Genomic DNA, 54,522 nt, shown 5'->3' on the forward strand with positions numbered 1-54,522 from the left:
CGCAAGCGAGTGAACGAGGGTGGCAGCGAGCACGACGGAGCGGGGATGACGGCGGCGACAGCGGTGGTGGCGGCGGCTGCGACGACGAAGACGACGATTACCGCGCAACGTTGCCGTCGTCGTCATCGTCGTCATCATCGCGCGTAGTGGTGTAGGTGTGACAGCGACAAATACTTGTCGCTCTTCTGCTTCCCCCGAGAAGGTGTATCGCTGACGTTTTTCCCTCAGCCATTAGGACCACGCGTGGAACTTCGATTACGGATTGTGCCGAAAACCTTATCGATCTCGAGCACGTTCTCAAGTCTTTCGACCTCTCAGGTCGCCGGCGGCAGAAAGACACACACACACAGAGAGAGAGAGAGAGAGAGAGAGGGTGCGAGTGTGCGAGTGTGCGAGTGTGCGAGTGTGCGAGTGTGCGAGTGTGCGAGTGTGCGAGTGTGCGAGTGTGCGAATGCGCGAGTGCGCGAGTGTGCGAGTGCGCGAGTGTGCGAGTGTGCGAGTGTGCGAGTGTGCGAGTGTGCGAGTGTGTGAGCGTGTGAGCGTGTGAGCGTGTGAGCGTGTGAGCGTGTGAGCGTGCGAGCGTGTGAGTGTGTGAGTGTGTGAGTGTGAGTGTGTAAGTGTGTGAGTGAGTGTGAGCGTGAGTGTGTGAGCGTGTGTGTGTGAGCGTGTGTGTGTGTGTGTGTGTGTATGAGCATGTGTGTGTGAGCGTGTGTGTGCGTGTGAGCGTGTGAGCATGTGTGTGTGTGTGTGTGTGTGTGTGTGTGTGTGTGTGTGAGAGAGCGCGCGCGCGCGCGCGCGTTTGTGTGTGTGTGTGTGTGTGTGTGTGTGTGTGTGTGTGTGTGTGTGTGTGAGCGTGTGTGTGGAGCGTGTGTGTGTGTGTGTGTATGTGCGTGTGCATGTGTGTGTGTGTGTGTGGGGGTGGGTGGGTGGGTGTGGGTGGGTGGGTGGGTGTGGGTGTGGATGTGGATGTGGGTGTGGGTGCGTGACATGGAGAGATCTCGTGGGCGCATTAGTGACGAGTATAAATTCGCAAGGCGATTTCGATCAGGAGGAGACGTGTGAACAAATTCGCGCTCCCTTATCGCGAGATTTCACCACCGCCAATCTTTGTCGTAGTCTACCAGCGACGGATGAGAGAACAATTAAAAACCGTGCCACACGGAAGTAACTTTTTACAATGTTCGTACGTAACTCTCGATGCTCGTGCTCCACGTGTTTTGGATACGGTGTAATTTTTGCGAACTCTCTCTTGTTCGCGCAAGAGAGAGAAAGAGAAGGAGAGAGAGAGAAAGCGCACGGTAGACATCCCCGATAGAAATTCGCCTTATTGTCTATCCGCACATTTTGCGTAACCTCGCGCGCTGCAAAAAGGAGAACGCAACGTACTGCTCTGTGGAGCGGCGAAACAGTATTACTTCCACGCAGAGCGGCTTAAAATTTCCGCCGTTCTCCCGCGGGAGAGCATTACAGCGCGGTGTCGATTATTGCATACTGATTACACGAACATCTTAAGAGGTCGCCTACTACCAAGGCGCATGCTTAGGGGAAACTTTAAGGGTTGCCGAACGGATCCGACGTCGCCGTTCGCGGCGTTCGAAGTTTCCATCGAAACTGACGTCCCTTCGGCTACCGCTTAAAACCCCAACTCGCGCGCGATGCATGTGCGAAAAGTTACGGCGTAAAAGATTGTACTTTCGGAAATTACGCCGCGCCGAACGAACGAACGAACGAGCGAGCGAGCGAGCGCGAGGGATTCGAAATAGAGGGGCTCGTAGCGTAGCCCATAATTTATAAGAGATCCATCTCTCCACGTGGAACTTCACGTGTAAAATTACAAATTGCAGACATGCTTTACACCGCGATGCCGCGAAGAGAGAGAGAGAGAGAGAGAGAGAGAGAGAGAGAGAGAGAGTGAGAGGGAGAGGGAGGGGACGGAGAAAGATAGGGCACATAATCACATGCGCATCGGTGTTTTTCGCCGAAAGCCAGAAGCAAGCCGCGCGTTTCATTGCGGGAATGCAGGGAATCACCTGCGAAGATCGATGACACTTATGCTTAAGGGTGGCGGAGAAAGGGAGAACAAAGGAAGTAGATCAATTTCAGCGGGACGTTACGAAACTCGCGCGCCGGCAGACCATCGACATAAGAATATCTCCGGACGGAACGTTCTGCAAGAGGAAGGTCTAATTAGCAGTAAGACAAGTTACGCTACTTCGGGATTTTCTGCTCCGCGGCTTTTTCGAGTATGTTCGGCTTTGTACCAGCTCGCGTTGGGATCGTGACATTTGCCACCGGCTGAGCTAATGTCTGCAAAAAATTGCAAGTGTGTTGTAAAATACGCGAACAAAGTAAACACGTGCGAGCCGAAAGACCTAAAGTACCTTAATTTTCCTCTCGTCAGAAATTTATGCAACCTCCTTGGCTAAATTAGCAGCGCATACTCTGTCTAGATATTCTTATGTTCGTTCTTATATTCCGTTCTTCGACGGTGTAAGGTAAACGTACCGAATTACGCCACCTTAGCTTGTTCTATGCATGTAATGAAACATAGTTGAGTAAAAGTGTCTAAAAATTGCCGGAAAAGAAGCCGCGATAGTGTCAAATGGCTTCGCTAAAGTAAACATACGAAAGTATTATAATGTAATTTTCCGGGAAAACTAACTTCAAAAGCTTATATAAAAATCTGTCACTTTTGACTATTTTCGACTGAATTTGCTTCTAAATAATTACTAACCTATGAAGTGACATTGTATCTTACATTGTACGATAAAACGAGATGTTTTTGGGCAGTAATATAAAATGTTTTGTAATTTTGTGCGATTAAAATATAATAAATGGTGATAAAAAAGTATAACATTATAAAGTTATATGGTTTTTATATAATATAATATAGACATTACATATTTTATATAATATAGATATCACATTTGGTACATAATCAGTAGCGTAAATTGGAACCTACAATTTCAATGAGCGTAATTCGGGACATTTGCAGTTCATACTTAATTCTTCTATATAAATAAATAATCTTATTTATTTCTAATTTGTATGTGTGTTTTCGCTAATTTACAAAATAATAACTTTTAATAAGGTTCATAGTCTTATCTAATACCGCTTTACTTTTTAAAAAATAGAAACTAGTCTCAAAAATTAGTCTTTGCTTAAAGTGGCGTAATTCGGTATGTTTATCTTAGACACGTTAATCGAGCTGCTCATTACGCGCAAGGAGAATGTAGCTGAAAAATGTTGCGCAATTATTCAGTAAATTGACTCGGAGGAGAGATTTCTCGTAAAGCTGCGCAAAAACGGGATGTCTCGATCGCGTTATAATCGATCGGTCGAATTTAAAACGTTCAGTTAAAATTAGAAGTAACCCTACTTGTTCGAAGCTTCGAATTTGCGGAAAATTCGAAATATCGGAGTTCTCGCTAAAATTAATTTACTATTATTGTGATTGTACATATTTTCGAGTTCCCAAAATCTCGAGTATGCAGACGCTCAAATATTTGGACTCCGAAGTTTCGTTTGTCGAATATAACGCCTCGAAGTTTCAGAGATCCATCGCTTCGAAAAAGCGAAGCTTCAGATATAATTAATAGCGATAATTACAATCCTTGTCGCGCTGATCTCGCAGGATGATTTCGACGAATGATGCGAACGCCGCGACGTCGCGAACGGTGCGCGTAATTGCAGTCGATAAAGGTAGAAAGGCGAATAATAGTCATTGAGCGGACGGGCCGGCTTATATTAATTTGCAAGCTCATTAAGCTGTTTATTCGAATTCAATTGACGGTGCGCGTTCTCGCGACTTATTACGCCTGTCGAATCATTCGTCGCCGATCGCTCGAGCGACTAAATTAATTGATGCGTCATAAAGAGAAGATTCGGTTTTCTAAAACTGCAACAAAGGCAAATTCGGATATTTATCTACTTGATATTTATTTATTTGCATTTACGTGTTCCTTGGGAAGCAGCGAAGAGGAATTAGCGTAAACAATACAAAACGACAATGATTAGTCAATTTCTTCAATCCGCCGCTGAATTTGGCCATTTTATTTATATTCTTGCACTCAAGTCGCCATATTTGGCGGGCGGCCGCATTTTTTAAGCGAACTTCGCATAGCCGAAAGGTATCTCATCCGGCGCGCATTTCACGCTCAAAGATTTAAGAGATTCCTCCTGAAAGTAACTTGCTTCGAGAGAAAGAGAGAGCCGAACTTAAGTTGACGGCTCGATCCTCCCTCTTGTCGTTGCCGACGAGCCTAAATGTCCTACTTCCGGTTCGGCTATTCTAGCCTGGATCGATTGGGACGGTCGGCTCGTGTCAAAAACACTCGACAGGGAAGACGTCGCGTCGATTCTTCGCCGTCGAAGAACCGAGTCCGACTGTCAGCTCATAAATTTTAGGACGGAGCGTGTAGCGCAGCAGGATTAAATTCTTTCTCGCGCACAATCGACACGGTGGATTAAAACCTCCGGACAACTCGCGACACATCCGTCATGGCGTGGGAACGGCAAAGGTTAGCACGAGGTATAGCAGATCGTGAATTTTATATCGCTAATGGACGGCTGACCGAATAACCGTCTGATTATGTAATTACACGGAGATATTCCACACAAGCAAGCCAAATCGAGAAACAGAGTGCGTTGAAACCCGATATATATCCCTTTACATATTTGCGATATGAAATCTTAATTGGAATCTACGATTTTCCAAGAAACGAGAGAAAAGAGAGGAGAAAGAGAAGAGCAGAGTCTCTCTCGACGTCGTAAGAACGCTCGCATGGGGAAAAGCCTTCAAGAGCCTGAGAACTCGCTTCTTGGATCCTCACGAGAACGTAACGATACTTCGACTTCGTAATATAATATTACGCGAGCCGGAGAGCTCGTCCCCTTATTTCACGATTGCACGTTCGAATCCTGGCGTGCCGACACAATCGCAACTGGATGGACTGGAGATACCCGACACATGTCGTTGCGATTGGACCGGTATTTGAATGAACGGCAGACGGCATTCACACCTTTTTTCAACCCCTACTCACCACACTCGCGACCTCGTCCACTTCGAAAGCGATGTACCTAAAGGTTACGGTGGTTGACACGCGAACATTACCGCGTGCATGTATGTCACTGCACCTACGCACGTCGCACGGCATGCACGAACGCAGTGATGTATCGAGTTTTCTTCAGGTTCCCGTTGAATCGACATCTATGAAAAGTCAAAGAGCCACCCTACCAATCTATTGCTTCGATCTCACCAAAATTTACGTATGAGGACTCCTTGAGATTTATTTATTTTCTGTCTGTCACACTTCCTCTCTCTTCCTTCTTCTCTCTCCCACCTCCTCCCTCCTCTCTCTTTATCGTCTGAAAATATTATAAATGTAAATTATATACATAGTCCTCCAAATAATCAAATAAATTTCTAGATTGGAAAAAATCATGATTTGATTCTCTTTCACAATATGGGCCGTCAATTGAAAGAAAGTGGCAGAGATTTTCGAAACTTGCATGTAGATAGCCAATCAACAGACAATATTTTTTTAACGTTTTTCAAATATTTATTTTACATTATTTTCACATTTCTTCCATTCATTACCAAAAATATTTATTTAACGTTTATTTAATATATATTTTACATTAATTCTTCATTTAAAATGGTATTTAAAAAAAATATTTATTTAACGTTTATTTGACGTTTATTTTACATTAATTCTTCATTTAAAATAATCATTAAGAAGAAACGTTTACTTAACGTTTATTTAATGTTTATTTAACATTTATTTTACATTAATAACTCGTTTTAAATTATTTTTAACGTTTTAAAAATGTTTTTTAAATGTTTTGTTAATATCTTTAAAAACATTTTTTAAATATTTTTTTCTGATTAGGTAATTTTCCAAATAGATTGCGGTCATTATGGATTACTGTGTGTTGTTTAGTCGCATTGAAAATCAATACCTTTAAAAAAATGGCAACTATCTTCTGATTTCTATCTTTTTATTCCTCTTTTTTTCTTTTTCTCCCAGTGATAGATCGGTCATCGCGAGGCGCAGTCAAGTTAGCCGCTAGGCTGCCCAGTAGATACGTACGCTACTGGCTGGCCGCGTATACATACGTCGATCCGGACGAACGTGCGATTCACACACACATATAATGCCGATGCGGCGGCGGTGGCGGCCACGCTACGCCCCCATCAGCACGTACTACGGGAATACTACGTTCTGTGATGCGGTGCAATTAAGCCCGAGCACCCCTCCACCCCCATCATCCCCACCATCGGCCGCACAGACTTCGGACCCGTTGCAGGGGCGCAAGTCTGTGTCTTCTTTTACCACCCTCTCCCTCTGCCGTTTATCCATTCGTTCATTCATCAGAAAGAACACACCTTGACCGGCTTACCAACGTTCGGCCGACGTGTACGTTAAATCGAACGAAATAAATTGCACGATTGCGCTCGATAAAACGAAGGGATTAGCTTCCGGTGCTTGTACTTCGTTATTTCACGCTAAGCTTTGAGAAATTTTACAATGAGTCGACGAGTGAAACTTTCAGGAGCTTCTCATCAACAGATAACGAATCGTATTAATGCCAATTGATACAATTGGCATTAGATCCACGCCATTTCTTCTGTTTTTGTATTAAACAGGAGGAAATATATTTTTTTTTAATCGTAATTAAAACTGTTAGGGGATGTGGTATACGCAAAGCGCGATGTAACATGGAATTTGTAATCGCAGACAACACTCTTTCGTTTATATTTGCTCTTGTAAATTTTTGTTCTTTTGGAACTTACTGACTTTCTTACCGACAAGTCCAAATCACAGAATGCAACGGTTTCAAGTCCGCAAACCAAGAATTGCCATGATGTACAATGAATTCGTCACATTTTACTTTCAACGACCAGTTTTTTTCATTGAATGTTCATTAAAGCGAATGTCCCAAGTAGAGATAAAAAACCATTATGGTTTTCCCCATTTTCCCCATTTTCTCTAATAAATCAATCGATATCAATCCACATTTATCCTCAACATGTGTCCTACACCAAATTTTATATATTATTGTTTATAATAAATTTCAGATAAATTTAAAAACCATGGTAAACGCGAAACGTCATAATTACAAGTACCGACTGATGGCGAACGACTACGTACAGACACCTTAGTTAATTAAATCAACTGTCTATTCGCTAGAGGTAATTAAGGGGGCATATACACCTAGCAGAGTTCAAAAAATCGATTTTTCATTTCTTGCATTTTCTTAAAGCTTCATATATAGAGAATATTTTCTCTAAGTTTTAAGTCGATATTACAACAAATGACAAAGTTATAGGTCTGAGAGCAAGTTGAAAACTTGCACAGGCGGACGTCACTCAGGTAGCGTGGCCTGACTGTCCGTCGTATGTATTATTCTCCCCGAATTTATTGTGTTTCTCGCTGTTGCATATTTGCACAGAACCTGTTTTAGTCACACGTGAACGTAACGGCTACTCAGATATAAATATAGCTTAATTCGTCAATAGCTTGCCGCCCGTACAACTGGCAGTTAGAGCCGAGATCGAAGCCTTTATTTTGCAGTATTCTCAGTGAAAATGGAAGAAAAAAAGGATCGAAACAAAATCATATTTCTGGAAGATTCAGGAAATATGTAAACCGAAAAAGGATGCACCTAAAAATCGATACGAAGCCGAAAGAAACAAAACAAGTACGAGTGGGAAAAAATTAAAAAGTGCGGACGACATACCAGTTCTGGAAATACTTAATGCAGGATATCCAATTTTGAACTTTCAAAGTGTTTTCTGCTGTATTGGAATACGAGGGTAGTCCCAGAAGTACCTGACCTGACGTATAGATGGTGGTTGTTGTTTGAAAAGAATGACTATGGTAGAAAGTACCAACCTTATAAAGCTTAAGTTTGAAGTTTGACGACGGTACGTTGCTTAGTATTTGTTTGGCAGCCATCAATAGTGAACGCTCTCAGTAAATTTGTAAACATGGAAAAAATTGGTCATCGTTATGTGATACAATACTTTCATTTGAAAGGCCTCAGTCCAACTAATATCAAAGCGGAGCTAGATTCTACTCTGGGGGAGTCTGCTCCTTCGTTTACAACAGTAAAATGTATATATTGGGTGGCAGAGTTTAAACGAGGCTGTACGAGCTGCCAAGACGAACATCGCAGTGGTTGACCAAATGAGGTGACCACGCCAGAAATGGTGAGGAAAATCCACAAAATGGTATTGTATGACCGTCGACTGAAAGTGCGCGAGTTAGCAGACATGGTAGGCATTTCAAAAAGTGCTGTACATCGCATATTGACTGAAAATTTGGACATGAGAAAGCTGTGCGCAAGATGGGTTCCGCGATTACTCACAATGGAACAAAAACAGCGTCGTGAGGATATCTCAATCGAGTGTTTGGCGAAGTTCCACAGCAATAAAGCTGAGTTTTTGTGTCGATTCATAACCATGGATGAAACATGGGTCCATCACTTCACACTTGAGACGAAGGAACAGTCAAAACAATGGACTGAAAGGAGAAAATCGGCTCCAAAGAAGGCGAAGACAGTTCCATCTGCAGGCAAGGTCATGGCGTCAGTTTTTTGGGATGTGCGTGGGATAATTTTCATTGATTATCTTCAGAAAGGAAAAACAATCAACGGTGAATATTATGCGAACTTATTACAGCATTTGAGTGATAAAATCAAGAAAAAACGGCTACATTTGGCGAAAAAGAAAGTTTTGTTTCATCAAGACAATGCACCAGTTCACACATCCGTTATCACGATGGCCAAAATCAATGAGTTAAAGTACGAATTGCTTCCTCACGCACCCTATTCGCCAGATTTAGCCCTCTTGGATTATTTTCTGTTTCCAAACTTGAAAAAATGGCTCGGTGGTAAAAGATTTGCCAACAATGAAGAGGTGGAGTCTGCGGTTGATGGCTATTTTGAGGAGCTCGGCGATAAACAGGGTATCGAAGCTATTGAACATCGCTGGGAAAAGTGTATTGGGCTAAAAGGAGACTATTTAGAGAAATAAAGATATTTTTTCCCAAATTTTTTGTGTTTTCTTTGTTAGGTCAGGTACTTCTGGGACTACCCTCGTATAACGCATTATTGGCTATATATGAAATAGTGACGAGAGCTTGAATAATCTAATCTGGAAAGTATCTCCAAAAACAATGTATAGCGGAGTCATTATTATCGAAATTATTGTATATACAGCTACTTATATGTTTAATAATAGTGCAGCTTCATTATTACAAATAATGCATGCAATGAACATAAGTGTCGGGCCGAACGCATATCAATATGCTGCACAGGAGGACAGCCGTCGCATCGCGCAAACAGAGAAACAAGCGTTTGAAAGTACTAAAGAAGCACGAATACGTCAACAAAATATTGAAGATCTGGCTATACCATCCGTCGCAGAAAATCTATATTATAGCTCTGGTATCGATGATTCAATGTAAGTTTAACAAATTTCATGTTTTATCAACGACTAAACATTCAAACGCGTTTTCCTCGAAACGATTTTTCTCACACTGGTACCAGAAATTACTCGAAAATCACTGAACCGATTTACCTGCAACCTTTTTTTACATATTCTATATATAATTCTGTATCGCGTATCGTAAGATTTTTTTTATGATACTTTGTTTTTTTTTTTACAGCAGAAAAATGAATGAACTTTTCCTTGAAAATCGCTATGTTAGATTCAAACGTCCGCCATTTTGTCAAAAAACAATATTTTCAAAATCGGCTACAATACGCGAAAAATTATACTATTTATTTTAATATTCTATTTCTCTTTTTTGTTTCAGTTGAATTTTAGGAAAGCTACATCTGGTACCGATGATACGGATTTTTTTAATACTGCTTCTTCGTTTACTTGTATCTCCATTATTTGTTATAACTACTGACCATAAAAAGTATTCTTGAATATTCTTAAACCTGTATATTTTCATATAAAAAACTGCCAATCCTACAACTTCAATGGTTTTCCAGAAAAGAAATTCTCGAAATTCGGCTTTTTTCCGGGCTCCTAAGTGTATATGCCCTCTTAATGTTTAACTTCAAGCCAAACTGTCAAGAAAAAAGTGAGACTAAAAACTGTCATATCACTGAATGATACTTTAGCCATTTCTGGAAAAATATTCTAAAAATCAAAATCTTTCCATAAATCAGAATAACATAACACGATTAAAATTCCAAATGTTCAAATTTTCCAACAAAAAGTCAAATTATATGTATAAATCAGTAATATATACAGGATATATATCAGTAATATTTCCTTAATATTGTATTATAATAAGAAATATTGTAATTCCTTAATATTGTATTATAATATGAAATATTGTAATTTAACTATGACATTTCTGTAATATTATTCTATAATATTACGTGCTATGTGGGGGATATGCACTTTCGACGTACTTCTCAACGATATTTTGCTAATAATAAACATAGATCCACACGGCACAGAAAGTTGCAGCAACATTGCTGCAACTTTTGTGCTATATAGGTTGATAATAGCAGGCCTATTATCCATTACGTTTAATAATAATTTTCAATCGTATTAAAATTCGAACAACTTGTCCGTTAAATTTTCGGCAGACTTGTATGTGTGCAAAATGGTTTTGATATTTCTTCGACATATTTCGAGACGCAGCATCGACGTGCAATGGGAAAATCTGTTCTTCAATGATTCCCAAAGACAAGTTTTCTTATTGGATGTCAAAAACGTTTCGAAGTGTGTTTAAAAAAAAATACTCAAACCATTCCTCTTTTTACACATAAAATGCCATGTCTATTTGGCTAAAACACATCAAGAGAGAAGAATGAAAAGATCCTTAGAATTATGCTCATTGACAAGTCAAAATGTTCTATTTTTATTTTATTTATTACTTTATTTATTTTATTTTATTTATTTATATTGTTTTATTTATAATTATTTATATTATTCTATGTTACTGTTATTTGTTATCTTATTTATTTCATTTCATTTGAAAAAATTAAAAAGTCGTTATGAACCATTAACAGATAAAATGTTTTTTTGTTTATCATGAAAAATATAAATAAATATAAAATATAATAAGTCTTAAATATTAAGCCTGTTAGACTCATGGACACGTATTTTCCTTCGAATTTATTTACGAATTATTTATCTACAAATTTCTTTTACATTTATATAATTGTTTAGCAGAATGTAACTATTTACTCAAATTGTATTTTCTGCATTTTTTTATTAACAATATAAAATATATTAGGTTAATCGGAAAGTTCCATCCGCTTTTTTGCAAAACGTATGGCTTCATTTAAGAAACAAAATGAAAAAGTACATCAATCAAAATATTGTTCACCGCTAGCGATTACTTTTTTCCATCTTTTGGTCAGCAAACGAATTCCGCGGCGAAAGAATGACTCATCTTTGAAAGCTATCCAGTCAGAGACCTATTTTTCGACGTCTTCATAAGAATTGAAGTATTCATCAGCAAGTGCGTGTGCCATCGACCGAAACAAGTGGTAGTCGGAAGGGGCACAGTCTGGTGAATAAGCCGCATGGGGTAACACTTCCCAGCGAAGTGCTTTTAACGTTTCCTTGACAGATTTTATGACGTGAAGCCGAGCGTTGTCATGAAGCAAAATCACTTTATGCTGTCTCGTTTCATATTCTAGTCGTTTTTCGTGCAATGCTCGGCTCCAACGGATCATTTGTTCTCTGTAGAGATCCCCTGTGACTATTTAATCACTTTTTAACAGCTCATGGTACGTCACACCCTTCTGATCCCACCAAATACAGAGCATTGCCTTCTTTCCGTGGATATTCCGCTTTGGCGTCGATGTTGAGGGTTGGCCAAGATTGCAAATAATTTTTCGACATTTGGGATTGTCAAAATAAATCCATTTTTCATCTCTAGTGATGATACGATGTAAAAACCTCTTTCTTTGTTGCCTAGCGAGCAGAATTTCGCAGGTGGTTTTTCACCTTTCAATGTCTCTTGGCTTCAGTTCATATGGGACCCATTTTCCTTCCTTGTAAACCTTTCCTAAGGCTTTCAAACGATCGGAAATGACAGATTAAGAACAATTTAATGCTTCTGCAAGTTGCTTTTGCATTTGACATGGGTCTTCGTCTACCAATGCCTGCAATTCTTCGTCTTCGAATACTCTTGGCCGTTCAGAACGCTCTTTGTCCTCTACGTCAAAATCACCAATTTTAAAGCGTCGAACCATTCTCTGCATGTTTTATCGGAAGGAGCATTATCACCATAAACTTCTACAAGCATTCGATGAGCTTCAGCTGCAGTTTTCTTCCAATTGAAGCAAAAGATTAACACTTCGCGCAAATGACGCTTATTTGGCTCAAATTTCGACATTTTCTATGCAGTGAAAAACAATGTTATTGTTGCAAACGTATACTTTTATGTACTGAATGTTATTGACAGATGTCAAAACAAACTATTAAGCTTCGTTTAGACATTAGAGATTAACGACAGTTCTAGCTATAGCTACTTGTCGCTAAACGGACGGAACTTTCCGATTTACCTAATAATACAATAGATTAGTCCATTCAGCCTTCGAAAATACATTTATAACATCAGAAAAACAATAGCATGTCTTAAATCTATTGAGATGACTTAGTCTAACTGATATATTCGCCTTACAAAGTATATTGTGCAGTTAATCTTAGGTTATATTATTTAACCTAGTGAATACTTGTTGTCACACATTGCGCATTTCTCGAGTATCGGCAGCTGAGTCAATCGAAGTTATGTGAGCAAATTGATTATACTTAAATATTATATTGAACATAAATTTATGATTTATGATAGAATAAACTGAAATAAAATAATATGAGATAAAGTAAAATAAAATAAAATAAATAAAATGCAATAATATAAAGTAATTTTGTTTGATTATATTTCAATTATTTGACTTTGTATTATTGGTAGCTTTATTTTAATAATCTCTTACTGTACTTAGTACTTAATGATTACACTGTCGTTATGTTGGAAATGCTGGATATTTTTGTTCTTTCACGTAGACGAGTGTACATGTGGCGACATCTCTAGTCACCGCGATACCGTCGGTGAGGTTATTCCACAATACGCAATGCCATCTATTCATGAACTCGGCGAGCCCAGTCGTCGATTTTGACGGTTTTGCCTCTATTCCACGCACGTGTAACTGCACGGACCGCTCGTTTTTGACGCACAAGTGAGTAATATCCGTAAATTTTGCCGAACAGCTGGTCAGGAAGGCACACACACGTCGACATCTCGAGACATTGCGCGTTCGCGAGTATTTGTGACGATCCCGCGAGAGTGATCAAGCCTCTTGTCTGGTGCCGAGGTGGGTTCTCGTTACCTTCTCCTGTTTCCTCTCACAACGGTCGTCTCGCGTCGTGGCCGTTTTTAGGGTGACGCTCTCGCATTCTCGCGTTGCTGGCAGCGTTTGCCCTTGGTACGCACGTGCAACGCGCGAATTCTCTTAACCTATGCCTTATATAATGCACAGAAGCGTCGCGATCTGGCCCTCCCGCCGAGTTCTCTAACCTCCCCGAAGCCGCGATAATAACGGCTGGGTAACGTTGCAGGTGTAAGAAACGCGATGCCGTCTGACGCGAAGAAAAAGCAGCAGCAGAAGAAGAAGGAGGCCGCGAAGGCCCGACAATCCGGCAAGAAGCCGCCGCAGAGCAACAATCAGGTGAAGACGACCGAAGATGGCAAAGAACAGAGTCCGACGTTGACGGACTTGCAGAACGGTACGAACGGGACGGCTATCAGTGCTGAAGGTGAGTGAGAGAATGAGAAAGAGAGAGAGAGAGAGAAGGGATAATAGAAAAGGAAATATGTTGTTGTATAGCTTTTTTTAAATAACACCCTAGAAAAATATAAATTTGAATATTAGATCTGTTAATTGGGTTATGGTTCAAACTTGTTTCTATATCTGAAATTTTTTTTAATCATTTTTAACATATATTCAATGATAAATTATTCGTCGATCGATATCGAAACGATATCAAATCGACGTCGAAATCGTCAAATCGGATAAATGCAATATTTAGAAAAAAAAGGATTTTATGCATCTAGATTCTCAAATAATATTTTATTCTACATTTACTCTTTTATAAAAAATTACAGTTTCCTTAAAATTTTAGGAATATTTTTATTTTTATTAATAACAAAAGTAATGGTGTTTCTCTAATATGAATAATTTATCTAAAAACTTCTTATTTCTCTCTGTAATATATTTTTAAATATCAATCTTTCAATGAAAACCAATATTTGAGTTTTTATAAATAAAATTATAACATTTAACATATCTGTAACAATTTATATCTCATGTATTTTATAACACATATATATATATATATATTATAGGAATTTTTCATAATTTTTCTCTACATCTATAAACATGATCTTACCTCATCAAACACTTGTTAATATAATATACAAAGATGTATATTTACAGAGGCATTGTGTCTGAAATTGGAAGCAGACGCCAGACTGAATGCGGAGGCACGTTCATGCACCGGGTCACTGGCTTCGCACCCACGCAGTCGAGACATAAAGATATCAAATTTTTCTATTACTTTCCATGGCTGTGAACTGCTGCAAGACACCATGTTGGAGTTGAACTGTGGTAGACGTTATGGTTTACTAGGTCTAAATGGCTCTGGAAAGTCTACATTGTTGGCAGTATTAGGCAACCGCGAAGTTCCTATTCCGGAGCAAATAGATATTTTCCATTTGACTAGAGAAATGCCCGCAAGCAATAAAACAGCATTGGAATGTGTGATGGAGGTTGACGAGGAACGTGTGCGACTTGAGAAACTTGCTGAAGAATTAGTAGATTGTGAAGAGGAAGATGCTCAGGTTTGTCTTTGATTTCTTCCTCACTGTTTTTTGCGAATTATAAGTTATAATTTATCAATAAAAGAATACTTGTATAAGAAAATATTCTATTTTACATTGTATTATATTTGATATTACATTGCAGGAACAACTCATGGACGTATATGAGAGATTAGATGATATGGCTGCTGACACAGCGGAAGCTCGTGCTGCTCATATTTTGCACGGTCTTGGTTTTACTGCGAAAATGCAAAGAACGCCTACCAAAGACTTCTCAGGAGGTTGGAGAATGCGCATTGCTCTTGCTAGGTATATAAAAGTTTTACAAGAGTCTAAAAGAATATTTAAATTCTTTTTGTATCCAATGTCTCACTGCTCCTGATGTGCAAAATATTTACATTTTTACTTAGAGCTACATATAAATTTGCTCTTTTTTATTTTTTTTTATTTAGAATAAGTACTTAGAACTTTCTTTATACAGAGCATTGTATGTAAAGCCGCATTTATTGTTACTTGACGAGCCGACCAATCATCTCGATTTGGATGCTTGTGTATGGTTGGAAGAAGAGTTAAAAACCTATAAGCGAATTCTCGTTATAATCTCCCACTCTCAAGATTTCCTTAATGGCATTTGCACCAATATCATACACGTTAATAAGAAACAATTAAAATACTATACTGGCAACTACGAGGCATTTGTGAAAACACGGTAAGCTGTGGGAAATAAATTAAACTTTGATAAATTTTACTTCATGATATTTCCTTGATTCTAATGGTATTAAATGTTTCGATTAGAATGGAGTTGCTCGAGAATCAAGCGAAGCAATACAACTGGGAGCAAGACCAAATCGCGCACATGAAAAACTACATCGCACGATTCGGACATGGTTCGGCGAAACTAGCGAGACAGGCTCAGTCGAAGGAGAAGACACTAGCGAAAATGGTAGCGCAAGGTCTGACGGAGAAAGTTGTGAACGATAAAGTATTGAACTTTTATTTTCCATCATGCGGGACGATTCCGCCGCCGGTCATCATGGTTCAAAATGTCAGTTTTCGCTACAACGAAGACTGTCCTTGGATCTACAAGAATCTCGAGTTCGGAATCGACTTAGACACCAGAATCGCGCTGGTTGGACCGAATGGTGCAGGGAAGAGTACTTTGTTGAAGCTGTTGTACGGTGATGTACGTTGCAAATATACATATTCCGTCGAAATGCTTGACTTTCTCATCAAAATTAAACTACATCATGTTGCAGTTGGTACCGACAAGTGGAATGATTCGGAAGAATAGTCATCTCCGAATAGGCAGATATCACCAGCATCTTCACGAATTGTTAGACTTAGATATGTCGCCTCTCGACTACATGATGAATGCCTTCCCTGACGTCAAAGAGCGCGAAGAGATGAGAAAGATCATTGGCCGCTATGGTTTAACTGGACGTCAACAGGTACAATTTGTCGACTATTCACCTCTGCGTGTTCATACATTTACAAATGAGCAGTCAGGTTTAATTGCGAACGTATGAAAGTGCGCCGTTATTAACTTGTATTTTATATAGATTTGCCCTATTCGCCAATTATCCGACGGTCAACGTTGTCGGGTCGTGTTCGCTTGGTTGGCTTGGCAAGTGCCTCATCTGTTACTGCTTGACGAACCTACCAACCACTTGGACATGGAGACGATTGACGCGCTCGCCGACGCCATTAATGACTTTGATGGCGGCATGGTTCTCGTCTCGCACGACTTCAGATTGATCAATCAGGTGAAGTAACCTCACAAGAATCTCATAAATAACGCACAAGAATTTCTATGTTTCAAGATGTCATACTTAAAATTTAAAACTTCACTGATAAAATACTGACTTTTCTACAGTGATTACGTCATATTGGTTGCACAGAATTACAAATGCTTTTGCACAATGAAAATATATGCAAAAATGGATAGGAACATCGCTCAATGTATAACGAAAATAGTGAAAATTTTCAAAATTGACAAATGGTTATACTTTTACAATCGAATTTTAAAACTTAAAAATATATGAAAAATTTGCAAAAATATGTGTGGTTATATGCTCTTTTTACTAAGTATGATAAAACATAGCAATATACATTTATATGAGAACTACATGAGTAAGAAATACGAAAAGGATAACATGATGCTTATTTGACGTAACGTTTGATTGATTTCTTCTCAACGTTGTCTCGATTTTTTTGGAGTTAGCATAATTGGTTAATGCAGAAATCAAAAAATTCATATCCAAAAAATTCAAATTCAGATCCCAGGAAGATGGTAGTAAACCGTTGAGATATATTTGCCAAGAGAAATTTCTCAAAACAATAGAAATATCTCCGGACATTTCTAACAACTCAAAGTCCGTTTAAAGCTCATAGGTTCCTTATACTTGTATAAAATCTACACGTTATAAATATAAGAGAGAAATCACTACGCTTTGACAAGAACAATAGAACTAAAGAAAGTCTATTTTGGTACGCTCTTAATACAAGAAAAGTAATTTAACGTTCTTTTTGTTCGACGTTTAGGTTGCCGAAGAAATCTGGGTATGTGAGAACGGAACAGTTACAAAGTGGAGCGGGAACATTTTGGATTACAAGGAACACCTGAAGAACAAAGTCCTCTCCGACAACCAGAAGAGGCAGAAAGACCTCGCGAACAGAGGCAAATAATAAGGGGTTTCTCGATCGTGATCCGCTGTGTTTCCCACTTTCCACTGCACCATACGTTTCGATTATAGGAATTTCGTTCGGAAAATCGCATCAGGCTGAACACCGAGTGCACGCTGCTGTGTAGCGTGACGGTGCAGCAGTAAGGTTACTTAGTTAATTTATTAAAATATTAGGCCAAAATTATATCCTCCGCTCCCATCAAACCGCAAATGATCGCATTGCGGCGCACTTCTTGCTACGATGTAAGTCTAAAATGTGTCGAAGGAAACATGTCGCACGGAAGTGCAGATAAAACTTAATTAAGTAGATTACCAATGCACGAAAATGAAGAATGATTACGAATGACTTGGAGAAGAAGAAACAAGTAATGTCTCTTTTGTGGTCAACTGTATTACAAATTTCTGTTCTTATAGTCTATATAAAATAATTTGATTCTCTCTTGCAAGGATATAAAATATTGTAACATGTACAAACATACAGGTACAATGGATTACATAGTTCCAAAATACATTTTTATCTATGCATATACGTATATAAATTATATATGTATATATATATATATATATATATTTGTGTGTGTATGTGTGTGTGTGTGTGTGTGTGTGTGTGCGTGTGTATGTGTGTGTGTGCATATTACATATATATATGTATGTATATATACACACATGCAGGTATATATAACTATAGGAATATGTCAACATGGAAGACCGCCGTTTCTGCACATCTTTACATTACGAAATCTCATTCGTTAGACGTTTCAAAACTGATCATTTAAATAACTCTCATGCGATATACTTCCGACGTGTACCGTGACGAAAAATGTAATGTATACAATTTTTATAACAACGATAATCGACACGAAATGTCTGACGAGTTTCCTTGCATCAGTGATCCTGAACTTTGCGTTCTTTGAGATTCTTGAGATCAGCAATGACCTATTTCGCGCATCGCCAGCCGAAAAGCATGACATGATATGTATACATATCCTGATAGTATCCCGAATAAAATACACCAGGATATATACACATATGTACTTAATGTGTATACTATATTTACGCAAATCTAGCAACTGTATTACATAGGGTGACACCGAACAAGATAGCCAAACTTCGATATCGTATTCTACTTTTCTTAAGGATGAAAAAAGGTCACATAAACTCTTCTTTTACGATATATAAACTTTTTGTTTATGATTGAACATTGTAGGAATGTTTAAAGCTTACTTAAAGAAATTGTTGGAAATGATTTCCTTCTGCAATGATACATGCTTCACATCGACGTTGCAGAGACTGTCGAAGACGTTCAAAAATTCCTGGTGTATGAGGTCTGTCCGGAAAGTATCCGATCTTGTGCTTTAACTTTGAACCTAGAAGGCCTATTATCAAAAACAAGTATTTCTCCCTTTAAGAGGGAACCTTCATGAGTATCTCCACCAAATGGCATGATGCAACAGCTGTTCAGTCGGCAACGGTATGCTGTTGTGTAAACGTTGAACCTCATGCGCGTCATACTTCATAACGACCGAACGCATCAAACAAAGAATCTGTACTAAATTTTGCCAAAAACTTGAGCATTCTTGTTTGGAAACCATCACTATGATTCGTAAAGTATATGCCGATGAATCTATAAGTGATACTCAAAGAGTGGTTTAGATGATTTAAAAATGGTCGTACTTCAGTTGAAAGTGACCCTCGTTCCGGCAGGCCCGTAACGACAAAAACTCCTGAAAATGTGGAACAAGTTCAAGTTTTAATTAATCACAATCGTCATTTGACAATGCGAAAGATAAAAGAAGACCTCGGGATTCCAAAAGCTATAATTTGGAAAATTTTAAGCCAAGATTTAGGGATGCAGCCGCATGGCTACAAAATTCGTTCCACATCTGCTGGTGGAAGACCACAAGAATTATCGAATGGATGTCGCCCAGGACAATTTGAAAACAATCCAGAAATGTTGAGAAAGGTTGCTGTTCCCCAAATTGAAAAATCCTCTAAAAGGAAGAAGATTGATGACATAGAGGAAATATGAAGAAATGTGACAAAATAGCTGTTAGCTATTATAGCTATCCAAAAGCTGAATATAAAGAATGCTTCCGACAGTGGAAGGATCGCTGGAAGATTATGGCTTCCAAAGGGAAGTATTTTGAAAAAGACGTCGTCATTAACCAGAATTAACTCTTTCTCCTGCTATAGCACAAGATCGGATACTTCCCGGACAGACCTCGTATTGCGAATTTTGTCACATGCGGCAGTAATCTGATTTTTGAGTAGTTCCAAACTATCAATAGTATTATTATCAGACTAAACTTTTAAAATGTCGCCACAAATAAAAATCGAAAGGAGTTAAGTCGGGAGCGTGCAGGCCAAGCAATCGGTTCTCCTCTGTCAACCCACCGATTGTAATTGTTATTAAGGTATTCTCTGGCAGTTCGACTAAAACGCCGGAGCTCCATCATGCATAAATCACATTCGAGTGCGTGTTGCCAATGGTACATCTTGTAATAGTATAGAAAGTTCAGTTTCCAAAAATTGTATATAATTTCTACCGTTGAGTATAAATGGAAGAAAAACTGGTCCAATAAGCAAGTCTCCAATAATTTCAGCCCACACGTTGCATGAAAACTGGTATTAGGGTCGAGATTGATTACCAGCATGCGTGTAAACTTCAAAAATATTCCTACAATATTCAATCATAAACAAGAGAGTGTTTATATCTCGGAAAGGAAGAGTTTCCGGACCTATGTTTGTATGACCTCTTTTTATCCTTAGGAAAAAGTAGAATACGGTACCGAAGTTGGTCACCTTTTTCGGTGTCACCCTGTATACAGTTCTCGTTGCAGCTGCACGATATCGCATTATTCAAAATTGCGAAAAGAAGGCCGATAACCCGGAAATTACGAATACCTCGCAGAAGATTCAACATTCTCGTGAAATCTGCGAAGTAAACTCAGACTGGCGTCGAGGCCGGAATGGAGCAAGCTACTTCTTGTGCTAACGCAGCGTTCCTCAACACCAGCAGATGCGTGTCCATATCGTTGAGAGCTTGATCAATGAATGCTAGCTTTCTGGCCTGGCTCTTCGGCACCCCGTGCTTCGTCACTAACGCCAAATGGGTCACCGCTAGTACTAAAGCTGCCACTCTCGCCTCTAGCAGTCTGGCATCCAACGGCGGGTACAAGCTGCGCACGACATCGTCGACGCGAGGCGGTATACGTCGTGCAACCTGCGTGATTGAAGGTGGGTATAATAGATGGGCCTATATTTTTAGCTGGATAAGCTTGCATTTTTGCTATTAGAATAAAACAAATATATAACTTAGTGTTGAAAGAAGATTGAATTTTCTGTGCAACATTACTTCAGCTAAGAAAAACAGGTCTGATGCAATTGATTGATGGAACTACGGATGAAGAATTTGATAGAAACGGCAGAAAAAAACTCAGTAGTAATCATATTGAGTAAATGACACTCGTACTTACGTCTACTATTTCCAAAGGTACAGTATTGCTGTTAACAGTCCCAGCGATGGCTGTGAGACTAGCTGCTAAAGTGTGGCAGGATCGCAGTACCGCTATACAAGGTGGAGCTAAGCCAGTAGCATCATCCACCCATCTGTAATATGACAATCTCTGTTGTATATCATAAGCTGCATAATTTACAAACTTCAAAATAAAGGGTGCAAATACTAGTCCGTCTAAGTTTTATAGTTTGCATCAATTTAATTTTCGTGGGGAAGGATATATCAAATTCGAGGCATTTGGACTTAATAGAAATCCAAAAGGAAGTACTGTGGATATGGACTATTAATTTGTATCAAAGTGGTAAATATGTGTATAATATTTAGCAAAAGTATTTATTTATATTATTTATAAAATAGTTGTTACACTGTTCGTAATAGTTCATGTGTCTTGAACAATTCACAAACAGCTTTTATGCAACTACACAGATTTATAAATCTTGTTGAAGATAATAACTTGATAGATTTTCTTATAGGAAATATTGAAAGCTGTTTGCTTAAAAAGAATTGTTTAAGATACACGATGATTATGAACAATGTAACAACCATTTTATAATATAATCAAATATTTTTATTTACATTAGAAAAATTTATGTTAGAGACGACTTCAAGATTACCTGAAGCTTGATATATATCATCAAGATGTCTCTGAGTAACATTCAAAACTTTTCAATTGCTGTTCGTTGCATGTCAAGAAGTTATTAGAAATTTAGAAAAGCTGACCTAGCTTAATTGATGTTATATAAATAATTTATATAAGATAAGAATTATATATTAGCTTAGATTTTTTAGAGATGGAAATACAAGAAATTAAATATCAAAATGTTAAACTCCATTTTATTATATCTCAACAACAAATACTGTCCTGATTTTTTTTATAAATCATTTCTAACTATTATCCACACAATATATATTAATTCCAACAGAATCAACGATTGAAAAAACAGTGAAAAAATTTCAGGAATGACAGAATAGACTCCTAAAATTTTAAAGAGTGATAGAATAGGACGCAACAAATATTTTTTGCCAGACAACATATTTGTTGTGTCTTCCCCTACCACCTTTCAAATTTTTATACAAACTTTTCAATTACTCTGAATATGTACTTTGTGGACATTCCTAAAAATTAAAAATCCAGAACAAGATTAAGTAATCAATAATTACATATAGTCTGATACAAAGTTAAGCTTTGTTTTAAATCAGACAGTGGAGTCTTATGATAGATTAATATTATAAATAATAGTCTTATGATAAATAATATAAATTTACATAATCATATAAGAAAAACTTATACAAGATTTATCCACTCTTTTAATTGCTACTGCTGCAAGAAAGAAGTCAAATTCATATAAAACCTCCTACGTTGCCATTCTTAGAAAAAAAACTATATGATCACTAGCTTGGACAATTTTTCACCATCTAACATTCTTTATACCTTTCAGCACCAGCCAGCCACTCTTCGCTCTCCCAAGCGTCTAATCCCAAACCAGTGATATTCTCTCCTTCCAGTAAGTCAGAACTCAAGTCTGCAGAGTCCTTCTGGTTCTGTAACCAAACGAGACCATGCTTTTCCTTCCTGAGCCTGATTCTTTCCACTCAGGAACTCTATGAAACATACATAATAACAACGTTGTCTGCGACAAATCACCAGGAGCACCAAGAGCGCGCCGAGGAAGACCGCTGCAAGTGCACCCAAAGCGACTGCCACCACTGTCTCCATACCAGTAGCTGTGGTTGAGGGACCAGCATTGCTCATCGACATCGAGGAACTCATGATGTGAATCGGCAGATGATTGCAGGTGGACGATCTGTCGAATCAATCAAAGCGTGGTGGCAAACTTCGCCGGCGAAAAAGCGTCAATGGAACTCACGTTGACATTTGACGTGAAATGTCAACACTCATCATACTGATCGTGATCCACTCTCCCGCTGACGGCCGGTGGGAGGCGGAGACTGTCACGGATCTTAAGTCCCGTTCATTGCGCGCGAGGACGACTCACGCAGCAAGTACGCCAGGTGTTACATAAGTTATGGGTTTGTTCTTTTCAGCTGAACTAGTGCTGCACTTGAACTGCGTTGGTTCAGAACTAGAACTCTGACAAGTACAGCACAAGTTCATAGGTTGCAGAGGCATGCAGAGATGCCAGATAGGATGGAAAAGAATGCCACAGTGCAGGAAACAAAATGGAGCTAAACGTTGCTCCAGTTAAGGGTGAAGTCCCATGGGTCCAGCGTACGACGTACCGGCGTATGGCATAAAGGAACCAGGCCAATCACAGGCTTTCCGCTTCGTTTCGTTACGCCAGCATGAATGTTACGCTGATTTTTGTAGCGTTCCAGTGCCGTGATTCTGTAACTCGTTATTGGAGTTAACGACAGTTTCGTTATTGTTGCGCAGCTTTTCTACGGTATACAAAAGCTGCGCAACAATAACGAAAGTGTCGTTAACTCCAATAACGAGTTACAGAATCCCGCTACAGTGCTGCGATTCTGTAACTCGTTATTGGAGTTAACGACACTTTCGTTATCGTTGCGCAGCTTTTGTATACCGTAGAAAAGCTGCGCAACAATAACGAAACTGTCGTTAACTCCAATAACGAGTTACAGAATCGTAGCACAGCTAGCGTTTATGCACACACATATATATATATATATATAGTGTGAAAATGAGTGAAGTTTTTATAGCGTATTAAAATTAATTTAGATAACAAAATTGAAAAGAATTTGAAATGGATAAAGGTGATAATTTTTTAGTAAGTATCAGTTTAAAAAATTCTCTATATATCTAATAAATACAGAATTAGAATAGATACAGGAATAAATACAGAATTAGATAAAAACCGAATAAAAAAGCACATTTATCAATTTGAATCAATTTTTCATTGTTTATTAGGATAAGATTTTTACTTTTAGTCTGAAGTTTTATATTGTCACTCTTTATATACATTTTTTTATATACACTTTAGAAATTGCACTAATTTACAAAAACTAATGTTTATTGCAGAACAAAATGTGGTTATTGTTGTGAGGTATTAACTATTGCCGCACAAGAAGAAATATTTTGTCATAAATGCTTTCAACATTATGATGAAGAAATGCTGTATTTATTAATGATGACTTTGTTGTAACTATTGGTAAGTTTTGCAGTAATAATACTTTTACCTTTCGAGTAGTGTGTGTCTATAGTATATAATATATTTTTCAAGCAAGTACTTTACAATTTCAACACAACTAAAAAAATGAGTTTTACCATATTTGTTCATGCAAATATAAAAGTTATGCAAGAAGAATTCATCATGTATTCTAGAATGTCTGAATAAGGCATCACATTATTGTGTTAATATATGTTTTCTTGAAGACACTCTAGAAAACACCATTATATCATATTTATGTATATGTAGGTTTAAAATATTAAATTTAACCTACATCTATTTTAACTAATCTGCAACTATTTGCAATTATATTGTAATAAATTCAAAAGAACAATAAAATATTGATATTGACAATAATACAGAACGACATTAGCGACGAACATCAGTCTTTAGCAGATCATCGTGATAAAATGCTAATCAATATAGTACAGACAAAACCAGCACTATGGAATTTTCAGATTCCACTTAGTAAACGAATAAAGGCAAAAAAGAAAGCATTATGGAAGGAGGTTGAAAATATGTTAGGAGGTTTATATAAATATTTATAAGATGTTATATAAGGTTGCAAAATGTGAACTATAATCTACTTTAAGAATATGAGTGAATTTTGTTTATAATTACAGGATGTATGACTATGAACGATGCAATGAAAAGATGGAAGTATCTAAGAGATAATGGTTGCAATAAGATTAAAGAAACATTGCTACAACTTTTTAATATTGCTGAAACTCTACAGCAATGTTTCTGCAAGATCTTTGCTGTATGTGGTATACTTTTCTTAAATACGGAACAAGAATAATAAAATAAAAGAAAATATTTATTTTGTATTTCTTGGTTTTTTAAAAATTATGTTACAAAACCTTTTCCCATTACCATGAAACCGCACCGGTAATTTCAAAAAATGTTGCAAAATTATCTCTTATTTGAGCACAACTTTTCGTTTGTCTTAAAATTGGTCTGACCCAAAATCTTCCATATTTAATTGTAGGTCCCTTTTTTTTTCTTCGCCTCATTAATTTATAAATTGTATAAATTTTAATTATTTTCTGTCGGATTTGTTCCTTACATAATGTATTTTCTGAGTTTTTATAAATTTTCATATTTTATTAAATTAAATAATGTGGACTTTGAATCACACATTTTGACAGTTGTGTACATCTGTTTTGATATCATGTATGAATATATTTGTAGAAACGTTACGTTAAAAATTTTATCGGCTGTCCCATGGGGCGTATTTGCGCTGGCGTAATGATCAATCAGCCAATCACAAGATCCTTTGAATATTCATTTTTAAATTTAAGTTTATAACATGACATTGCGATTGGCTTATTAATTTTTACGCTACGTAAATATGCCCCATGGGACAGCCGAGATGTTTGCTAGCGTAACGAAACGAGCAGAAAATCTGTGGTTGGCCTGGTTCCTTTATGCCATACGCCGATACGGTCGCGGACATGAAGGTTGTCACTTTTTTTGTAATGACTTTCGGGACGCATCCCATCTCGAGAAAGATGAGAGCTGCTGCTCCGCCTGCGGAGCACGCCTGCGCAATAACTCACAACGAAATGCGAGAAATGAAATATACGTGGTATGACATAAGTATGTCAACAATCATTGCGTTCAGCGGAGAAAACCGCTCAGTGAGCGATTAGTGACTAAAAAAATACCATTTCACTTAAAATTTAATATACATATCTGTTTAATACCTTGCAAAAGACGCATTCCCATTTGAGTGACTTGCACTATGTATCTATCCCTCCGTTGCTGATTTTTCAAAATGTAAGAATTGGGTGCGTTCACGACACTCAACAGTCGAGCAACTGTGGAATAATTCGTCAATGTTATTGGTCTGAATGTAAGGATCTAACAGTAAGGACCAATAGTTACTAATCGCTCACTGAGCGGTTTTCTCCACTGAGCGCAATGATTGGGTGCATTCAGTACTACACCGCTCACTGAGCGCTCAATGAGCTTTTACATTTGATTGGTATATTCCTTTAGATTTAAAAATATACACTAATCAGGTGCAAGAGTTCACTTAGCGTTCAGTGAGCGGTTATAGTACTGAATGCATCCATTGTTGATATACTTATGTCATACCACATATATAATAGACATATACAGGGTCATCGAAAAGTTCGGACCTCCCTAATATCTTCAGTTAGAATGCATTTTGGAGAAAATGTCCAATAGCAAAGTTATATGGTTTCAAGCGGGGAGTAAGATGATGACCTTGACTTTGACCTTGACCATGTCCTTCAAGGTCAACCTTATTTTTTTAAATGGAACCCCCAACATTTTATTGCATATTCTTATAGCTTATCTCGAGAGCTTTTCCAAAACACTATAATAAAACATTTTTTCATTAAGTACTTTTTGAGTTATAAAGGTTTGAAGTTAACAATTTTTTGACACAAAATGTAAAATATCTTGTAAAATATTATTTAGATTTCAGTAATCATAACCTTAATACTTTTGTGCGCGAAATAATGAGACCAATTAATTGGTTTGAAGAAAATACATTAATCGAAAAGTATCGGCTCCCCCTAATATTTTCAGTAAGAATGCATTTTGGAAAAATGTCTAATAGCAAAGTTGTACGGCTTCAAGCGGTTATGCTAGTAGGCTATGGCGGAAAACTGCCCGAAGGTGATCGCGAGAAGCTGCTCGAATGCGTGATGTCTGAAGACGTTAGAAGGAATCTGCCCGAAAGCGTTGGCGGGGCTGATCTTTATTGTCTCACTCTCGCAGGCACCAATAGTAATACAAGCTCTTGAGCAAACAATGCGGATCACTGATTTGAATCTTTGATGCAGTGCTGTGTTCTTCTTAACGAGCAGCAGTCACCTCGTGGACGAAAACGAACAGTCCCAAAAATTGTTTCTGTAACAAAAGAAGCCATTGCGCTTCAATTGATTGTCCCAAACATTTTCATTTTGTTTCCAATAGTCCAGAATTTTTTCGTAAATATTATTAATTGATCTATTAGATTTTCAGTTGCTCAACGAGCGTTTTGCTAGTGCTGGTTGAAATAAACAAATCGATAGTTGGACCAACACTTAATAATTAGTATTTTTCTCTACTTAATTATTTAGATCAATTTCTTATCACTTACCTGATTAATTCTTCTTTGCTCTAATTAAGAATGGCGGAGCTTTCTGAAAGAGATCGGATAACACTGTTAATGATGCGAGGATGGGGAGATCGACAAAGAGGGTATAAAAGAGTAACGCGATTATTTAATGAAAATTTTCGGAATGAAAATAATAGGATCTCCAAAAGTACTGTAATCCGTACTATTCAACGTTTCGAGGACATTGGTAGCGTTAAAAGCCGCCCAAGATCTGGTAGACGTAAAACAGCAACAAATAATGATAAGGCATTAGATGTTTTACAGTCTTTCGTTGAAAGGCCCCACATTTCCATCAATCACGTTGCACAAGAACACGAAATCGGTCATGCATCTATCAGTAAAATTCTGAAATTGAATAAATGGCATCCATACAAACTTCATTTGGTCCAAGGGATGTCCGAAGACGATTTTGATAGACGCATCGAAGTTTGTGATCTTATGATGGAGATGATTGTCGACGATCCTCTATTACTTAATAATATTGTTTTCTCTGATGAGGCAACATTTGAACTGACTGGAAATGTAAATAGACACAATTGTAGATACTGGAGTGACGTTAATTCTCACTGGAAAAGAGACAATCATACCCAATATCCACAAAAAGTTAACGTATGGGCTGGTATTCTTAATAGTAGACCAGTTGGCCCTTTCTTCATTGAAGGCAATTTGACAGCACAAGTATACACAGTCATGCTTCGAACAAATTGTTCCAGCTATTCGAGACATAGCTGGTGGAAATATGGATGAAATTTATTTCTAACAGGATGGAGCTCTACCTCATTATGATGTCATTGTCCATCAATATTTGAATAAGGTCTTTCAGGACAGGTGGATAGGGCGAAAGGGTCATATTGAGTGGCCACCTCGGTCTCCGGACTTGACCCCACTTGACTTTTTTTGTGGGGTTACTTGAAAAGTAAAGTTTATGCCACCAAGCCTCAAGATTTAGATAATTTAAGAGGGAGAATAACTCGAGAGATAGAACTAATACCGCCGGAAACGTTCCGGAATGCGGTTTCAGCTGTTTATAACAGATTGGCACATTGCCAGGCTGTTGAAGAGCAACAATTTGAACATTTGTTGTGAATTGTTTGGTACAATTCAATATTTTGTCCAAACTGACCAATTGGAATTAAATTTACCTTAACTGGTCAGAATCATATACCACTCTTGCCTTAACTGGTCGGAATCACACACCACTCTTGCCTTAACTAGTCAGAACCACACACCACTCTTGCCTTAACTGGCCGGAATCACACACCACTTAACAAATTGTTAACTTCAAAACTTAACTTTATAACTCAAAAAGTACTTAATGAAAAATGTTTTATTATAGTGTTTTGGGAAGCTCTAGAGATAAGTTATAAGAATATGCAATAAAATGTTGGGGGTCCCATTTAAAAAAATAAGGTTGACCTTGAAATGACCTTGAAGGATATGGTCAAGGTCAAAGTCAAGGTCATCATCTTACTCCCCGCTTGAAACCGCTTACAACTTTGCTATTGGACATTTTCTCCAAAATACATTCTAACAGAAGATATTAGGGGGGTCCGATACTTTTCGATGACCCTGTATAATAGACTGAGCATGCAATATAATTCTCAGTAGCTAAGGAGACAGTTTGGTAAGGCGACAGTTCCCCGAAAAGAGGAGATAACGTTGATACCAACGAAAATCTCTGCACGATATAATTTTAGTTTCTGTAGATTAGTACCATTGTTGAAGTAGTAAGTCTGTTAGTTTGCGTAAACCTTTTGACAGATTGCGCGCGTGTAAATAATACTGTACAACTATTATATATAAAAACGTAAATATAAAATATATTGTAGTATTTTATTAAAATAAAATTAAGTAAAAATGACAAGTAAATGGAAACCTAAAATACGTAATAAGTGAGATAAATAAGTGAGAATATAAGTAATAAAATAATAAGTGAACATACAAAGTGAACAAGAGAAAAAAATAATAAATATTGTATTTACATAAGTTTGTGTGTGTGTGTGTGTGTGTGTGTGTGTGTGTGTGTGTGTGTGTGTGTGTGTGTGTGTGTGTGTGCGCGTGTGTGTGCGTGTGTGTGTGTGTGCGTGTGCGTGTGCGTGTGCGCGCGCGTGTGTGTGTGTGTGTGTGTGTAAGTAGATAGACAATAATTATATGTAATTAAATAATTTTAATTTTTCACTGTTTTGACATGTCACAGTAAATATTACTCGTTGTTGGAGCATAGTTCTTCGCACTGGGATCAATTTACCTTCATTGTCATCAATAAATATATGTCAGATAAGTAATTTATATTTACATAAGTTAAAAAATTAAATATTCATGTGCTGTTTATAATTGTAGATGTTGTTAAATTGATTCTTCCCTTTGATTTAATTTTTGTTCCAGTTTCCCAGCTATGTACATGTTTGCAGAATGTTAGTAGAGAATAATTATCGTAGAATAAGGTTGCCAAATTCCAAGCCTTGATGAACATCACTGATGGTTATAGCATCATTCTTCGTACCTGGATCAATTTGCTATCATTGTCATCTGTGGAATGAAATGCATGCATGATGAGAGAAGTGTAAGCAAGGAAACTAAAGAGATATAAATCAAGGATAAACAATTATATCAGATAAGTAATTTATATTTACATAAGATAAAAGATAAAATACTTATGTTCATGCTGTTTATAATTGTACATGTTATTGAACCAACTCTTTCTTTTGAATTTTTTTTTCAATTTTCCAGCAATCCATATGCTCGCTGAAAGTTGATATCCAGAAAATAATTTTCTGTGAAATAAGGTTGCCAAATTTTGAAGGTACTATGTCCTTGGTATAAACAGAAGTTGAAATTACATTCTGATGTCAAATATCCATCACCAGCAAAACCAGATTGATGAGAGCAGGTTTGTAAAATTTATGTTTATACTATTATTTTTAATCGACGCTTTCTATAGATATATTCGATGTTTATTATCATCTTATAACAATACTTCCATCTTGGACCAATATATATATTGTTCCAATCCAACCAAATATAGGAATAGCAGATTTTGAAAGAGCAATTGTTTTTCCTGGTATTAAAGTAATTGGCTACTTTTTTCATTATAGCCAGGTAATAAAAAATAACGACACATATAATAATAAACATGAAATGTACATCACATTTCTTTATATTGCTTCCTTATTACAGGCCTGTAATAAGGAAGCCATAGATGTACCTTAGTACATAATGCAAAAGAGCATAGAATATTAAAGGACAAAAATAATAATGAAGAAATAGGATATGGTGCAATTAAATTATTAATATCTTTAGCTTTGTTGCCTGAATCTTTAATAGAGGAAGGCTTCAATACAATTTCAACAATAATTTTTGCCAATTGCAAATATATTGAGCCATTTCTTAATTATTATAAAAGAACATGGCTTAACGGTTTTAAACCCGAGTCGTTCTGTGTATATAAACAATTACAGAAAACTATTAATATATCAGAGCAACATAACAGAGAACTCAAAGAAAAACGGAATAAACATTCTACAATCGTCGCATTTTTAGGTATTTGTACACAGTGTTACATTTATTTTCAGAATATTTTTAATGTTTTTATAATTAAGTATTATTTACAGCAAACTTGGCAGACCATCAAAAAAATATACACAGTATTAATCATCCTGCATTTTGGTCAAGATCTAAGAATAATATTTTAAAGGAAAAAGAAGAAAAATTACAAAAAATTTGGAGCAAAAATAATAATACAAACATAGATATGTTATTAATTTTATACGAACTCAGAATTAATAGGAAGAGAAATAAATTTATAAACACGTTCTTAATTTTTTATTCTTTTAATTTTCCTTCTTGTTGCACAAACTTGCGATTATCTGACTTCTCATGGCTTATACATCTACTTATAATACATGATTTTTATTTTGCTACAGGTATTTCTTTTAAAAATTGATCCTCAATTTTTGGAGAAACTATATTTTCTGTACCAGACCTCAAATCCTAATAACCATATTTGTAGAGGCAAGTACTAACAACAAATCCTATTTGAAAGATAAAGCTGAAAGATAAAAAACATATGATTCAGTACACTCGACAATATGGTAATAAACATCGAATATATCTATAGAAAGCGTCGATTAAAAATAATAGTAAGCATAAATTTTACAAACCTGCTCTCGTCAATCTAGTTTTGCTGGTGACGGATATTTGACATCAGAATGTAATTTCAACTTCTGTTTATACCAAGGACATAGTACCTTCAAAATTTGGCAACCTTATTTCACAGAAAATTATTTTCTGGATATCAACTTTCAGCGAGCATATGGATTGCTGGAAAATTGAAAAAAAAATTCAAAAGAAAGAATTGGTTCAATAACATGTACAAATTATATATACAATTATAAACAGCATGAACATAAATATTTTATCTTTTATCTTATGTAAATATAAACTACTTATCTGATATAATTGTTTATCCTTGATTTATATCTCTTTAGTTTCCTTGCTTACACTTCTCTCATCATGCATGTATTTCATTCCACAAATGACAATTATAGCAAACTGATCCAGGTACGAAGAACGATGCTATAACCATCAGTGATGTTCATCAAGACTTGGAATTTGGCAACCTTATTCTACGATAATTATTCTCTACTAACATTCTGCAAACATGTACATAGCTGGGAAACTGGAACAAAAATTAAATCAAAGGGAAGAATCAATTTAACAACATTACAATTATAAACAGCACATGAATATTTAATTTTTTATCTTATGTAAATATAAATTACTTATCTGACATATATTTGTTGATGACAATGAAGGTAAATTGATTCCAGTGCGAAGAACTATGCTCCAACAACGAGTAATATTTACTTTGACATGTCAAAACAGTGAAAAATTAAAATTATTTAATTACATATAATTATTGTTTATCTACTTACACACACACACACACACAACTTATGTAAATATAATATTTATTATTTTTGTCTCTTGTTCACTTTGTATGCTCACTTATTATTTTATTACTTATATTCTCACTTATTTATCTCACTTATTACGTATTTTAAGTTCCATTTACTTGTCATTTTTACTTAATTTTATTTTAATAAAATACTACAATATATTTTATATTTACGTTTTTATATATAATAGTTGTACAGTATTATTTACACGCGCGCAATCTGTCAAAAGGTTTACGCAAACTAATAGACTTACTACTTCAACAATGGATTCAACAACTACTTCAACTACTTCAACAACTAATCTACAGAAACTAAAATTATATCGTGCAGAGATTTTCGTTGGTACCAACGTTATCCCCTCCATTTTTCGGGGAACTGTCGCCTTACCGAGGGTTTGGCAGAACAGAGAGGCAAAACATCAGTGATATTTTGTCCTCTTTTATCTTTGTTGCGCGCGCATTATTGACAATAATGGCCGTCGATGGTTAATAACCTAAAAGTGCTGTCGAATATCGTTTTCTTTTGACCATGAAGACATGCAACACATGTGGTTTTTGGAAGGAGAGAAATGAAGTAAAAGATATAACTTTTCACGTGTAAGTAAAACATTTTGCTTTTTCTTACAATTGGTAATATGTATCTGACTTACATAATTTTACATGTGCATATGTTATTATATATTATTATATGTAATTATATGAAAAGTTATGCTATTTGTGAAATTATAGATTTCCAAAGAAAAAAGATATTCGGCAGAAATGGATAAAGGCAACAAATAAAGTTAATTTTATTCCCACGAGAACAAGTGTTTTATGCAGCCAGCACTTTTCAAGTGATTGCTTCTATTATCCAAGTGGCAGATCAAAACAACGTGTCTTAAAACCAGATTCTGTACCAACCAGGTAATAATGAATTAGTGATTTTATTAATATTCATAATATTGTTTATAAATGAAACGTAAATTGTAATCATATGTAATTAAGAAAAAATATCTCCTTAATCTTTTTTCTAATAATATTAATTATTTTTAAATAGGAAGTTAAAAGTGCCCCTAAGAGAAAATATTAATATCAATCTTCCAAACGACAATATTGAAAAAAACAATACGATGCAGTTTGGGAATAAATCCTTCAAAAAAAGTACAGCTAAGTCTAACATAAATACAGAGATGACAATCTATGATGATAATACATCTAACATGGATAGTAAATGTCAAATGGAAGTAAAAGATACATACAAGTGAGTAAAATGTAATATGAAACAATTACTGTGTATATTATTGTTTTATTTTAGTTATTCTAATATATGTACATATATGTGTGTGTGCGTGTATGTATTTATATATTTATATATCTACAGGAGACATGCTGTAACTCCCAAATGTAAATTGATTCGGCAAAGAAACCCAAGGTATATCGGCGACTGTACTCTTAGCGATTTTCAATCACCGCGGAAAGCTTTGCGTAATTGGAAAATGCCATGACTCACGTCAATACATTACGTCAATAATTAGCAACAATACAGAAGCAAAATTATCATTTAAAAAAGAAAGTCACAAACCTTCAAACATTGGTAACAACTTTAAAGAATAAAAGATTATTATCAGATGATGCAGCAAGAGTTTGGTGTGTAAGTTATTTATGATAAATATTTCTATATAATTACTATATTTCTATTAAACTGTATTCCCAAAAGTACTATGAGTACTGAACATATAAAGTTTATTTAACATATGTTATACAATTGTAATACTGATTTTAATACTGATTGACACAAAATTTATCAACACGAGCAACTATCGAATGAAAGCCAATTATCTTGCCAAGTATCTTGGATTCCGACAATATATATATAATATATATATATGGAGCATTCTTTGCGAAACCGACCACCCTTGCTCGCCAAATTTGGTTTCAACCAAAAAATTTTTTCCGGGGCTGAAAATTTTCTTTATGATGTCTACTTTCATTAGCCGTGTGGCCTTTTGGGAAATTCTCAATGGCGGATTCAGAATGGCGCCAGCAAACGCGGAAGAAGGGGAAAAAATTAGAATTATTCCTTCTCTCCACGATTGGTTTTAACAAAAAAATGTTTCCGGGATTCTAAATATTCTTTGTGATATAGACATTCATTAGCCGTGTGGCCTTTTTGAGAATTCAACATGGCGGATCCAATATGGCGGATGAAACATCAAAACTGAAAATTTTACAGTTGCAAAAATGTGATCATATTCTATGTCAAATTTTGAATACAAATGCTCTCTTGCGATTTTTCGATTAAATGTATCGTTGTCGAAAGAAAAATTCATGAACATTGAAATGTTAGTTAAACCTAGAAAAGCTGAATTTCAAATGTTGTATCGAAGAGTGTAGAACCCATCAGATAAAAATTGCGGTTGTGATGAGAATATTTTGGAGTGGCTAAATACAAATCCGGGATGAAAGTTGCTAAATTCAAAATGTCGGATCCAATATGGCGGATGAATATCGCTTGAAAACATTTGAGCATAAGCTCAAATAAGCTATAAAAATTCATTCTCATCAATAAAATATATATTGTTATTTCTATCAAGTTTGAAATCAATCGTCTGCTTAGTTTCTGAAAAAAAAAATTCGCGAAAATAGCTTATTTTTCTGGCCTACAGACAGGATTGTCTCCTTAATCGGCATTTTTGCTAAGGAGAAAAGAGGAAAGCGCGATACATGGTTATTAGAGCAAGCGAAACATCTATAGAGACAGCGCGGTATTTCTATAGCTGTCTCACTGATATTGCCTGCATTCAAGCGTAGAGTAAGTGAGACAGCTATTGGGACCATTAACCGTACCACGTCTGGTAATGCTTTCTCTCTCGATCGTGCGACGTGCGATAAGAATGCAACCCTAGACATATAATAAATAGACCGCGCGTTCAGTGGAGGGGGCATTCTATATTCGAAAGAGACAACATACTTTCGTTGAGCAATCTATCGCTTTCTAACGATGCGTGGTAGGGGTAAAGCAGTCTTCCGTAACAGGGGAAACAGAAGTAGGAAAATATAGAGAAAGGGGAATTGTGAAAGGCAAAGAGAAGAAAATACGTCTGATATAAATGTGTGATATAAATATATATAATATATGAAATATTTTATTTATGGAATTTATAAAAACAAGAAACTTAGATTAAACTTTTAATAGAATAAACTTTTGACATAGTTGGTAACACTAATATAAAAATTGACTGCTTAAATTAAATATTATTGATTCTTCAATAAAATGAGTTTTGTAAATTTGAATCTTATCTGTTCCATTTTGTTATTTTGTGAAGCTGCATAATGATGCAAACGAAGAATAAAAAATTTGTTTAACAGAATGCGAATCAATTGATTCCTATGATCCATCAAGGGAGCTTGATCAAAAGCATGTTCCACCTCAGTGAATAACTCATTTACTTTTAATTTTGTTAATGTTAAATATACCGGTTTCTTAAGTATATTTTTAGACGTCAAGATATGTTCATTTGTTCGTATAATAATGCAGTTTTACAAATTTTTATTACATCTTCGGATGCATTAAATAACGTACTGTAAACTTTATTTGTTTGCAGCTTGGATAGTGATTTTTGTTTTAAGCATTTAATGCACGAATGACAACTTAATTTCTTTGTCGTTTGTTTAGCAATAAATCCTGCAATATATGCTAAAATATCAGCCTGAATGTCATCGCTGAATGTCATCGATTGCACTATATAATCATGCTCTATGTTCCAAATGAAATCTTCCATGAAATTATTTTCATCAGCTCTATAGTTAGTTATATTTTCTTTAAGAAGAATGGTATCATCTTTAGGTGTACAATTGCTGTTGAAGATAATATTAATATTAACATGAGCATGAAGCTTCTTTAAAGCTGCTATAAACTGTTTAACAGTAGGATTGTTATTGAATCCACCACAACGTCTTATATAAGAAAAAAATGTCTCTAAGTAGTCTTGAGACAGTTTATATGTTAGCAGAAATGTCATATACTGTTTTGCAAACAATACTTCAGCCAAGAAGATCACGCTCTTTAAACATATTATTATCCCTAGAAAACCTGTTTTATTTCTAGTTTGAATTATAGGTGTTGTATCCAGTTTTAATCCTGCAATATATGCAATAAAACTTTCCACTTTTATTTTTATGTCCTGAAAATTGTATTAGGTAAATCGGAAAGTTCCGTCCGTTTAGCGACAAGTAGCTATAGCTAGAATTGTCGTTAATCTCTAATGTCTAAACGAAGCTTAATAGTTTGTTTTGACATCTGTCAATAACATTCAGTACATAAAAGTATACGTTTGCAACAATAACATTGTTTTTCACTGCATAGAAAATGTCGAAATTTGAGCCAAATAAGCGTCATTTGCGCGAAGTGTTAATCTTTTGCTTCAATTGGAAGAAAACTGCAGCTGAAGCTCATCGAATGCTTGTAGAAGTTTATGGTGATAATGCTCCTTCCGATAAAACATGCAGAGAATGGTTCGACGCTTTAAAATTGGTGATTTTGACGTAGAGGACAAAGAGCGTTCTGAACGGCCAAGAGTATTCGAAGACGAAGAATTGCAGGCATTGGTAGACGAAGACCCATGTCAAATGCAAAAGCAACTTGCAGAAGCATTAAATTGTTCTTAATCTGTCATTTCCGATCGTTTGAAAGCCTTAGGAAAGGTTTACAAGGAAGGAAAATGGGTCCCATATGAACTGAAGTCAAGAGACATTGAAAGGTGAAAAACCATCTGCGAAATTCTGCTCGCTAGGCAACAAAGAAAGAGGTTTTTACATCGTATCACCACTAGGGATGAAAAATGGATTTATTTTGACAATCCCAAACGTCGAAAAATTATTTGCAATCTTGGCCAACCCTCAACATCGACGTCAAAACGGAATATCCACGAAAAGAAAGCAATGCTCTGTATTTGGTGGGATCAGAAGGGTGTGCTGTACCATAAGCTGTTGAAAAGTGGTCAAACAGTCACAGGGGATCTCTACAGAGAACAAATGATCTGTTTGAGCCGAGCATTGCACGAAAAACGACGAAAATATAAAACGAGACAGCATAAAGTGACTTTACTTCATGACAACGCTCGGCCCACGTCACAAAATCTGTCAAGAAAACGTTAGAAGCACTTCGATGGGAAATGTTACCCCATGCGGCTTATTTACCAGACTGTGCCCCTTCCGACTACCACTTGTTTCGGTCGATGGCACACGCACTCGCTGAAGAATGCTTCAATTCTTATGAAAATGTCGAAAAATGGGTCTCTGACTGGATAGCCTCCAAAGATGAATCATTCTTTCGCCACGGAATTCGCTTGCTAACTGAAAAATGGGAAAAAGTCATCGCTAACGATGGACAATACTTTGATTGATGTACATTTTCATTTTGTTTCTTAAATAAAGCCATACATTTTGCAAGAAAACGGACGGAACTTTCCGATTGACCTAATACAGAGCTCGGCAAAGTTTTCAACCAGAGAGAAGAATGAAAGCGGCCACCGGCCGTATTTCGGGGGTACGGCTAGGCGCATTTTAGATACGCCATCTGACCAAAATGCGCCTAAACTACGTCCGCTAGGCGCACTTTCGCGGTGATAAAAGTAAAATGCGCCTAGGTTCGTGTCCGTACTACTTCCATGCAATGGATAGTAGGTTAGAAAAAGACAGACGACAGACAATCGTTCCGTCTTTGTCTCACTACTGAGCGGCGCGCGGCAGTAAACACGAGGCGAGGTAGCGGCGATCTTATCTTTCATCTTTCACATACTGCGTTTCGCGTAATTAAAAAAGGAAATGATTTGGAAACTTCGGAAATTGACAATGAATAAATATAAAATTTGTGAAATTTTCTTTTTTACAATATATATATATTTTTTAATATTTATACATATGTGTGTGTTAGTGTAGAAAAATGTTGATACCAAATGTATATCTGCCTCTTCCCCTTCTTTCACCTCTGCCTCTTCCTCTCCATTCACCTCTGCCTCTTCCCCTTCTACCATCTCTACCTCTTCCTCTGTCTTCGCCGCTGCTTCTGCCTCTTCCTCTTCCTCTGCCTCTTCCTCTCCCTCTCCCTCTTCCTCTTCCTACTGCAGCCACGACAGCTGCTTTAATAATATTTTGCAGTGTTTTAGGCTATAACAATAAGTTAATTTTAAAATATGAGACAAAGCGTTAAATAACAACTTACAATTTAATATAATATATTATAATTTAATATAATATATAGATCAACATAGACATATACAGATTTTCATACTTACAGTTAATATAATTGGCTCGGTCGCCGTCGTGGCCGTCATAGCCGTTGTGGCCGACGTAGCCGTCGTGGCCGTCGTGGCCGTCGTGGCCATTGCAGCCCCCGCAGACGCCGCCGTCGTGGACGTCGTCATCACCGCGTTCAGCTCGTTCTGGAAAAATTCATAAAACATATTTGTTGCATATAATATATATATATATATATAATTAATATTTAACGATTAAATATATACTCACAGAATCATTCGCCGACATCTCTCGTTGCAGTGCCAGACACCGACTAATTAGAAAACGTGCGCGTACGCTAGGCGCATATGCCGATTTTTTACGATCGCGTGTACAAGCGCGCGTTCTATAAAACAGATTGTACTGCAGCACGGTACAGACAACGACAATGACGTTTAAAATGCCTTTACTCGTAATTATATATAAAATATAGGTTTGAATTTATATATAACTTATAATAATATGTAAAATATATGTTAACAACTATTATTTTGCAACTTTTTAGACACGATTTTGTTGTGAATTCTGTTTTACAACAATCTCGGGTTGAATCGCGGACCAATACTTTTCAGTATATGTATTCATTACACAATAATACAGGGAATAGAACGTGAAAATCTTGCCTTTGAATCCGAAAACAATTAGCAGAAGAAGTGAATCTTTTTCAATGCGAGAGTTCGCATTAACTTGAATTCTATCTACTGCGATTGAATGCAAGGAATGTCTTAAGCTAAGTGAATTCTTTTTTAAACGAAAGTTCATATTTGTTTTAATTTTACCACTCTGAAAGGAAATTCGAATACTTTTCAATGCGTAAGGGCGAAATAAAATATACTTTACTGTTTGGCAATACCATTTTGTAGACAAATGTTTTTTAGTCTAATTAATAATTACAAAGAACAAATGATTCTTTATGATAAGAAAGTAAAAATTTATAAACATTTTATGCAAAGCATTTACCACTACTATCTCGCATTCAGCGTGATGAAGTTTAATGCGAATCAATACTTTTCAATATTTCTGTTCGGATCAGAAAGCAGAAATTAGAAGTATTAAAAAATATCAATACTTGTTAATTCTTCTCAATCCAACATTTTTTGCAGAGCATTAAACGACAATACATTTACGTCAACCATATAGATTCCACGTGGATACAATATACCTGTTCTTATCGGATAAACGTTCAATAAACAGTCGAATAAAACTCATTATAAATATGAAAACACCTTACATAAACAGTATGTCTCACCTTATTTTGGTTGTTTAATAAAACAATCCTGCATAAAATGTCGGATCGAAAAGAATTAAAAAATATTTATATTTTTTCAATATTTCTTAATTTTGTTTTCTGGCCCCAGCGAAGGAATTGAAAACTTTTGGTTTGTATTAAATTTCATTGCACTGAATATGAGACGATAGTGGTGAATGTTTTCATTCAAAATGTTGACAAATTTCAATTTTCTTATATTATAAGGAATCGTTTCTAATTATTAATTAAACTAATAAACATTTGTCTATAAAATTGTGTTGTCAAACAGTGAAGTATATTTAATTTTACATTAAAAAGTACCTGAATCTCTTTTCAAAGTGGCAAAATTTTAACGAATACGAACTTTCGCATTAAAAAGAATCCACTTAAATCAAAACGTCCCTCGCATTCAATCGCAATAAATAGAATTCAAATAAATGCGAAAAATGCATTAAAAAAAAAATTTACTTCTGCTATTTGTTTTTGGATGCAGAGGCATACAAGATTTTCACGTTCTATTCCCCGTATCGCACTGAAAAATATTGACCCCCGATCCAATCCAAGATTATTACAAAGCAGAATTCATGACAAAATTTCGTAAATACGAAACAATACTTTTGAAATAAGACTTTTTATGCAGTGAAGTAATGTGGGATATTATGACTTGATCAATAAAGTGATATAATTCCTTTTTTTGGACCATTGAGTCACGCTACACGACGAGTATCCGCCGTATCGAAAAGGTTAAAATATATAGCACGTTCATTACGAATTATTATTCGATACAAGCTATAATGATTTCCGAAGCACATCAGCGTTAATAAACCGAGTGCTGTTTGCAAATATTTTTCAAGACAGTTGCGTCAATAGATGCGTTCAATAGAAGAAGTTGTTTTATAACTGTTGTAAAATTCGTGAATCTATTATAATTAGTAGATGCTCTTTGATTCAGCCAAGATTAAGGGATCGTCTACAATAGAGGTCGTAAAATCATTAAGCTGTAATTCAAAAGACTATTGGCCTATACACAGTTCATTATTTTCCATGCGGTTCAGAAAAAAACGATTGTAATTTTTCAAATCACAATCAATTCTCAATTTGTCAATTTCTTAGGATCTACGACTTTACGACTTTACGACTTCTATTGTAAACATAGCCTGAGAACTTCAATCGGATTCACGAATTTTACTACAGTTGCAAAGCAGTTTTCTCTTAACATAACCAATGGCTTTTACGCACTTGTATCTGTACATATGATACGAAACGTTCCCCGCTCGAGTAGGCGGAGCCTTTTTTAAAGCCCGTCAATATTCGACTAATCGCTTCATGCTCGATACCGAGGTGATGTTAAATTATCTGTGCGTAAAGAATGAAAGGTCTAAACTACTGATGATTAACGATCTATTTTCTTCTGAATGATTAAAAAGACATTTTTAGAAAGATACGTTTATAGAAAGGGGAGAGAAAAAGAGAGAGAGAGAGAGCAAATATTTATTTATTTATTTATTCTTTGCAATTTTATTCAAAAAGAATAAGTAAAAAATATAAAATGCATTGTTATAAATATTTCAGTTATGTTTATACAAAGTTAACAAAGTAACAAGTCATTTTTACTCTATTTGTACTTATAGTGTTAAAGAGTGATATTTACGTACACGACACATACATTAACGAAATTATGCTATTATCTGCTTATTATTACGAGGGCAGTTTGATAAGTCAGTGACTTTTTGAATTTTCCGCGCAGTAACTTTAAATGCAGCACTGCTCCCGTCAACTGCCATCTATTAATAGACTACTGTACAAGTTTAGGCAAGCTGCGCCATTTAGTTAGTGTTTGACAGCCATTGAAAGCAGACAACCTCGTGAATTTTAACGAAAATGGAAAAAAGTGAATTTCGTGTGCTGATTAAGCATTATTTTTTGTGTAAAAAAACCATCACCGAAACCAAGGCAAAGCTTGATAAATACTATGGGGACTCTGCACCATCAATTTCAATGGTTAAGAAGTGGTTTACTGAGTTCCGTTGTGGTCGTACCAGCACAAGTGACGCCGAACGTTCAGGTCGCCCAAAAGAGGTCGTCACGCCAGAAATCGTCGATAAAATCCATGGAATGATATTGGATGATCGGAGAATGAAAGTGCGTGAAGTGGCTGAGGCTGTAGGCATCTCAACTGAGCGGGTACATCACATTTTACATGAATATTTGGACATGAAAAAGTTATCCGCGCGATGGGTGCCGCGATTGCTCACACTCGACCATAAGCGCAACCGTGTGACCATTTCAAAGGAGTGTTTGGCGATGTTCAGCCGCAATCCGAACGAGTTTTTGCGCCGTTTCGTTACCGTAGACGAAACATGGATCCACACCAGAGACCAAGGAACAATCAAGACAGTGGGTTTCTTCGGGTGAACGTGCACCAAAGAAGGCCAAGGTGGGTCTGTCGGCCAACAAGGTCATGGCCACAGTTTTTTGGGATGCACGCGGTATCATTCACATCGATTACCTTGAAAAGGGTAAAACGATCACCGGCGAATATTATTCAGAGCTTTTGGACAGATTCGATATTGATTTGAAGCAAAAACGACCGCATTTGGCGAAGAAAAAAGTGCTGTTCCATCAGGACAATGCACGGGTGCACACGTGTGTAGTCACCATGGCAAAAATCCATAAATTGGGCTACAAACTGCTACCCCATGCAGCATATTCACCAGATTTAGCCCCCTGCGACTATTTCCTGTTTCCAAACCTGAAGAAATGGCTGGGCGGTAAGAGATTTGGGTCGAATGAAGAGGTCATCACTGAAACAAACGCCTATTTTGAGGGCCTTGAGAAAACCTATTATTTGGAAGGAATAAAAAAATTGGAAAAACGGTGGACTAAATGTATCGAGCTAAAAGGAGACTACGTTGAGAAATAAAACGTTTATTTGCCGAAAAAAATATCTTTTATTAAAAAGTCACTGACTTATCACACTACCCTCGTATATAGCATGTCATGCACTAACTTTACAGTTTAAAACGATGTCTAATAAATTACAAGGAAATTAATATATATTTTATTCGGAAAAGCATGTACTGAACTTTGTACAGCAACGAGAAACGCTAACAACGAGAAGCGCTAACAAGTTTACATAATAAGAAAACATAATAATCAAACGAATGTTTAATTTAATTTAGTGATATGTGCTGTGACGATGATATATATTCGACGCCGTTGATACTTTATTATTCCCAACATCGATAGAAATCGATAGTCATTATATATTTTTAATATTTTCTTGCCGGGAGCGTTTCTAGCTGTATCTTTCTTATGATTGTTCATTCATCGAAAAAGCGGGAACGTGTTCAAAGCAGAAATGGCATTTTCAGAGCTTTACATTTCATATAGTTCAATAAAGAGGATTTTTCCTTTAATATATTTTTTTACGCAATTAATAAAAGAATGTTAGGATAGTTAAAAAGAATATTAAAAAAGATAAGTTTAAGGTTAACATACGTTATTTGTTATATTATTATTTTTTTATTTATTATTTTAATAAATAATTCAAACTTGAATTACCAAAGATGTGATAAATAAATGCAACTTATGACTTTGAAAAATCTTGAGTTTACAATACATTGCTAATCGGTTTAGACACAATGAAGTTGGAAGCTCACGAAATTGGCAAAATTGAAAGTCATTACCGAGCAACTTTTGCAATAATAATATTATTAAAAATATAGTAAAGAACACTTAATAATAATAATAATAATAATAATAGTATTGAAAGCAGAATCTCGATCTACAGATTCACAGTGCGAGCGATCATCTCGACATTATCGAGTAGCCTGAAAACGAAAGTCAATGTAAACAGTTTTTGTTGCTCGACTCAATAATAGACGGTATCGACGATTCCTTCTGGATTCCTTCTGAAATCGTCGATGAGGAATCTGAAGGACTGATCGAGAATTGTCTTGACGGTTATATAAGTCACCTTGCGAAAGAAAGTGTGCGCTCTTCTTACGACTCTTCTTATGAGACTTCTTGCGACTTCTTGCGGGTCGCTTACAATTTCCGCATAGAACTGGAGCTCGCGAATAACGTCAGTGTACGGCTTTGTAAAAGAACGATTAAATACAAATTTTCAACTTCTCACTCTGAGTACGCGTCGATATACCTCTTCGCTCTTTCCGATATTCCACTACAATATATAATAAAATTACTGAATAAGTCTGTCAGTAGTAATGACTTATAATTTTGACAATGTAGTTAGCTCAACTTCATTGTATCTAAATCGTTTTGCAATTCACTGTATGTATATCAGATTCACTTTTCAATATTTAGTGAAAATTCTCATTTGATGATTCAGAATCTCAATAATTCAGAATGATTCAGAAAAATCATTCTATATGAGTGGAAAGTTATTAAAAATTATTGCACATAACTGAAAAAAGTTTGAGTGACTCGGTGATGACTTATTTTATTTTTTTTATTTTTTTATTATATTTCACTCAAAGAAATTTTGTGAACGGCGTATCGAAAGGATAAAAGTTGCAGCATATAATAACTCGAAAAATAACTCGTTCATCGACGTCGAAACAATGTCGAATCGCCATCGAAACTGTCAAGTCGACGTCCATTCGATATTGTTTCGATGTCGATCGATGACTTATTTCTCGCTGAGATTAAATGCATTACGTATTCTCTATGTTTTGCGACGATTTCTCGCGTCAATTACCGTCGGCTTTCTGACCCAGCTCGAAAGCTAATGTTTGAACGTTGGGCGCCAGGTACGGCAATCCTGTATAATTCGCGAAATGGGTCGCCAACGCTAAAATTTTCCGCTAATTTCCGAAAAAAAAGAAACCTTCCCGTGATCGATTGTCCACACGGGATCGGTTGCTCTTATATATTTTGAATCGGAGAAGGAATTATCCGAAGGGAGTCGAAGGATTTTGGGCAAAAGATCTGCATGCCAATTTTGAGAGAGCTAACAAGTTTTATTTTGCGCTGGCGGTAGTAATACAAGAGTACAGGAAAAACCGTAATACGAACAATCTCTTTGGTCTCGTTATATTCCTCTAATGTAATATTCGAAATTATTTGCTAAATGGAGACGATTTTCAAGGGCTATATTTATTTACTTCCTATTGCCGCTTCAATTCGTCCGGCGGGACTACCGACTGACACAGTTGCGATGCTCACCTTGAGAGATCTTGACATCATAATAACTGTGAGATTTAATTAATAAAAAGTTTTTATCAAAAAAACTTTTCTATATATAATATTTTTATATGCTAACAATATATTTATATTATTAAAATTATAATGTATATGTAAAATTATAATGTAATTATAATGTAATTATTATGTAAAATTATAATGTATATTATTAAAATTATAATGTATCAATAGATTTCCACATCACCTAAGAGGTACTATTGCCGATGCGTTTTTTTTTAAGTGGTATCCTCAATAGGCCTATTCCACTAAAGAAACACTTCAATTAACTTTTAAACTTCATCCTACAATTTAATTTATATTAAATTTTTTTAAATATATTATATTATAAGATATTTTTAATATTAAAATATATAATATTCTAATATATTTTATATTATATTTGTTACTGTATTTATAAAATCAATATTCAAAGAAAATGTTCAGTATTCAAAGAAAAATGTTTAATAAATAAAATTTTATTCTCGTTGACACATTCATAAATATAACGCAAAGATCGCAATCACAGTTGAAACAATTGCATAAATCTAAGACTAGCAAATGTTATCACGGGGAAATCTACAGGTAGACCTCCTTAAAAAATTGTAAGTATATATTGACGTTCCTTTTCCTCACCTTTTTAATATCGAGACGTCTTATTGTTTGTACTATTGTACTACGTATTAATTAACGAAAATCATTGTTATATTTTAGTGTTATGTGTCTTATGTGTAACGGCATTCGTTTGAATACCGTGTGTCAACGTTTAATGCGATTCACTTGTATGCATTTCCTTATAATTTTTCATCATCATTAGTATCTTTTAGGATGTCATTGGTAATAAGAAATTATATATGATTTCTCAATTGCATAACATGATTGCATTAAAACCTTTTTTTTCCGTGATACATTTGCTAGTCTATGTGATTTATGCAATTATTTCAACTGTGAGTGCGATCTTGCATTACATTGAGAAAACATATTTCTTTTTCTCTTTACTAAAAAGTAATACTTATAGTAGATACATGATTTGCATACTTGTAACACTCTATACATGTATAGAGGTACATTTTAAATGCAACATCATGATACCATGCTGTAATATTACTTCGCACAATGACGGATATATAAGACACAAATAATAACAAAATAAAGAAAGAAAATCGTACATTTCCTAGTTTTCGTAATTATGAATACGTTCGCGAAATTTGAACATTTGTGCTTCTTTTGTACAATTTTATACGTTCTATGTTACTTATTTTCTTTATTTTATTAAAACGTATTTTATTTTATTTGATATGTTTGTCCTTTATAAGTTTTCCTTTATAAATCTTTTTATTTATTCGATAAATTTTTTAATTTTCTATTGAATATATTATTTGCTTTTATACTACCGTTATTATATCGTGTGTGGGAATATATCTTAACAGTCATTAAAAATTTTAATGCCTGCATACGATGATTGTAACACTTTTTATGAATGTCAAACCATTCAGCATGCATTTTATTAGTGGCATGTATACCTTCATTTATCATCTTTTCAAGAAGTTGTGTGGATGCCCAGTGATGTTGCCACGATTAAAAGCCATTAACTGTGTTTTAATGATATTTATAAAAAGATTTGTTGGTCGAACTAATTTCGTGACTATCGGCGCATCTTCGTCTGCATTAGGATATTCCCGATATTCGATATATTTTTCATTAGCTGTTACGTCTTTTATTGGTGTTTTTAACATTATTTGACGACAATAGTTACAATCATTTTTTTCAATACATCGTCGTGCTACATATCCTGCAAAGAATGTAATAGCATTTTCATCATAATTACTTATTATATTCATATTTTCAATGTCTACATCATCGTATTTCTCTACAATTTTTGCATGTTTATCGAACAATTCTGTTTCTGAATCAACATCATTATCAACAACAACAGCGTCAGTATTATTAACACTTATGCAATGTTCAATCGTTTTCATGAGATGATTCGGCTGATTAATAAGAGCCTCACTTTCAGAACATTGAACGTTGCCCTTATCGCTTGCCAGAATGTAACCCATAGAAAGAATAACAGACAGTCGTACCATTCTTGCGGTTGGATTAGGATTAAATCTTCCGCGTTGTCGAAGTTTTGAAAACAAATGTTTCACTGAATCTTGATTACATAAACCTGTTGCAAATTCAAACTTATCATATTTACGTGAAAGTATCTTATACAAAGTAAGAATAGCTTGTGTTGTAATCACGAAACCTTTGAAGCATGGAACTTGAAATACTTTATTCGGAAATTTTGATCATCCTGAACACCACTGCACAAAATTAGTCAAAAGTATTTCAATATCAGGATTTTTTTGGGATAATGGCCGTTTTCCACCAAATTTAACTTTAAGGCTATAAGAATTGCAAGCATCTATTACGTTATTCATATATTCAGCAAAATCAGCCGTAGCTTTCCATGTATTGATTAGAATCTAATTCTTTTTCATCACCGGCTATTTTAATTGCAGCTGCGAATTTATTACTAAATAATTGAAACGCTCTTTTCACGTTCATTGCTTCAAAACTATTTGGACGAATGTGTGCCTCTGTTATATGGGATAATAAATTTGAGCCTCCATTTGTAGCATTATCGATACACCACGTCTTAATAAAATCTGAATATGATGCAATTATTTCCCCGTTGCAATATATCTTATCATGTGTTCTAAGGAAACTAGCTAATCTTTTAACTAAGTGCGGGAAGTCGAAGGAAGCATAATAGTTTTTATTTTTATATATAAAGAATGGTGTTTGTACTTCAACACCGAGTTGACTAAACGCAGCTTGATTGTGTACACCTTGATCACATGTCACGAGTTGCACATCAGCACCTGTTTCATTTAATTTGTCTAAACAAATCTTCACTAATTCAACTATTTCCTTTGATTTTAAAGCATTTCAACAAGGAAATACGCTAAAGGTTGTCGCCACGGATGATGTGCATTCAAACTATCAAGGCAAAGCACAAATACGCACTTAGCTCTTTCGTTTCTTCTACCTAGAGGTCCTAGATCGACAAGACCTTCTATTTCATCTAATTTTAAAGAATATTCCTCATAACTTTTTATATACATTTCATCCCATTTTAAGGCACACACTCGTTCCTTCTGAGGTATTTGCGATATTTTTTCTTTTAATTTTTTAAATAAAAATCGCAAAATCCCGGTTTTATATCATACTCTTCTAACCATCTTCTAACTATCTTCTAACCATCTTCTAACTGTTCGCTGTCTGGGAAAATTGCAACCTGCTTTCTTTAAGCGACAAAATGCTGACGCTGAATAATAATATAATTGCTTAGAAAGCATTTTTTCTTCCTCTTGTAACGGCCGAACTCCGCGGTTCGGTCGTCGCTACGCGCGTTTCGCGCGTTTCGCGCGGATAATGCTCGTCGGAGTCCGAGTTCGAGGAGGAGTAAAGCAGCGAGACACTTGAAAATGGCAATAGAAATAACTTAGCTTTATTCTACGCTTACTGAGATACAAGAGTTCGGTCCCGAAGGCGTTGTCGCGGGCCGCGTCTATTAGGCGCATCGGTACGGTACGGTGCAGTACGGTGAGCGGTACAAGCGCGCGTACGGACGGATAGGCCGCGCGGAAGGCGGGGCCTATTACGTGACGCGTGTAGACGGTAACGACGGTAACGGCGCGGTGATCGGTCTCGCTTCGCGACGCTGGGCGTCTCGGACAATTATCGCCCAATACTCGTCTCACAATCGCTCGCGTATAGATGGTCACCGAACCGGAGATTTCGACTCTCGGACGAACGCACGCACGCAAGTCGCGGAATACGCGAAGTGATTTCGTCCGTCGGGGCCGAGGACTCTCGACAGAGAAGGCGTACGCACCTTCCCTTTTCCCTACGTTCGCGGAGGAAAGCGACCAAGTGCTGCGGACACTCAGTGGAGACGGCGGACACACCGTCCCGGGTTCTTGGTCGCTAGACGGATCGCCTAAAGGCTGAGTACGCTCAGCGGAGTTCGCCGACGGACGAACCCCTGACTCAAGGCGGCGGGTAAAGGCGAGAGACTGTCGAGTACGCTCGACTGAGCACGCGCACGCACGAGCCCAGGAAGACGGGAGACGGCCAAGTATCGAGTACGCTCGATCGAGACTGCGGACGCACAATCTCGTTTGCTTAGTCGTCGGTCGGGTAGTCGGAATACGGAAAGCAGAGCGAAACGGTCCGGATATTCTCTCTTTCGGCATACAAGCGTCTAGATCGAATCGGCGGTACGGGTCGGTCTGGTGTCTAGAAGCTCGATCGCCGCCGTTTTATAGTTGATCGCGCTACAATTGATACGGCGGCGATCGAGCGGCGCGCCTATCGGCGCGAGGCACGGCGACGGCGCGTGATCGCGGCCGCGCGTGATCGCCGCGGCGCGCGATAGCGGCGGCGCGAGATAGCAACGGCGCGATCGTTTCGATAGCTTAAGGTGGCGCAAAGCGTCGTTCTTCGGCCCGACAGGTGGTCGGTCGGGCCGGTAGTAACGAGGTGCATCTGCGCCTCGTTACACTCTGTATATTGTGTGTGCGGAATATGCAGTTGCAAATGTATCATACTTTTTGCAACAGGATTAAGTTTTTGTTTATTTATCAAATTCTTTAATATTTGTTTTTCCGACTTTTGACTTTTACATTTCTCACGTGCTTGTGTCATATATCGCAACTGATAATTTAAACGTTTAATTTTTTTCGTAAATTAAGATTTTCTATTCTTAAAGCCTTGATAATTAAATCTGGATTGTTATCTGGATTTTCTTTACTTTGCATGCATTTTTCCTTACGTTTCACATTCTCACGTGTGTGTGGTTCTGGTTCCGAATGCATCCATTCCATGACATCTTCCTCTTTTGCAGTAATGTCGAAAAGTACAGTTCCAGATCCATATGTTCGTACTGCAGACTGTTGAAGTTCTTCTTTTTCTAATATAATATTTTGGTGATTGGGTAAAGATAATTCTACAACGTCCCTTTGTACCTCTCTTATTTCTATATTATCTTTATGTGCAGAAGAGACATCTTTGTCGTACGGAATTGGTACGGCATCTCTACGCAATTTTATTTTTTTGTGGGTTTTTAAAGGACGTCACAACAAAATGATCTTCGCACAATCCCGCAGCTCGAAGGGTATTCGGAGACCATGTCTCCAACTTAGTATTTCCTGTAACAAAAAATAAAAAGATAAGCGATTACGCGTTTATTTCTGACTTCCGTAGCAAGAGATTTGTATATGTATTCCAATAGAATAATTGTGTATTATACAGTAAGCATCATGAAATGAAGAATTTTATGATGGTTGCACTAAGATATTTGGCATCAAGTCATGGTTTCGTCTGAATATAATTTGAAAATAATATTTGTTCTAAATATCATATTACACATTTCCAATTTAGGATTTTTTGTTTTTCTTTGGATATCATTATATCAATTATTTTTATATTTAATAATTAATAATGAAGCATTTAATATTTAATAATGAAATCATAACTGTCAGTTTTTCATACTACAAAGCAACAATCACATTTTTCAATATTTAGAGCATTTTCAGACAAAAAAATTGCAATTGGGAAATTATGAAATAACTTTAATAAAATAAGAAAAAGAATTATAGGTGAATGTTATATAAATATTTCAATAATCTTTGTATTTATTAACGTTTTATTACATTATTTTTAAAAACCAACTTAATTTTTTACTGAAAAATTATAAGCACTGTACAGGATGTCCCGAAATTAAATGTCAAAACTTCAAAAGCGTGTAGAGGATCGATAAAGTAAGAAAAAGTCCTTTACAGATTTGCTCGTTTTAACTTCCTTGTGAAGAAAATCACAAAAAAACAAAAAAAGTGTTTATTTAATATTTACACTTATTTTTTTATTAATTTGTTTACACTTATTTATTGCTTTACTTAATAAATAGATTGTTCAAAATGTTGACCTTTTGCAGGCAATGCAAACATTGCATCTATTACTGACAGCTTGTATTGCAGCCAAACACTAATCTTATGATATTTGATGCACAGCAGCCACGATTCGATTTCTTAGCTTTGCCCCCCACACAAAGAAATCCATAGATGTTAGATCGAGTAATTGTGATGGCCAAGATATAAAACCTCAACGTTCCAATCCATTGTCAAAAAATCTAAAATAAGTTTTATCTGAAATAAAATTTCAGTGAAATCTTACTTCCACTGATGAGAAATAATAAAATATAAATGGAACAAAAGAAAGAGATTTGTGTGCAGGACACAGTCCAGTATTTTGCAAACTGCATCAATAACATGAACAATCGCTGTTATTCACTGATTCTTTTAGCGAAATTTTTTGCAGTGCTATATTTAGAGCAAAAAGCTTCTATTACAACTATAATGTTCAATAAAAAGAATGCACTGATTATATTTTAAGAGTATCGCGCGGATTGTGAGAATTTTGTGTACTGAGATTATACGAAGAAATGCAATGTTGTTAAAATAATAGTTAATATTAGAATGATAATAAGCCGGACAGTTGCAATTACAAGGTATCAAACTTTTTTACCATTTCAAAATGAATAGCAAAAAACGTGAAAATTCCTTTACTGATACAATAAAAAAACATTGTTTACTGATTCACTTTAAGAGAATACATATACGAATCTGCCTTTCTTTAAAAAAAAAGGACGTAATATATGAAATAGTAAGATCCCTGCGAGGAATATGATTCGTCGATCGACATCGAAAGCCACATAACACAAGATCTCCAAGGAATATGCTAGAGACTACGAAGTTTGGAAGACGTTTGGAAGTCTTCAGATTTCTTTCGGACGTTCTTAGGACGTAAAACATCCTCTAGACGTCTTTCGGACGTTCTTGTGATCGCGTGCTGTCTAGGAACGACGTCAGTTAGATGGTTTGCTCTATCAATTATCAATGATATATGGCCTTTCATTACATTCTCTAAGTTTCAATTGTTAATTTAACGATTCCTTTCACAAGTCAAATATTAACATGCTGATTGAAACATAATGCGAAAAGCTCGAAAATAAATGCGAAAACAGAGAAGAGATTAACAATGAATGATTATTATTTTTAATATGCAACTTACAGTTAAATGGACGTCAATTCGACAAGTCATCTTCGCTGAGATAAAGATCTACCTGTATTGTATATCATTGATGATATCTTGCGTCGTTTGCATGGGAACCTGAATAGCGCGCTTTCCATTACATTTCCCATTACTGCAATTTTTGTACACACAGGTATATTGAATAGCGAACTGCACGAGAACTGATTTGACATTGTATATTAATTTAGAATATATAACAGTGTTATACACTGTATGAAAAAAAATATGGAAAAAAAAAAAAAAAGAAATCACAAACACGTGACAAAAGAAAAAAGAAAAAAAAAAAAAAGAAGAAGAATAGACGCGATTCAACACACGCGTAAGCACACGATGTTTATATATAATCGCGTTAAGGAAAAGAAATATGAAAAAAATAAGTGTTGTGAAAAATCTCGTTGACTCGCTAAGATAAAGAAACACTGAAAATCCGCACAAGAACGAGAATCGTTAGAATACGGATTACGAAGTGCAGTCGTAAAGCTCGCCGCGAGTACTGATGACTGTCGCCGATAGATTGCCACGCCGCTCGTGTCAGAATACCTCTCGAGGGAGAGAACGTTGAGCGTGCGCTTCTGTTGTTTCAAAGCCAGCAGATAATCACGATTGAACACTCGTAAAGTCAACCGAATTTTAAACCATCTCGTAGAAACAAAGTGCTTCAACTCATCAATATAAATGTAGAGGAAAGTAACCGAAACAGCCAAAAACCTCCTACAGAAAGGAAGAGATTTGAGCAGAAATTCATATTCAGTAGCTTCGAGACATTAAGTCAATTAGACATTCCATGTTAATGTAAGTTGCATATTAAATAATAATCATTCAATGTTAATCTCTTCTCTGCTTCGCATTTATTTTCGAGCTTTTGCATTATGTTTCAAATCAGCATGTTAATCTTTGACTTGTGAAAGGAATTGTTCAATTAACAATTTGAAACTTAGAGAATGTAATGAAAGGCCATATATCATTGATAATTGATATGAGCAATTTCAATCGGTTCAATCGAAGAGCGTTCCATGTGTGTAGGTTACAATTGGTTATATAGATAATATTTATAATCGTAACATCGTGAAAGATGCCGATGATTCAAAAACGCTAAAGATTTAGTTTCATAATTAATTTTAACCGGAGTTTAAGACTTATTGAGACAAACTTGCATAGTCGTATTGTTCATATGCATAAACTGAAGTAGAACAAATAATTATATAAAAGTGAAGATGATGTCAAAATTAAGTCAAAATAATTTTGACGTTATCTTGACCTTTGATGATTATTTGTTCTAGAGAAGGAAACAGATTAATTAAATGTAAAATATGTCTAATATAAAAGGCACGCTTGTACGGATTATGATTGGTTGATTTCCTTGTGCATATCAATGATGCGATATGTAATTTTTGTTTAGATAGGCTTTTAAAGAGTTTGTCTTATTCAACCCGAAAAAAAATACGTATATTTCGTTAATCTTTTTTTTTTTGCGGAAGCGAAAAAGATCACATGATTAAAAGATTACGGGTTTTGAGAGTTTGCTTAATGATGTTTAAAGAATATATATACATTTTTCTACAAGTATGTAAGGTTAAAATATATATAAAATATTGCAGTAAAAGCAAAAAGAGGTTGCAAATAGACGATTCCAAGGAATTTCTAAATGTTGTGATTGAATTTTTCACAATTATTTTAAAGTAGCTTTTTATTTTCTATAAGTATAGCTATCGTCTGAACTACAATCGGAACACAAATAATAAAATGGTAGCATTTAGAACAAAAATCGTCTATTCTGGCCTCTCGGTAAAAAATAATAAAAAAATTAATTATAATGAATTTGGTTAATTGTAGTTAAAAACGGTAAAGAGAAGTCTATTTTATAATGCTGCCAAGTTGCAAGTCGATTGGTCAAATAGTTATTGAGATATCGTGCGCACCGTGGAACCTCCTTGCTTTCACTGCAATATTTTCATATTTTTAATCTTATATGTAGAAATTTAATATACATTCTTTACAAACATCACCATTAAACAAACCCTCAAAACAAAAATCCTGTTTAATCTTAAAGAAAACAGGATATTAATCTAAAAAAATAGAAACGATCAGAAATAACCGCTCGGTACTTCTAATATTAACGAAATATTCCGGTTAAAATAATATAAATCGTATAATATATTCCGGATTAATATAATATAAGTCGTATAATATATTCCGGTAATATAATATAATCGCGTGAAACTGGACCTAAGTAAGACTTACGTTTAAGCGAATGTTCTCTTGAAACTGAAAACATTAATAATAATAATAATGATAATTATATTCTATTTATCTTTTTCTATACTATCTAACTATCTATCTATCTATCC

General features: G+C 35.9%; 6 protein-coding genes and 2 long non-coding RNA genes across 9 annotated transcripts; 4 read left to right on the top strand and 4 right to left on the bottom strand.

Moving 5' to 3' along the window:
• Positions 1 to 1,895: 1,895 nt before the first annotated feature.
• Positions 1,896 to 13,359, top strand: LOC112589502 (uncharacterized). Its single transcript, XM_025303033.1, has 2 exons — positions 1,896 to 2,193; positions 13,049 to 13,359. The coding sequence occupies exons 1-2, from the start codon at positions 1,959 to 1,961 to the stop codon at positions 13,159 to 13,161; spliced, it is 348 nt and encodes a 115-aa protein (XP_025158818.1). The 5' UTR covers positions 1,896 to 1,958; the 3' UTR covers positions 13,162 to 13,359.
• LOC105183017 (ATP-binding cassette sub-family F member 2) lies at positions 13,114 to 18,075 on the top strand. Of its 2 annotated transcripts, none has more exons than XM_011140860.3 (9): positions 13,114 to 13,221; positions 13,601 to 13,798; positions 14,479 to 14,882; positions 15,007 to 15,170; positions 15,343 to 15,570; positions 15,657 to 16,044; positions 16,118 to 16,309; positions 16,421 to 16,624; positions 17,403 to 18,075. In XM_011140860.3, the coding sequence occupies exons 2-9, from the start codon at positions 13,615 to 13,617 to the stop codon at positions 17,544 to 17,546; spliced, it is 1,908 nt and encodes a 635-aa protein (XP_011139162.1). In that variant the 5' UTR covers positions 13,114 to 13,221; positions 13,601 to 13,614; the 3' UTR covers positions 17,547 to 18,075. The 2 variants fall into 2 exon arrangements, with proteins under 2 accessions (XP_011139162.1, XP_011139163.1); XM_011140861.3 differs by having other exon boundaries at positions 13,173 to 13,356.
• Positions 18,076 to 18,142: 67 nt separating this feature from the next.
• Tmem98 (transmembrane protein 98) lies at positions 18,143 to 23,406 on the bottom strand. Its single transcript, XM_011140862.3, has 4 exons — positions 22,678 to 23,406; positions 22,495 to 22,604; positions 21,022 to 21,154; positions 18,143 to 20,768 (listed from the first exon to the last, which is right to left on the bottom strand). The coding sequence occupies exons 1-4, from the start codon at positions 22,831 to 22,833 to the stop codon at positions 20,493 to 20,495; spliced, it is 675 nt and encodes a 224-aa protein (XP_011139164.1). The 5' UTR covers positions 22,834 to 23,406; the 3' UTR covers positions 18,143 to 20,492.
• A 326-nt stretch (positions 23,407 to 23,732) lies between these two features.
• On the top strand, positions 23,733 to 25,015 carry LOC109503822 (uncharacterized). Its single transcript, XR_002162746.2, has 3 exons — positions 23,733 to 23,812; positions 24,064 to 24,193; positions 24,835 to 25,015. It is a non-coding gene; the product is annotated as an uncharacterized LOC109503822 (long non-coding RNA).
• A 1,875-nt stretch (positions 25,016 to 26,890) lies between these two features.
• On the bottom strand, positions 26,891 to 27,782 carry LOC112589506 (uncharacterized). The gene is made up of 3 exons (XR_003113589.1): positions 27,717 to 27,782; positions 27,327 to 27,369; positions 26,891 to 27,094 (listed from the first exon to the last, which is right to left on the bottom strand). It is a non-coding gene; the product is annotated as an uncharacterized LOC112589506 (long non-coding RNA).
• A 4,743-nt stretch (positions 27,783 to 32,525) lies between these two features.
• LOC109504668 (THAP domain-containing protein 2-like) lies at positions 32,526 to 33,923 on the top strand. Its single transcript, XM_025303039.1, has 4 exons — positions 32,526 to 32,898; positions 33,031 to 33,204; positions 33,338 to 33,541; positions 33,662 to 33,923. The coding sequence occupies exons 1-4, from the start codon at positions 32,831 to 32,833 to the stop codon at positions 33,783 to 33,785; spliced, it is 570 nt and encodes a 189-aa protein (XP_025158824.1). The 5' UTR covers positions 32,526 to 32,830; the 3' UTR covers positions 33,786 to 33,923.
• Positions 33,924 to 38,211: 4,288 nt separating this feature from the next.
• Positions 38,212 to 38,984, bottom strand: LOC112589501 (bromodomain and WD repeat-containing protein 3-like). The gene is made up of 3 exons (XM_025303024.1): positions 38,809 to 38,984; positions 38,577 to 38,723; positions 38,212 to 38,448 (listed from the first exon to the last, which is right to left on the bottom strand). The coding sequence occupies exons 1-3, from the start codon at positions 38,824 to 38,826 to the stop codon at positions 38,212 to 38,214; spliced, it is 402 nt and encodes a 133-aa protein (XP_025158809.1). The 5' UTR covers positions 38,827 to 38,984.
• A 7,498-nt stretch (positions 38,985 to 46,482) lies between these two features.
• LOC112589504 (uncharacterized) lies at positions 46,483 to 47,169 on the bottom strand. Its single transcript, XM_025303036.1, has 2 exons — positions 47,043 to 47,169; positions 46,483 to 46,823 (listed from the first exon to the last, which is right to left on the bottom strand). Exons 1-2 carry the CDS (start codon positions 47,116 to 47,118, stop codon positions 46,564 to 46,566), a joined length of 336 nt encoding a protein of 111 aa, XP_025158821.1. The 5' UTR covers positions 47,119 to 47,169; the 3' UTR covers positions 46,483 to 46,563.
• Between the last annotated feature and the right edge of the window lie 7,353 nt (positions 47,170 to 54,522).

Source organism: Harpegnathos saltator, unplaced genomic scaffold, assembly GCF_003227715.2.
Source record: "Harpegnathos saltator strain DR-91 unplaced genomic scaffold, Hsal_v8.6 scaffold528, whole genome shotgun sequence".
Taxonomy (NCBI): domain Eukaryota; kingdom Metazoa; phylum Arthropoda; class Insecta; order Hymenoptera; family Formicidae; genus Harpegnathos; species Harpegnathos saltator.

What these genes read in the sequence shown, in the direction of transcription:
- LOC112589501 (XM_025303024.1), bottom strand. An exon ending in CCGAGCCAATTATATTAACT is followed by an intron (nt 38,449 to 38,576) that starts GTAAGTATGAAA and finishes TTATTGTTATAG; the next exon opens with CCTAAAACACTGCAAAATAT.
- LOC109504668 (XM_025303039.1), top strand. Translation starts at nt 32,831, where the DNA reads ATGAAGACATGCAACACATGTGGTTTTTGGAAGGAGAGAAATGAAGTA. An exon ending in AAAGATATAACTTTTCACGT is followed by an intron (nt 32,899 to 33,030) that starts GTAAGTAAAACA and finishes GTGAAATTATAG; the next exon opens with ATTTCCAAAGAAAAAAGATA. An exon ending in GAAGTAAAAGATACATACAA is followed by an intron (nt 33,542 to 33,661) that starts GTGAGTAAAATG and finishes ATATATCTACAG; the next exon opens with GAGACATGCTGTAACTCCCA.
- Tmem98 (XM_011140862.3), bottom strand. Translation starts at nt 22,833, where the DNA reads ATGAGTTCCTCGATGTCGATGAGCAATGCTGGTCCCTCAACCACAGCT. An exon ending in TGGCTGGCTGGTGCTGAAAG is followed by an intron (nt 21,155 to 22,494) that starts GTATAAAGAATG and finishes GTCATATTACAG; the next exon opens with ATGGGTGGATGATGCTACTG. An exon ending in TACCTTTGGAAATAGTAGAC is followed by an intron (nt 20,769 to 21,021) that starts GTAAGTACGAGT and finishes TCAATCACGCAG; the next exon opens with GTTGCACGACGTATACCGCC.
- LOC112589504 (XM_025303036.1), bottom strand. Translation starts at nt 47,118, where the DNA reads ATGGTACGACTGTCTGTTATTCTTTCTATGGGTTACATTCTGGCAAGC. An exon ending in CAACGTTCAATGTTCTGAAA is followed by an intron (nt 46,824 to 47,042) that starts GTGAGGCTCTTA and finishes CATTCTTTGCAG; the next exon opens with GATATGTAGCACGACGATGT.
- LOC105183017 (XM_011140860.3), top strand. Translation starts at nt 13,615, where the DNA reads ATGCCGTCTGACGCGAAGAAAAAGCAGCAGCAGAAGAAGAAGGAGGCC. An exon ending in GTGAAGAGGAAGATGCTCAG is followed by an intron (nt 14,883 to 15,006) that starts GTTTGTCTTTGA and finishes ATTACATTGCAG; the next exon opens with GAACAACTCATGGACGTATA. An exon ending in ATGCGCATTGCTCTTGCTAG is followed by an intron (nt 15,171 to 15,342) that starts GTATATAAAAGT and finishes TTCTTTATACAG; the next exon opens with AGCATTGTATGTAAAGCCGC.
- LOC112589502 (XM_025303033.1), top strand. Translation starts at nt 1,959, where the DNA reads ATGCGCATCGGTGTTTTTCGCCGAAAGCCAGAAGCAAGCCGCGCGTTT. An exon ending in AGAGGAAGGTCTAATTAGCA is followed by an intron (nt 2,194 to 13,048) that starts GTAAGACAAGTT and finishes TCTTTCACGTAG; the next exon opens with ACGAGTGTACATGTGGCGAC.